The sequence below is a fragment of the Mustela putorius genome, unplaced genomic scaffold (assembly GCF_011764305.1).
Source record: "Mustela putorius furo isolate JIRA1106 unplaced genomic scaffold, ASM1176430v1.1 tig00003903_pilon_pilon_pilon, whole genome shotgun sequence".
Lineage (NCBI taxonomy): Eukaryota > Metazoa > Chordata > Mammalia > Carnivora > Mustelidae > Mustela > Mustela putorius.
Window position 1 is genome coordinate 563908 of NW_025422051.1, and position 72089 is coordinate 635996.

The 72089-nt window shown below is 37.7% G+C and overlaps 2 protein-coding genes across 2 annotated transcripts; one reads left to right on the top strand and one right to left on the bottom strand.

Moving 5' to 3' along the window:
* The first annotated feature begins 29348 nt into the window (after positions 1-29348).
* On the top strand, positions 29349-30994 carry LOC101683672 (succinate--CoA ligase [ADP-forming] subunit beta, mitochondrial-like). Its single transcript, XM_045068409.1, has one exon. The coding sequence runs from the start codon at positions 29382-29384 to the stop codon at positions 30756-30758; it is 1377 nt and encodes a 458-aa protein (XP_044924344.1). The 5' UTR covers positions 29349-29381; the 3' UTR covers positions 30759-30994.
* Positions 30995-40089: 9095 nt separating this feature from the next.
* On the bottom strand, positions 40090-45090 carry BMP15 (bone morphogenetic protein 15). The gene is made up of 2 exons (XM_004755127.3): positions 44742-45090; positions 40090-40949 (listed from the first exon to the last, which is right to left on the bottom strand). Exons 1-2 carry the CDS (start codon positions 45067-45069, stop codon positions 40090-40092), a joined length of 1188 nt encoding a protein of 395 aa, XP_004755184.1. The 5' UTR covers positions 45070-45090.
* Positions 45091-72089: the final 26999 nt, after the last annotated feature.

Below are 72089 nucleotides of genomic sequence, written 5' to 3' on the forward strand. Positions count from 1 at the left end.
TAGACAGTCTAGGTGGTCATCTTACTGACAAACTAACTCAGGTGGAGGCAGAAGATAAAGGAAGTCTCTTTATAGCCCTTATCTTGGGAGAAGAATGACAGGAGAGGCTTTTGGACAAGCTAGTGTTAAGGTCAGGTCCCTGTAATGTTTTCTCTTTCTAGGCACGCACTCTACCAGGCTGAAGAGAACTTGAAAGTACTTTGAATTACTTTGGGACTTGCCACATCTTAGCTAAGCTGTCAATTTGGAAAATCAGAGTAATTATGAGTGTTTTCATTGTCCTTCTAAATTAGGTGATAATAGGATGAATCACTGAATGAGACATCAGTACTTTCCAAGCTCTCTGCAGCATACTGAGAAAGGTAATTATTGAGTGAAAACCAAAGAGCTACCTAAGCAGAAGGAACATGTGCAAAGGGGAGGGAACTTAGAACAAATAGTACTTTCAAACTGTTGCCGTTTTGTAGATCAAGAAACATAGCCAAATATCCTAAATCTGAAAACAAACATAGCTACAAAAACGTCCATCATAGCTACTCTCTTCCATCCCCTTCAAACACTGCTTCAGGGAAGCTTTTGTCAATATTAAAGGCATCAGAAAGAATTTACCTACTTTTCCTATTTACCACACAAAAAGCCATGAAAAATATACTCATACTCACCACTTTTATAACACTATCCCTCTGCTCAGAAATTTAAAATTATTCCCTTTGCCCACTACATCAAGTCTAAGTTCTGCAATTCATCAACTTTAGAAATGAGGTGTTTTATAATCTATTTTACTTCTATTTCCCATCAAATAAAATTCCTTTAAGGAATTCCTTGTGTTCCTATGGGAAACTCGACACTTACAAATTTAACATTTGCAGTTTTAACTATATAAGTGCAATGCCAAAGTTCAAGTTCAGGTTAGAGTTTGCAAACTTGCTGAAGCACAGAATTGAAATAGTATTGCTGTGGAAGCTGATATACAACACCCAGTTTTTAAGCTAGTGACATTTATATGCCCCCCTGCATATACATAATAATATACATAATATACATAATAATACAGCTCTACTATTCTCCTAAATATTCAATGGCATAGGTGTCATCATCCTTGTTTTACAAATGAGACAACTGAAGAAATTAAATATGATGTATACCTTCAACAAATATTTACAGTGTGGCTGTTCTGGAAAATAGGGATACCACAGTGAACAAACCAGCACTTCTGAAACTAATAGTGTTGAAGGGTAGGAATGAAAATAATCAAGTAATATAATAAACAAGATGATGGTGGGGAAGGAATGTTTAATGAAAAGACATCTACAATCTTAAAAGAAACAAAAGGATGAGAACATGACAAGATGGGTGAAGACAAAATTATAATTCTAGGACAGAACAAATCAGATACCAGAGAAATAGCTGAATGAAAACTGTTGCACTACTTCACACCAAAGCACCCAGTGTAGTGAAGGAGCTCTTGAGGTGATGTTGTTGAAATATAATTAATGAAACAGAATATTAAGGCCTACTAAATATAACTTTTATTTTAAAAAGTTTATGAATTTGGGGTGCCTGTGTGGCTCAGGGTGTTAAGCCTCTACCTTCAGCTCAGGTCATGATCTCAGGGTCCTGGGATCAAGCCCCACATTCCCCGCATCGGGCTCTCTGCTCAGCAAGGAGCCTGCTTACCCCTCTCTCTCTGCCTGGCTCTCTGCCTACTTGTGATCTCTGTCTCCCTGTCAAATAAATAAATAAAATATTTTTTAAAAAGTTTATGAATTTAAAATATGTGCAAAGAAGGAAGATTGGAAAGATATTCATTCACTGAATGAATATGTTTTTAGAATCTACTCTGTGTAAAATGCTATTCTAGGCAGACTGAGAATACAACAATGAACAAGAAAGACTCAGAGAACTTTCTACCCTCCAAGAACTGCAATTTCAGTGGGAAAAGGAAAAGAAGTGAACAAATACATGGATTAGAAACTTCTAAGAAGCTGTAGCATTCTGAAAGTAATAGAAGTGATGCAAAAGGTTAGGCTACTTTTGATTAAGAAGTCTAAAATGAGTATCTGAGGAGATAGAATTTGAGCTGAAACTCAAATAAGATGAAAGTGGTCAGTCATGCAAAGATCTTGAAAAAGCATCCCAGAATGACAGAACAAATGCAAATCTCTGGAGGAACCAAATTTTCCATGCACTAAGAACTGAAAGAAAATGCATGGGACTGGGATAGTGTGAGTGAGGGGTATGATATTAGTTGGGAGAAACATGCAGGGGTCAGATTAGGTAGGATTTTGTAGGTCATCATAAGGAGTTGGTTTTAAGTAAAATGGGAAGCCACCTCAGGGGTTTTGAGCAAGGGAGTGATATAATTTTACTGAGGATTTTTAAGGGCCATTCTAGTTGATGTATAAAGAACAGTCTGTAAGAATGGCTAGAGTAGATGCAGAGAGAGCAGTAAATTATCTATTGCAGGAGTTCTGGTCCTGGGTGACCTGGGGTGAACACACTTTACCTTGTCTGTCTCACTGAATACAACTATAGAACTAGAATGAATATAGGGGCAGGTATTTGAGGTCTCTGAAAAGTAAACAGCAGAAGTAAAGGACACTAGAAGTAGAATAACTACCTTATCAGCAGTGAGTTTAAAACTTCTCTTTTTCCTTTGGTATTTCCTAGTTTGAACCCAACATAGCCCAAAACACAATAGTACTGTCTCAGGGATTGGAAAACATAACTCCTAGTTCTCAGAGGGAGAACAGAGCTCCCTCCCTCTTTTTATCTGCTATCTTCTTTTTGTTGTTGTTGTTCTTCTCATGCCCCAGAGCCCAGGAAATCCTGTGATAGAAATGGCAAAACCTTAAGAGCCAAAACTCAGAGGAAAGGGAACATACCTTCTGCATTTGATAGAGCTGTAATTCCAAGAGGGTAGGGTGAATCTTAGTTAACCTTTTTTCTCTCTCTATCTTCCAATTCCTGCCAGGAGATGGACCCAGTTACAAAAGCTTAGGACAGAGAAGGACAAGCAAAGGTAACTACCAAGTTTCTGGCTGAGGAAAAGGGGAGACATAGGGAAACAGAAAGTCTTGGAAAGATTGCAGAGAAGAAGGAGCTTGGGGAAAAACCCTATAAATTAGTTTATGAATGCTGGAGTCAAGATGGCGAAGTAGCAGGCTGAGACTACTTCAGCTAGCCGGAGATCAGCTAGATAGCTTATCTAAAGATTGCAAACACCTGAAAATCCATCGGCAGATCGAAGAGAAGAAGAACAGCAATTCTGGAAACAGAAAAACAACCACTTTCTGAAAGGTAGGACCGGCGGAGAAGTGAATCCAAAGCTAAGGGAAGACAGACCCCGGGGGGAGGGGCCGGCTCCCGGCAAGCGGCAGAGCAACGGCACACAAAATCAGGACTTTTAAAAGTCTGTTCCGCTGAGGGACATCGCTCCAGAGGCTAAACCCGGGCGAAGCCCACGCGTGGCCAGCGTGGCCTCAGGTCCCGCAGGGTCACAGAAGGATCGGGGGTGTCTGAGTGTCGCAGAGCTTGCGGGTATTGGAATGGGAAAGCCGGCTACAGAGACAGAGCCGACAGTAAGCTCACAGCTCGGTGTAACCTTGAACTGGTCGCAGGCTCAGTAAGCTCGGAGCGCAGCCGGAGGTCAGGCAGACGGGAGTAACTGGGCGCTGTTCTCTGAGGGCGCACTGAGGAGTGCAGCCCTGGGCTCTCGGCTCCTCCGGGCCAGAGACCAGGAGGCCGCCATTTGTATTCCCGTCCTCCGGAACTCTACGGAGAGCGCTCAGGAAACAAAAGCTCCTGAAAGCAAACCCAAGCGGATTACTCACCCCGGGCCCCTGCTAAGGGCTGTGCAATTCCGCCTGGGGCAAAGACACTTGAGAATCACTACAACAGGCCCCGCCCCCAGAAGATCAACAAGAAATCCATCCAAGACCAAGTTCACCTACCAAGGAGTGCAGTCTCAATACCAAGGAGAACAGCAGAATTCAGAGGAGGAAAAAGCCAAGCACGGAACTCATGGCTTTTTCCTGTGATTTTTTTTTAGTCTTGCAGTTAATTTAATTTTTTTCTTTTTCATTTTTTGTTTTTTTTTTTTTCTCTCACTTTCGGGTAAAATTTTTTTTTTAACTTTTACCTTTTTCTTTTTTAACGTTTTCTAACTAGTTTATCTAATATATATATTTTTTCTTTTCTATATTTTTATGTGTTTTGTTTTTTAAAATTCTTTTCTTTTCTTTTTTTTTCTTATTTCTTTTTCTTTCTTCCTTCTTGAACCTCTTTTTAACCCCTTTCTCCCCGCTCACAATTTGGGATCTCTTCTAATTTGGTTAAAGCATATTTTCCTGGGGTTGTTGCCAACCTTTTAGTATTTTACTTGCTCCTTCATATACTCTTATCTGGACAAAATGACAAGACGGAAAAATTCAACACACAAAAAAAGAACAAGAGGCAGTACAAAGGCTAGGGACCTAATCAATACAGACATTGGTAATATGTCAGATCTAGAGTTCAGAATGACAATTCTCAAGGTTCTAGCCGGGCTCGAAAAAGGCATGGAAGATATTAGAGAAACCCTCTCGAGAGATATAAAAGCCCTTTCTGGAGAAATAAAAGAACTAAAATCTAACCAAGTTGAAATCAAAAAAGCTATTAATGAGGTGCAATCAAAAATGGAGGCTCTCACTGCTAAAATAAATGAGGCAGAAGAAAGAATTAGTGATATAGAAGACCAAATGACAGAGAATAAAGAAGCTGAGGAAAAGAGGGACAAACAGCTACTGGACCACGAGGGGAGAATTCGAGAGATAAGTGACACCATAAGATGAAACAACATTAGAATAAGTGGGATTCCAGAAGAAGAAGAAAGAGAGAGGGGAGCAGAAGGTATACTGGAGAGAATTATTGGGGAGAATTTCCCCAATATGGAAAAGGGAACAAGCATCAAAATTCGGGAGGTTCAGAGAATGCCCCTCAAAATCAATAAGAATAGGCCCACACCCCGTCACCTAATAGTAAAATTTACAAGTCTCAGTGACAAAGAGAAAATCCTGAAAGCAGCCCGGGAAAAGAAGTCTGTAACATACAATGGTAAAAATATTAGATTGGGAGCTGACTTATCCACAGAGACCTGGCAGGCCAGAAAGAGCTGGCATGATATTTTCAGAGCACTAAACGAGAAAAACATGCAGCCAAGAATACTATATCCAGCTAGGCTATCATTGAAAATAGAAGGAGAGATTAAAAGCTTCCAGGACAAAGAAAAACTGAAAGAATTTGCAAACACCAAACCAGCTCTACAGGAAATATTGAAAGGGGTCCTCTAAGCAAAGAGAGAGCCTACAAGTGGTAGATCAGAAAGGAACAGAGACCATATACAGTAACAGTCACCTTACAGGCAATACAATGGCACTAAATTCATATCTCTCAATAGTTACCCTGAATATTAATGGGCTAAATGCCCCTATCAAAGACACAGGGTATCAGAATGGATAAAAAAACAAAACCCATCTATATGTTGCCTCCAAGAAACTCATTTTAAGCCCAAAGACACCTCCAGATTTAAAGTGAGGGGGTGGAAAAGAATTTACCATGCTAATGGACATCAGAAGAAAGCAGGAGTGGCAACCCTTATATCAGATCAATTAGATTTTAAGCCAAAGACTATAATAAGAGATGAGGAAGGACACTATATCATACTCAAAGGGTCTGTCCAACGAGAAGATCTAACAATTTTAAATATCTATGCCGCCAACGTGGGAGCAGCCAACTATATAAACCAATTAATAACAAAATCAAAGAAACACATCAACAATAATACAATAATAGTAGGGGACTTTAACACTCCCCTCCTCAAATGGACAGATCATCCAAGCAAAAGATCAGCAAGGAAATAAAGGCCTTAAACGACACACTGGACCAGATGGACATCACAGATTTATTCAGAACATTTCATCCCAAAGCAACAGAATACACATTCTTCTCTAGTGCACATGGAACATTCTCCAGAATAGATCACATCCTCGGTCCTAAATCAGGACTCAACTGGTATTAAAAGATTGGGATCATACCCTGCATATTTTCAGACCACAATGCTCTAAAGCTAGAACTCAACCACAAAACGAAGTTTGAAAAGAACCCAATACATGGAGACTAAATAGCATCCTTCTAAAAAATGAATGGGTCAACGGGGAAATTAAAGAAGAATTGAAAAAAATCATGGAAACAAATGATAATGAAAATACAACGGTTCAAAATCTGTGGGACACAACAAAGGCAGTCCTGAGAGGAAAATATATAACGGTACAAGCCTTTCTCAAGAAACAAGAAAGGTCTCAGGTACACAACCTAACCCTACACCTAAAGGAGCTGGAGAAAGAACAAGAAAGAAACCCTAAGGCCAGCAGGAGAAGAGAAATCATAAAGATCAGAGCAGAAATCAATGAAATAGAAACGAAAAAAATAGAACAAATCAATGAAACTAGGAGCTGGTTCTTTGAAAGAATTAATAAAATTGATAAACCCCTGGCCCGACTTATCAAAAAGAAAAGAGAAAGGACCCAAATAAATAAAATCATGAATGAAAGAGGAGAGATCACAACTAACACCAAAGAAATACAAACTATTATAAGAACATACTATGAGCAACTCTACGCCAATAAATTTGACAATCTGGAAGAAATGGATGCATTCCTAGAAACATATAAAATACCACAACTGAACCAGGAAGAAATAGAAAGCCTGAACAGACCCATAACCAGTAAGGAGCTTGAAAGAGTCATTAAAAATCTCCAAACAAACAAAAGCCTAGGGCCAGACGGCTTCCTGGGGGAATTCTACCAAACATTTAAAGAAGAACTAATTCCTATTCTCCTGAAACTGTTCCAAAAAATAGAAATGGAAGGGAAATTTCCAAACTCATTTTATGAGGCCAGCATCACCTTGATCCCAAAACCAGACAAGGATCCCATCAAAAAAGAGAGCTATAGACCAATATCCTTGATGAACACAGATGCGAAAATACTCAACATAATACTAGCTAATAGGATTCAACAGTACATTAAAAAGATTACTCACCACGACCAAGTGGGATTTATTCCAGGGCTGCAAGGTTGGTTCAACATCCGCAAATCAGTCAATGTGATACAACACATCAATAAAAGAAAGAACAAGAACCATATGATACTCTCAATAGATGCTGAAAAAGCATTTGACAAAGTACAGCATCCCTTCCTGATCAAAACTCTTCAAAGTGTAGGGATAGAGGGCACATACCTCAATATCATCAAAGCCATCTATGAAAAACCCACCGCAAATATCATTCTCAATGGAGAAAAACTGAAAGCTTTTCCGCTAAGGTCAGGAACATGGCAGGGATGTCCATTATCACCACTGCTATTCAACATAGTACTAGAGGTCCTAGCCTCAGCAATCAGACAACAAAAGGAAATTAAAGGCATCCAAATCAGTAAAGAAGAAGTCAAATTATCACTCTTCGCAGATGGTATGATACTATATGTGGAAAACCCAAAAGACTCCACACCAAAACTGCTAGAACTTATACAGGAATTCAGCAAAGTGTCAGGATATAAAATCAATGCACAGACATCAGTTGCATTTCTCTACACCAACAGCAAGACAGAAGAAAGAGTAATTAAGGAGTCAATCCATTTACAATTGCACCCAAAACCATAAGATACCTAGGAATAAACCTAACCAAAGAGGCACAGAATCTATACTCAGAAAACTATAAAGTACTCATGAAAGAAATTGAGGAAGACACAAAGAAATGGAAAAATGTTCCATGCTCCTGGATGGGAAGAATAAATATTGTGAAAATGTCTATGCTACCTAAAGCAATCTACACATTTAATGCAATTCCTATCAAAGTACCATCCATCTTTTTCAAAGAAATGGAACAAATAATGCTAAAATTTATATGGAACCAGAAAAGACCTCGAATAGCCAAAGGGATATTGAAAAAGAAAGCCAAAGTTGGTGGCATCACAATTCCAGACTTCAAGCTCTATTACAAAGCTGTCATCATCGAGACAGCATGGTACTGGCACAAAAACAGACACATAGATCAATGGAACAGAATAGAGAGCCCAGAAATAGACCCTCAAATCTACAGTCAACTAATCTTCGACAAAGCAGGAAAGAATGTCCAATGGAAAAAAGACAGCCTCTTCAATAAATGGTGCTGGGAAAACTGGACAGCCACATGCAGAAAAGTGAAATTGGACCATTTCCTTACACCACACACAAAAATAGACTCAAAATGGATGAAGGACCTCAATGTGAGAAAGAAATCCATCCAAATCCTTGAGGAGAACACAGGCAGCAACCTCTTCGACCTCAGCCGCAGCAACATCTTCCTAGGAACAACGCCAAAGGCAAAGGAAGCAAGAGATAAAATGAACTATTGGTATTTCATCAAGATCAAAAGCTTTTGCACAGCAAAGGAAACAGTTAACAAAATCAAAAGACAACTGACAGAATGGGAGAAGATATTTGCAAACGACATATCAGATAAAGGGCTAGTGTCCAGAATCTATAAAGAACTTAGCATACTCAACACCCAAAGAACAAATAATCCAATCAAGAAATGGGCAGAAACATGAATAGACATTTCTGCAAAGAAGACATCCAGATGGCCAACAGACACATGAAAAAGTGCTCCATATCACTCGGCATCAGGGAAATACAAATCAAAACCACAGTGAGATATCACCTCACACCAGTCAGAATGGCTAAAATCAACAAGTCAGGAAATGACAGATGCTGGCGAGGATGCGGAGAAAGGGGAACCCTCCTACACTGTTGGTGAGAATGCAAGGTGGTGCAGCCACTCTGGAAAACAGCATGGAGGTTCCTCAAAATGTTGAAAATAGAACTGCCCTATGACCCAGCAATTGCACTATTGGGTATTTACCCTAAAGATACAAACGTAGTGATCCAAAGGGGCACGTGCACCCAAATGTTTATAGCAGCAATGTCCACAATAGCCAAACTATGGAAAGAACCTAGATATCCATCAACAGATGAATGGATCAAGAAGATGTGTTATATATACACAATGGAATACTATGCAGCCATCAAAAGAAATGAAATCTTGCCATTTGCGACAACATGGATGGAACTAGAGCATATCATGCTTAGTGAAATAAGTCAAGCAGAGAAAGACAACTATCATATGATCTCCCTGATATGAGGAAGTGGTGATGCAACATGGGGGTTTAAGTGGGTAGGAGAAGAATCAATGAAACAAGATGGGATTGGGAGGGAGACAAACCATAAGTGACTCTTAATCTCACAAAACAAACTGAGGGTTGCTGGGGGGAGGGGGTTTGGGAGAAGGGGGTGGGATTATGGACATTGGGGAGGGTATGTCCTTTGGTGAGAGCTGTGAAGTGTGTAAACCTGGTGATTCACAGACCTGTACCCCTGGAGATAAAAATATATGTTTATAAAAAATTTAAAAAAAATTAGTTTATGAATTCAGGGGTCACACTTGAGTTGTACACACACAGATCTGATTTTAATTAGCCTACCAAAGATTTTGATACCTGAAATAACTGATAGACCACTACCTTGGACCCAGACTGGCCACCGATTGATACATTCACAGGAAGGATTCAAATAACTTTGCAAAGCCTATGAAATCTTAACTGGTATTGGAAACACAACCAACAGTAGGCAAATTGGAACTTGGGACCAGAAGTTAATTAAGTCAATTGCTTGCTAAAAAAATGTCAACATTTTTCACAGAATTTAGAAGAGGCCTGTAGTTTCATAACAAAATATTTAAAATGACAAGATGCAGTCCAAAATTGTTAGGGATATGAAAAACCATTAAAACTTCAAGTTGCATGGGAAACAGACATGAAAACAAAGATGACAAAAATTATGAATCATCATACAAATACAGCTATTATAGAAATGCTCAAATAAGAAATCTTGAACATTTTGTGATAAATGTTAAAACATAAATTCTCAATGAGGTAGACAGACATTAAGGTAGTCACTCCTTGTCATTCTGCTGTATTATAAAAAACTCCATCTTGTTAGCTAATTTTCTCTCTTTCTTCCTTCTTGGCTTTGAAAAATCAAGTTTCCATATTGTAAGAGAACCATGTAGTAAGGGACTTCAGGCAGCCTCGAGGAGTTGAGCATGTTTTCCAACTGACCACTAGTAAGAATCAAAGGCTTTCACTCTTACAGACAAAAGGAAGCACATTCTACAACCTGAAAGAACTTAGCAAACCCACTGTCAGTCAAGCTCCAAGTGAGAACAGGGCCCTGTCCAATACCTTGATTAAAGCCAAGGCAAGGATCTAGTTAAGCTGTTACAACTTCTGATTGACAGAATATGTAAGACAGTAAGTTTGTGTTCTTTTAAGTCACTAATTTTGTGGTAATTTGTTACATAGCAATAACTAATACACTTTACAAAGGTATAGAAGCTGTTTTAAAAACCCACTCATTGAACACTATGTCAAAAACTAATGGTGTACTATATGTTGGTTAATTGAAATTAATAAAACAACCCCACTCAAATGGAAATTTTAGAACTGAAATTCATAATAACTGAAATTTTAAGAAAATATAGCTGGATAGATGCTGTAACAGAATGGAGATGACAGAGCAAAGAGTCAGTGAACTTTAAGATCAATCAACAGAAATTATCCACTCTGAAAAACAAAGGGAAAAATGAAAAATATCTAACATAGCTTTAGGGACTTGTGGATCAATAACAAATGGTCAAATATTTGCATCATCAGAGGTAAGAAAGAGGACTGTGCTGCTGAAAAAAGGAAATGTGCTGCTAAAAAAATATTTGAAGAAATAGTGGCACAGAATTTCCTAAGTTTGGCAGAGATATAAACCTACCAATTTTAGAAGCTAAGTGAATCCAGACTAAGATAAACCAAAAGAAAGTCTTGACAAGAAACATCCTAATAAAATTTCCAAGAACAAAAGACAAAGAAAGCATCTTGAAAATAGCATAGAAGTGGCGGGGGGGGGGGAGGTTGGGGTACCAGGTGGTGGGTATTATAGAGGGCACGGATTGCATGGAGCACTGGCTGTGGTGAAAAAATAATGAATACTGTTATGCTGAAAATAAATAAATTAATATAAATAAATAAATAAATAAATAAATAAATAAAAAGAGAATAGCCATAGAAAACATACCCATTATATATAATAGGTAAGACGATTCAAATGACATTAGATTTCTCACTAGAAACCATGGCGGGCAGAAAGAGGTAGCAACATTTTTTAGGTAGAGAAAGAAAAGATCTGTTGATTCCAAATCCTGTATCTAGTGAAAATACTGTTCAGGGGAAAAGAGTAAAATAAATACATTCCCAGATAAAGTAAATCTAAGAGTGTTTATAGCCAGTATATATGCCTTAAAAGAATAATAAAAAGGGGCTTTTTAGACACGAAGAAAATTTAACCAAAAGGAAATGTGAACAGCAGAAATGAAGGAAGAACAAAAGCAACAATAAACATGTGAATAAATATAATAGACTATTTTTGTTCTCTTGAGTTTTTAAAAATTATATTTGATCGCAAATATTATAAAATGTTTGATGGATTTTCAGTATGTGTAGATGTAATATATAAAACAATTACAGCATAAAGAAGACAAGGTAAATATACCTATTAAGTAATAGTTTCAATGTCCCAAATAGAGCGATAAAATACTACGTTTAGATAGACTATGAAAGTTAAATATATGTTTTTAATTCCCTAAAACAAGGATCATCAAGTTTGGGACTACATACACTGTTTTTTTTTCTCTTCTTGTTGTAGTATAATACAAATAACATAGAATTTACCATTTTAACTATTATAAAGTACACAAGTCAGTGGCATTTACGACATTCACAAGGTTGTACATCAACTGTCCTTGTTCCAGAACATTTTTATCACCCCATACTAGTTAAACAGTCATTCCACATTGTCTTTTCTCCCTACCCCCTGGAAACCACCAACATATTTTCTGTCTCCCTAGATATGCCTTTTCTTAATATTTCATACAAATGGAATCATTATTATATGGACTTCTGTGTCTGACTTCTTTCAGGTAACATAATATTTTCAAGGTTTATCCATGTTGTAGAAAGTATCCATACTTCATTTCTATGGTTGAATAATATCCTGTTATATGGGTATATCACATTTTTTTTTATCCATTCATCAGTTGATTTCCTATTGTGCATAGGGCTGCTATGAACATTTGTATACAGATTTTCCCTTGAAGAACTATTTTCAATTATTTTGGATATAAAACCAGAGTGAAATTGCTGGGTTATATGATAATTCTATATTGAACTTATTGAGGAAACTACAAACTGTTTTCTAAAACAGATGAACCATTGTATATTCCCACCAGCAACATCTAAGTGTTCCAATATCCCCATATTCTTTCCTAACTTAATATTTTTGATTTTTTATATTATAGCCATCTCAGTAGGTGTGAATTGATATCTCACTGCAGTCTGATTTGTATTTCCCTAATGATTAATGATTGTCTTAGTATATTTAAGCTGCTAAAACAGAATTCCATAAACTGAGTGGTTTATAAAAAACAAACTTATTTCTGACAGTTCTGGAGGCTAGAAAGTCTAAGATCAAGGTGCTAGCAGAACCAGTGTCTGGTGAGAGATTGCTTCCTCCTTCATAAATAGTCAACTTCTTAATGTAACCTTGCATGGTGGAAGAGATGAGGGACCTCTCTGTGGTCTCTATTATAAGGGCAAGAATTCTATTCATGAAGGTCTACCCTTGTGACCTAATCACTTCCTAAGGTCCTGCCTCCAAGCATAGTTACACTGGGGGTTAGGTTTCAACATATGAATTTGGGAGGGCATATAAACATTCAGTTTATAGCAGTAACATATTTTCATGGACTTATTAGCCATTTGTATGTCTACCTCAGGGAAACGTCCATTGAGTTCTTTGCCTGCTGTTTAATTGGATTATCTTTTGCTATACAGTTTTAAGACTTCTTAAGTATTCTGGATACTAGACCCATATTGAAAATATAATTTGCAAATATTTTTTTCCCATTCCAGGAACTGTCTTTTTATGCTCTTGATAGAGTCTCTTAATGCACAAAAGTTTTTAATTTTGATGAAGCTCAATGTGTGTATATTTTTCTTTTGTTCCTTATATTCTTGGTGAAATATCTAAAAACCCATTGCCAAATCCAAAGTCCTGAAGATTTACCTCTAAATATTCTTCTAATGCTGTTATAGTTTGAAGTCTTGTATTTAGGAATTTGATCCATTTTAATTAATTTTGTATACAGAGGGAAGGACCCAGCTACATTCTTTTTCAAATGGATATGCAGTTTTTTAACACTTTAAAAAAAAAGATAATTCTTTCACAATTGCATGCTTTTGAAACCCTTGTCAGAAATCAATTGGCCATAATATATTGGTTTATTTCTGAACCTTCTGTTCAACTCCATTAATCTATGTATCTATCCTTATGTCAGTTAACACTGTTTTGATTCCTGAAGTTTTGTACTAAGTTTTGAAATTGGGAATTGTGGATCCCTCTACTTGATTCTTCTTTTTCAAGATTGTTTTGATTACTTTAGGGCCCTTGCAATTATATATAAATTTTAGGTTGAGGTTTTCCATTTCTGCAAAAGGCTAATAGAGATTATCTTATATTTGTCAATCATTTTCAGGAATACTGCCATTTTGACAATACAAAGTCTTCCAATCTATTAATACAATGTTGGTCTCCATTTTTATGTCTTCTCTAATTTATTTTATCAGTGTTTGTAACTTTCTGTTACCAATACTATAAGTCTTTTTTGTTAATTTATACCCAAGTATCCTACTGTTGATAATGTCACTGCAAATGGAATTATTTTCTTCTTTTTTTCCCCTTCATTTCTTATTTGGTTGTTCATTGCTAGAGTAGAAAACTACAACTGATGATTATGTGTTGATTTTGTATCTTAGAGTTTCACTACTTATTTTTATTAACTCGAATAGTGTGTGTGTGTGTGTGTGTGTGTGTGTGTGTGTGTTTGTATGTGTGTGGCTTCATACAGGTTTTTCTATATATAAGATTATGATGTATATGACTAGAGATAGTCAAAAATTTTTTCTTTCCAATTTGGATGTCATTTTTTTACTTGCCTAGTTCCTCAGGCTATAACTTTCAGTTCAATGTTGAATAGAAGTGACAAGTGCAGGAACCCTGTCTTATCCCTGATATTAAAGGGAAAACTTTTGTACTTTCACCCATGAGCCTACTGAGTCTGATGTTAGGTATAGTTTTTTTCTAAATGTTCCATATCATGTTAAGGAGTTCCCTCCTATTATTTATTTTTCAGACTTTTTTTTTTAATTATAAAAAGATGCTAGATTTTGTCAAATGTGTTTTCTGCATCAGTTGGGATGATCACATATTTTCCCCTTAGGTTGTATTAATGTGGTTATACTGATTGTCATATATGAAATCACTCTCCCATTCCTTAGATACATTATTCTTGATCATAGTGTATAATACTTTAAATATGCTGCTGGATTTGGTTTGCTAGTATTTTGTTGAGGAGTTCTGCATTTATATTAATTTGGGGTGTTAGTCTATAGTTTTCTTATAGTATCTTGTCTAGTTTTATTTTCTGGGTAATGCTGACCTCATACAATAAGTTAACAAGTATTTTCTATACTTTAGAAGCATTAGAGAAAGATCTGTGCTATTTATTTTTAATTTTTAAAATTTTTTTGGAGGGAGAGACTTTATTTAATTTTTTTATTTTTTATTATATTTTTTATGTTTTTAGTTCCGGTTAGCTAACATACAGTGTTATATTAGTTTCAGGTGTACAATATACTAATTCAACAGTTCCATGGATCCCCTGTTCTCATCATAAGTACACTCATTAATTTCCACACCTATTTCACCCATCCCTCCCTTCTGATAACCATCAGACTGTTCTCTATAATGAAAGTCTGTCTCTTTCTTTGACTTTCTCTCTCTTTCTTTCCTTTGCTTGTTTTGTTTCTTAAATTGCACATATGAGTGAAATCACGTGTTATTTGTCTTTCTCTGACATTTCATTTAGTTTGTCGCTGGACATTTAGGCAGCTTCTATATCTTGGTTGTTGTAAATACTGCTGCTATAAACATAGGAGTGCATGTATTCCTTTGAATTAGTATTTTCTATCCTTCGGATTGCTAGATCATAGGGTAGTTCTACTTTTAACCTTTTTAGGAATCTCCATACTGTTTTCCACAGTGGCTGCACCAGTTTGCTTTCCCCCAAGCAGTACAAAAGGGCTCCTTGTTCTTCACATCCTTGCCACTACCTGTCCTTTCCTGTGTTCTTGATTGTAGCCATTCTGACACGTGTGAGGTGATATCTCATTGTAGTTTTGATTTGCATTTCTTGAGGATAACTCACATTGAGCATCTTTTCATGTGTCTGTTGGTCATCTGGATGTCATCTTTGGCAGAATGTCTGTTCATGTTGTCTGCCCGTTTTTAATTGGATTATTTATTTTTGGCTGTTGAGTTTTTAAGTTCTTTATGTATTTTGAATACTAACCTTTTATTGAATATATCATTTACAAATATCTTCTCCCATTCTGTAGGCTGCCTTTTAGTTTTGTTGATTGTTTCCTTTGCTGTGTGGAAGCTTTTTATTTTGATGTAGTCTGAATTATTTCTTTTTGCTTTTGTTTCCCTTGCCTCAGGAGATACAAATGTTGCTGCAGTCAGGGTCCTTACTGCCTGTGCACTCTTCAAGGATTTTTATGGTTTCAGGTCTCATGTTTAGGTCTTTCATCCACTTAGAATTTATTTTTGTGTATGGTATGAGAAACTGATCCAGTTTCATCCTTTTGTACATTGTTGTCCAGTTTTCCTATCACCATTTGTTGAAAAGACTGTCTTTTTGCCTTTGGACTTCTTTCCTGCTTTGTCAAAGAATGACTATAAATTTGTAAGTTCATTTCTGAGTTTTCTGTTCCATTCCATTGATCTATGTGTCTATTTTTGTGCCAATACCATACTACTTGATTACTACAGCTTTCTAGTATAACTTGAAGTCCAGAACTGTGATGCCGCCAGCTTTGCTTTTTTTTTTTTTTTTCAAGATTGCTTTGATTATTCAGGGTCTTCTATGGCTCTATACAAATTTTAGGATTTTGGGCTTAAGTTCCATGAAAAATGCTGGTGGTATTTTGATAGGGATTGCATTAAATGTGTATATTGCTTTGGGTAGCATAGACCTTTTAACAATATTTGTTCTTCTAATAGCATGGAATATCTTTTTCTTTCTTTGTGTCGTCTTCAATTTAACAGTGTTTTATGGTTTTCAGAGTACATCCCTTTGGTTAGGTTTATTCATAGGTATCTTATTTTGGATACAATTATAAAAGGGATTGTTTTCTTAATTTTATGTCTACTGCTTCATTACTGATGTATAGAAATGCAACAGATTTCTCTATATCAATTTTGTATTCTGAAATTTTACTGAATTTGTTTGTAAGTTCTAGCAGTTTTTTGGTTGAGTCTTTCAAGTTTTTCTACATAGAATATCATGTCATCTTCAAAGAATGAAAGTTGCACTTCTTACTGATTTGAATTCCTTTAACTGCTTTTTGTTTTCTGACTGCTGTGGCTAGGACTTGCAGAAATATGTTGAATAAAAGTGGTGAGAGTGGACATCCTTGCCTTGTTCCTGATCTTAGGGGAAAATCTCTCGGCACCCCCCCTCCCAGTTAAGGATGATGTTAGCCGTGGGGTTTTCATAGATGGCCTTTATTATGTTGAGGTATGTTCCTTCTAAAATGATTTTGTTGAAGGCTTTTATCATAAACAGATGTTGTACTTTGTCAAATGCTTTTTCTGCGTCTATTGCAATGATCATATGGTCCTTAACCTTTCTCGTATTGATGTGATGTATCACATTGATTGATTTGTGAATATTAAACCACCCTTGCGACCCAGGATTAAAGCCCATTTGATTGTGGTGAATGGTCAAAAGACCATTATTTGGTCAAAAGACCAAATATCTTATTTGATATGGTTTGCTAGTATGTTATTGAGAAATTTTTCATTTCTGTTCATCAGGGCTATTGGCCTGTAGTTCTCTTTTTTAGTGCTATCTTTATCTGGTTTTGTTATCAGCATAATACTAGCCTCCTGAATGAAACTAGGAATTTTCCTTTTCTATTTTTTGGGATAGTTTGAGAAGAATAAATATTAACTCTAAATGTTTGGTAGCTTTGCCTGTGAAGCCATCTGGTCAGAGACTTGTGTTTGTTGGGAGTTTTGGGATTACTAAATTAATTTCTTTGCTGGTTATTGGTCTGTTCAATTTTTTTTTATTTCCTCCTATTTCAGTTTTGGGAGTTTACATGATTCTAAGAATTTATCCATTTCTCTAGATTGTCCAATTTGTTGGCATATAGTTTTTCATAATATTCTTTTGTGACTGTTTCTATTCCTGCTGCGTTGGTTGTTATTCCTCCTCTCTCATTTGTGATTTCATTTATTTGAGTCCTTTCTCTTTTTTTTCTTGATAAGCCTGGCTAGACGTTTATTAATTTTATAGATTTTTCAGAGTACCAGCTCCTGGTTTCACTGATCTCTTCTGGCTTTGTTTTGTTTTGCTTTGTAGTTTCTGTATCATTTATTTCTGCTCTAATCTTCACTATTTCTTTCCTTCTGCTGTTTTTAGATTTTGTTTGTTGTTCTTTTTCTAGCTCATTTAGGTGCAAAGTTAGGTTGTTTATCTGAGATTATTCTTGCTTCCTGAGGTAGACTTGTATTGCTATAAAATTCCCTCTTAGAACTGCTTTTGTTGCATCCCAGAGGTTTTGGACCATGTGTTTTCATTTGCATTTGTTTCCATGCACTTTTTATTTCTTCTATTATTTCCTGGTTGATCCATGCATTTATTCAGTAGCATGTTGTTTAACCTCCATGTATTTGTGAGTTTTCCCATTTTTTCTTGATGTTGACCTCCATTTTCATAGTGCTGTGGTTCAGAAAATGTACATGGTATGATTTCAATCTTCTTAAATTTGTTGAGTTTTGTTTTGTGAGCTAATATGTGATCTATTCGGGAGGATGTTCCATGTGCACTTAGGAAGTGTATTATGTTGTTTAAGGATGGAATATTCTGAATATATCTGTTAAATCCATCTGTCCCAGTTTATCACTAAAAGCCACTGTTTACTTATTGATTTCCTGTTTGGATTATCTGTCCATTGATGTAAGAGGGGGTGTTAAAGTCCCTACAATTATTGTATTATCAATTAGTTATTTTATATTTATTAACTGTTTTATGTATTCAGATGCTCCTATGCTGTGTGCATAAATATTTACAGTTGTTATATTTTCTTGTTGGATTTCCCCTTTATTTTTTACACAATTTAGTTATATTTAATATATTCACAGAATTGTGCAACTATTTTTTAAATTTATTCTTTATTTTCAGCATAACAGTATTCATTATTTTTGCATCACACCCAGTGCTCCATGCAATCTGTGCCCTCTATAATACCCATCACCTGGTACCCCGACCTCCCACCCCCTGCCCCTTCAAAACCTCAGATTGTTTTTTCAGAGTCCATAGTCTCTCATGGTTCACCTCCCCTTCCAATTTCCCCCAACTCTCTTCTCCTCTCTATCTCCCCATGTCCTCCATGCTATTTGTTATGCTCCACAAATAAGTGAAACCATATGATTATTGACTCTCTCTGCTTGACTTATTTCACTCAGCATAATCTCTTCCAGTCCCGTCCATGTTGCTACAAAAGTTGGGTATTCGTCCTTTCTGATGGAGGCATAATACTCCATAGTGTATATGGACCATATCTTCCTTATCCATTCGTCCATTGAAGGGCATCTTGGTTCTTTCCACAGTTTGGCGACCGTGGCCATTGCTGCTACAAACATTGGGGTACAGATGGCCCTTCTTTTCACGACATCTGTATCTTTGGGGTAAATACCCAGGAGTGCAATTGCAGGGTCATAGGGAAGTTCTATTTTTAATTTCTTGAGGAATCTCCACACTGTTCTTCAAAGAGGCTGCACCAACTTGCATTCCCACCAACAGTGTAAGAGGGTTCCCCTTTCTCCACATTCCTTCCAACACATGTTGTTTCCTGTCTTGCTAATTTTGGCCATTCTAACTGGTGTAAGGTGATATCTCAATGTGGTTTTAATTTGAATCTCTCTGATGGCTAGTGATGATGAACATTTTTTCATGTGTCTGATAGCCATTTGTATGTCTTGATTGGAGAAGTGTCTGTTCATATCTTCTGCCCATTTTTTGATATGATTGTCTGTTTTGTGTGTGTTGAGTTTAAGGAGTTCATTAGAGATCCTGGATATCAGTCTTTTGTCTGTACTGTCATTTGCAAATATCTTCTCCCATTCCGAGGGTTGCCTCTTTGTTTTCTTGACTGTTTCCTTTGCTGTGCAGAAAGAAGCTTTTGATTTTGGTGAAGTCCCAAAAGTTCATTTTCGCTTTTGTTTCCTTTGCCTTTGGAGATATAACTTGAAAGAAATTGCTGTGGCTGATATCGAAGAGATTACTGCCTATGTTCTCCTCTAGGATTCTGATGGATTCCTGTCTCACATTGAGGTCTTTTATCCATTTTGAGTTTATCTTTGTGTACGGTGTAAGAGAATGGTCCAGTTTCATTCCTCTACAAATAGCTGCCCAGTTTTCCCAGCACCATTTATTGAAGAGACTGTCTTTTTTCCACTGTATAATTTATCCTGTTTTGTCAAAGATTATTTGACCATAGAGTTGAGGGTCCATATCTGGGCTCTCTACTCTGTTCCACTGGTCTATGTGTCTGTTTTTATGCCAGTACCATGCTGTCTTGGTGATCACAGCTTTGTGATAAAGTTTGAAATCAGGTAACGTGATGCCCCCATTTTATTTTTGTTTTTCAACATTTCCTTAGCCATTTGGGGTCTCTTCTGATTCCATACAAATTTTAGGATTATTTGCTCCAGCTCTTTGAAGAATACCGGTCGAATTTTGATCGGAATAGCATTAAAAGTATAGATTGCTCTAGGCAGTATAGACATTTTAACAATGTTTATTCTTCCGATCCAAGAGCATGGAATGGTCTTCCATCATTTTGTGTCTTCTTCAATTTCTTTCATGAGTGTTCAGTAGTTCCTCAAGTACAGATCCTTTACCTCTTTGGTTAGGTTTATTCCCAGGTATCCAGGTATCTTATGGTTCTTGGTGCTATAGTAAATGGAATTAATTCTCTAATTTCCCTTTCTGTATTTTCATTATTAGTGTATAAGAAAGCCACTAATTTCTGCACATTGACTTTGTATCTTGCCACATTGCTGAATTGTTGTATGAGTTCTAGTAGTTTGTGGGTGGAGTCTTTTGGGTTTTTTATATAAAGAATCATGTCATCTGCAAAGAGATTTTGACTTCTTCATTACCAATTTGGATACATTTTATTTCTCTTTGTTGTCTGATTGTTGTTGCTAGGACTTCTAATACTATGTTGAACAAGAGTGATGAGAATGGGCATCCTTGTCGTGTTCCTGATCTCAACCGGGAAGGCTGCAAGCTTTTTCCCATTGAGGATGATATTTGCTGTGGGTCTTTTATAGATAGATTTAATGAAGTTCAGGAATGTTCCCTCTATCCCTATACTTTGAAGCGTTTTAATCAGGAACGGATGCTGGATTTTGTCAAATGCTTTTTCTGCATCAATTGAGAGGACCATGTGGTTTTTCTCTCTTCTCATATTAATTTGTTGTATCACATTGATTGATTTGCAAATGTTGAACCATCCTTGTAACCCAGGGATGAATCCCACCTGGTCATGGTGGATAATCTTTTTAATGTACTGTTGGATCCTGTTTGCTAGAATCTTGTTGAGAATCTTAGCATCTATTTTCATCTGAAATTCTCCTTTTTGGTAGGGTCTTTGCCTGGTTTGGGGATCAGGGTAATGCTGGCTTCATAGAAAGAGTCAGGAAGTTTTCCTTCTGCTTCAATTTTTTGAAACAGCTTTAGGAGAATAGGTGTTATTTCTTCTTTAAAAGTTTGGTAGAATTCCCCAGGGAATCCATCAGGTCCTGAGCTCTTGTTTTTTGGGAGTTTTTTGATCACTGCTTCAATCTTGTTACTAGATATTGGTCTGTTCAGGTTGTCAATCTCTTCCTGGTTCAATTTTGGTACTTTATAGTTTTCCAGTAATGCATCCATTTCATCTAGGTTGCTTAGCTTATTGGCATATAACTGTTGATAATAACTTCTGATGATTGTTTCTTACTTCCTTGGTGTTCATTGTGATCTGTCCCTTTTCATTCATAATTTTATGAATTTGAGCTTTCTCTCTTTTTTTTGGATTAGTGTGGCCAATGGTTTATCGATCTTATTGATTCTTTCAAAAAACCAGCTTCTAGTTTCATTGATACCCCTTTATTATTTTTGTCTCTTTTAACAGTTTTTGTTTTAAAGTCTAGCTTGATATAAGTATTGGTATTGTGGCTTTCTTTTGACATCCATTTGCATGATACATGTTTCTACATCCTCTCACTTTTCATCTGCAGGTGTCTTTAGATTTAAAAGGTCTCTTATATGCAGCATATAGATAGGTCTTGTTTTTTTTTTTAATCCAAACTCTGTCACCCTATATCTTCTCACTGGAACATTTAGTCCATTGACATTCAGAGTAATTATTGATAGATATGTATTTATTGCTATTTCATTACTTGTTCTGTGGTTGTTTCTGAAGATTTCCTCTGATGTTTCCCTTTCTCTTTCATGTTGTGTTGATTTTCTTAATAATATACTTGGATTTCTTTCTCTTTTTTCCTTTTACATTTACTAATGGTTTTAGATAAATGGTTACCATTAGGTTTGGATATAATCTCTTCTGCATATAGCAGTCTATACTTAGTTGATGGTCATTTAACTTTGAACCCATTCTTTTTTCCTCTCCTCCCCACATTTAGGTATATGATATTATATTTTATAACTTCTTCTTGTCAGTTACTTGACTGATTTTTATAGAAATATTCATTTTTACCACTTTTATGTTTTTCCTACATTTATGCTGTCACTTTTGGTCTCTCTCTATCATTCAAAAAGTCCCCTTTAATATTTCCTGCAGGGCTAGTTTAGTTGTCATAAGCTCCTTTTGTTTTTGTCAGGGAAAACACTTTTTTAAAAAAAGATTTTATTTATTTGACAGATAGAGATCACAAATAGGCAGAGAGGCAGGCAGAGAGAAGAGGGGAAACAGGCTTCCCACTGAGCAGAAAGCCCAATGTGGGGCTTGATCCCAAGACCCTGGGATCATGACCTGAGGGGAAGGCAGACTCTTAATGACTGAGCCACCAAGGCAACACTTCCCTTCTATTCTTAATGATAGTCTTGCTGGGTAGAGTATTCTTGGCTGGAGATTTTTCCCATTCAGCACTTTGAATCTATCATGCTGCTTTCTTCTGACTTGCCAAGTTTCTGTTGAAAAATTTCCTGCTAGCCTTATGGGCTTTCTCTTGTGAGCTGCTGACTTCTTTGTCTTGTTGCTTTTAAGATTTTTTCTTTTCTTTTTTTTTTAAGATTTTATGTATTTATTTGGCAGAGAGAGAGAGAGAGAGAGAGAGAACGCGCACAAGCTGAGGGAGCAGTGACAGAGAGAGGGGGGAGAAGCAGGCTCCCCACTGAGCAGGGAGCCTGATGTAGAACTCAGTCCTGGGACCCCTAGGATCATGACCTGAGCTGAAGGCAGCTGCTTAACCAACTGAGCCACTCAGGTGTCCCTAAGATTTTTTCTCTATTACTATATTTGAAAATTTAACTATCATATGTCTTGGTGTTTATTTGCTTTTGTTGACTCTGTTGGGGTTTTCTGTGCCTCCTGGATCTGGGTATCTTTTTCCTTCCCAAGATTACAGAAGTTTTCAGATATTATTTCTTCAAATAAATAATCTTCCTCATTTTCTCTCTCTTTTTCTTCTGGAATTCCTATAATACAAATATTTTTACCTTTGATGGAGTCACTGAATTCTCTGTATATTCTCATTTTGCATTTTTCTTTTCTCTCTCTTTTATTTCGGCTTGATTACTTTCCATTACTGTCTACTAGGCCACTGATTCCTTCCTCTGCTTCTTCCAATCTACGGTCCATTCCATCAAGTGTGGTTTTTTTTTTTTTATTTCATTTATTGATCTTTTTATCTCTCCCATGTTATTCCTTTTCTCTGTAGTGGGTCTCTCATGTTTTCCACTGTTTTCTCAAGTAAGGCAAGTATCCTTATGATCATTGCTTTAAATCCTTTATGAGGCATTTTACTTATATTTAGTTCACTTAGACCTCTGGCTCTGGCCTTGTCTGTTCTTTAATTTGGGATAAATTTCTCTATTTTCTTGTTTTGTTGGCCTCATTGTATCTATTTCAGTGTATTAAAGTCACTTGTGTCTTCTATTCTTGAAAGTAGCAACTTTGAAGAAGTAGTTCCGGAATACCCTCTGTTCACCAGAATCTGGCACTTCAGGAAAGTATCCTATGTGTGTTGCTTATGTCCTATTTTTGTGTCTATGTCGCTTTTCCTTTCAGTGCAGTTTTTGGCACTGATTCTGTGTCTGCTGTGGACTGTGCTTGCTCTCTGTAGTATTCATGGGATCCAGGCAGGCCAGCTCTGGAGCAGGGAGGGTAAGCCGACCAGGGAACTTGAAAGTAAGATGGCAGTGTTATAAGATGTGTGCTGGGCCATTAGTCCTATGCTAGATCCTTTGAGGTACTACAGTGCCTAGGGATTCATGCTGGGATCGCCAGTTGTGTATGTCTGGGGGCAGTGCACAGCAGTGGCTGGGGCATGCAGCTGGGCATGGTGTGGTGTTTTGGCTCAGTGTGTTGGCTGGGCAAATCACACAAGTGTGGCTGGGGGTAGGTGACTTGGTGCATTGTGCAAGGGCATCTGTGGGTGCCTTGCTGGGCATAGTGCATGATGGCAGCCAGGAGTGTGTAGCTGGGTAAGACACAAGGGTGTCTGGGGGCATACAACTAAGCCAGGTGTGGTGGATGTGTGTGGTGCTCAGTGGCAACTGTGCACCCAGCAGCTGTGCAGGGCACTTGCTAGGCTTTAACCAAATTTGCCCTGAGCCCAGGGCCAAGGTCAATAGATTTGGTGTGAATGAGTCCTCAGAACTCTTAGGGGGCACACTGTCAGGGGGTTAGGTAGCAAGTTTCTGTGCAGTCCTGCCTTCTGCAGATATCTCTGTGCTTATGCTGGAGGATGGGGGAAGATAATGACACCTACCAGCTCCTTGCTTTTTGGAGAGGTCCCCCAATGTGCTCCGAAATCAGTATGAACAGATTTGTCTCCCATTTATCCTGGGATAAATTTTTATGTTGCCTGTCTCTTTAAGGGTGGCAACCCAGGTATCACGTGTTTTCTGAGTGCACCCATTGCTGAGTCAGGTGACCTCCAAAGCTCCAGGTTCCAGGGCCCACTGGTTTTTACAGACTCATGGAATTCAGGCTCTCTGCTAAAGCCAAAGGCTACAGGGATCAGTCTTCCTAGTGTGAGCTCCCTGATGCAAGTGCTCATTTCTCTGTTCTTTCCTCGCACACAGCTCCCTTTCTCCTGTAGGCACTCTTACTCCATCTTTCTGACCTTCTTAACCATTCAGATGTAGCTTCTTCTCTGTAGTTAGCTGTGGAGTTTGTTCTGCCAGTCTGGATGATGGTACCTAGTTGCAAATGTGGGACAGGGTGAGCTCATAGTACTCCTACTCCACTATATCTCAAGCCCCTATTTGTGTTAATATTTTAAAGGTTTGGTACAATTCACTACTGAAGTCATCTGGTCCTGGGTTTTTCCTTTGGGGATGTTTTTGATTAGCACTTAAATCTTTTTTGCTTATTATAGGTCTGTTCAGATTTTCTATTTCTCAAATCAGTTTTGGTAGTTTCTAGGAATATGTATATTTCACCTAAATTGTCTGGCTGGCATACATTCTTTCATAGGGTTTTCTTTAAAGATTGTATTTATTTGTATGACAGAGAGAGAGAGAGAGAACACAAGCATAGGGAGTATAAGAAGCAGGCTCCCCAGTGAGCAGGAAGCCTGATGTGGGACTGGATTCCAGGACCCTGGGATCCTGACCTGAGCCAAAGGCAGATTACTTAATGACTGAGCCACCCAGGAGCCCCTCATGGTGTTTTCTTATAATACTTTTTATTTCTGTAAGGTCAGTAGTGATGCTTTGCTTTCATTTCTGATTTTAGTTATTTGCATCTATTCCTCTTTTTAAAATTGCTCATTCTAGCTAAAGGTTTGTCAATTTTATTGAGCATTTCAAAGAACCAACTTTTTTTCCATTGACCTCCTCTACCATTTTTCTATTATTTTATCTATTTCTGGTCTAATCTTTATTATTTCCTTCCTACTACTAGCTATGGCTTCAATTTGCCTTTTTTAGTTCCTCAAGGTGTAAAATTAGGTTATTGATTGGAGATATTTCTTCTTTTTTAGTGTGGTTGTTTACAGCTATAAATTTCCTGCTGAGAACTGCCTTTGCAGTCTCTGCTAGGTGTTCATATGTTGTCTTTTCTTTTCCATTTATCTCTAAGTATTATCCATCTTCTCTTGTGGTTTCTTCTCTCATCCATTAGTTGTTTAGGTGTGTGTTAATTAATTGCAACATATTTGTCAACCTTCCATTTTCTTTTTGTTATTTCTACTTTCATTCTGTTGTAGCTGGAGGAGATGTTTTGTGCAATTTCAGTCTTTTAAAATTTATTGACATTTGTTTTGTGGACTAAAATATGGTCTATTGTGGAGAATATTCCATATGTATTTGAAAAGAATAAGTATTTGGCTGCTGTTGGGTAGAATGCTCTGTATACATTGTTCTGTATACATGTATACAGAACATATAATGTTCTGTATATAAGTGGGTCCACTTATACACAGAATTTTTTAAATAAATGAACTATAGTACCGAAAATGTATTCTCCTTATGATTTTGTTAATAACATTTTCTTTTCTCTGTTTATTGTAAGAATACAGTGTACTATACATATTACATACAAAATATGTGTTAATCAACTGTCTATGTTATTGGTAAGGCTTCCAGTCAATAGTAGGCTATTAATAAATAAGTTTGGGGAAAGTCAAAAGTTTTGTTTGGGTTTTCAACTGTGTGGGTGATCAGCACCCCAACCCCTGCATCCTTCAAAGGTCAACTGTATCTCTGTTAGGTCTAGTTGATTCATAATGTTGTTCAAATTCTCTATTTCCTTCTTCACCTACTCTCTAGGTGTTCCACCCATAATTAAAAGTATGGTATTGAAGTATCCAACTACATATTATTCTACAACTATTTTTATTTGTTTATTTGTTTTATTTTTTTAACATATAATGTATTATATGTTAATACAGGGGTACAGGTCTGTCAATCATCAATCTTACACAATTCACAGCCCTCACCATAGCATATACCCTCCCCAATGTCCATAATCCAGCCACCCTATCTCTAGAACTATTTTTAAGTGAGCATATAATTTTAGTATCTTTTTGGTGGATTAACCCTTTATTCAATATATAATGTCTTCATCTCTTGTAGCAATTTTTGATGTAATCTATTTTATCTGATATTATTATAGCCAGCTCTCTAAACCTTCTCACTTTTAATTTATTTTTTCTTTTGAATTTAAAGTGTATCTTTTGTAGACAATACATAGTAGGATTCATGTTTCTTGTATCCATCCTGCCCATCTCTGCCTTTAATTCAAAAGTGTAATGCATTTTACTTTTAAATTAATCACTGGCAAGGAAGTGCTTACTTCTACCATTTTGTTTTTTATTTTCTGTATATCCTATACTTTTTGTTCATCATTCCCTCAATTACTGCCTTCTTTTGTGTTTTTTTTAAATATTCAGTTTTATCCCCTTCTCACTTATTTTCCTGCATAATTTAAGGTTATTTTTTTAGTTAGCCTAGAGATTGCAATTAACATCTTAAATTTATAACAATCTAATTTACATTAATATCAGCATAGCTTCATTATTACACAAGAGCCTTGTTCCTATACAACTCTGTTCTTACCCCATTATGTTGTTATTGTTACATATTACATCTTTATATATTGTATCCCCATCAACAGACTTATAGTTATCATTTTATACATTTATCTTTTGAATAATATAGAAAAACTAGGAGTTACAAACCAAAAATACAATAGTAATAGCTTTTATATTTATCTACTGTATTAGATTCCTAGGGCTTCCATAAACAAATTACCAGAAACTTAAATTTGTGTGACTTAAAACAACAGAAATTTATTCTCTCACAGTACTGGTGGCTGGAAGTTTGAAACCTGGGGCAAAGAGCTATAGTGCTTAATAAGGCTCTTTCTTCATCTGACACTCACCTTCAGCTGGATTCCACAGACAATTTTAGACTACTAGACTTGAAGGACACAGTAAGGGGTACAGAAGTCACACACAGGTTTTCTTCCCAATCATTTACCCATTCCTGGCTTAAAAGGGAATATGGAGAATAAGACAGCAGTGTGTATATACTCTAGGAGGGGAAAATACACTCATCTCATTGGGAGATATAAAATCTGAAAAGCAGAGAAATATGGAGTATGATGGAGAGTTCTGCATTCCTGTGGAATGAGGAAATTTGTGAGCTAATGTTAAATGCATAGATCCAGAGAATTTCCATAGAACCACAGCCCTTCTTCCTCTCTGTGCTACCCAGCTACTGACAGATATGCATTGGGTGGAGAGGTGGGGTAGACAAAAATATCTCTTCCACTTGGTTACACTAAACTATTCAAATTCAGAGCCATCTTCTGTTTATTGCAATGTTGTTTTGATAGGATCCTACTGCAACTAAGACATAATCACGGTGGTCCTGGGGTACAATGGACACAGACTGATAGAGACTAGTGGTTTTATCTTTTACTTATTTCCATATAATTCCTAGGCATACCTAACCTGATACAAAACATATAACATTCAAGTAAATTGTAATAAAATATGCTGTAGTCAAAAAAATCAGTAATGCCAGGAATTATTTAGGTCCATTGGTGCAGAAATTTTAAAAGACACCAAAGGAATTGCTCTGCACAAGTGGCTGTATCTCTTCTCATGCTTTTATGTCTACTTTTTCCATGGTCTCAATACCAAAGTTTTTGACTACACAGTATCCATTCCTAAAAAGACAAAACTGGAGTCATCTGAACCCTGGGAATCCTGGAGTTAGTCACTTTAGCCATGAATAGGCAGAGACTGAAACAAAACTCTTACCTGCAGTATTTGGTTACACGTTCCAAGTGCAGGTAATCCCAATAGGTTTGCAATGAAAGCTTCTCTAGGAATCATCTAAGCACCTGGAGATGACTGGCAGACCCATGCTATCTAATGATTTTGCCACAACCTCACTGACAGTTTCAGAAACAACAGTATCTTCAGCTGGGTAGGTAAGGGTCTAAAAAAAGGGGGGAAAAGAAATTAGACTCAATTTAATGTTCATTTCCCATCTCACTTATCCCCCAGGCATTAGCACTGTGAAGTTCTATCTGACTTACCAACTGAGGTGCCAGTAGCAGTAACATCAGCAAAACATAGCATGATTCCACTAAAGTACAATATGTAGGTAGTGCCAGAAAAGAATCCTGGCAGATATCAGCTGAACTGTCATTTTGGTGAAAAGTGGTAGAGGTAATAAGCCTCCTTATACTCTGTAGCCATTTTTGAGATTACTCCTTCTAACAGACATTAAGGATTTGATACATTTCTGGTGTGTGGGAATCCATTTCCCTCTACCTCTCTGACCAAAACCCCCTGTCCTCTCGTTTTCTTTACCATCTTTCTGTCGACACTCCCAGGGTGAGATAAAAGCACTAGGTTCAAGGTCAGTTTTCTGCTTACTGAACATAAAAGCACTCAAATCCACAAAGATGAGAAAGTGATAAAAAGCATTTAATGAGGCAACAACCCATTGTGTAGGGACACCATCTTTTTCCTCCACATTAACTCTAGTTGCCAAAAAAAAATCTACTTACAAATGAAATTGCATGTGGAATAGATGGAGGATAGATTGAGATGTATATACATTGAGGGTGGGGTGCATGTGTAAATACACACACACTCATACATACATACATACTCTGGTTCTAGGTCTGTTTAAAACTTTATAGGGTAGTGAGAAATAGTCTATTATCTCTGGAACTCCATTTATATCTGTTGAACAAAAGAATGAGCAGAGAAGGCATGGAGCTATGAATCTCTGGGACAAGTCATAGTAAAATGAAGCTTAATAGAGGAGCATTTCGGCCGAGGGGACGGGGTCTGGCTCAGAAAGGGCGGCCTCCATGTTCTACAGCCGGTTATTGGCTACCACCGCACTTAGGAGCCGTGGGTCCCGGCCTGCGCTTCGGTCCGCCGCCCAGGTTCTGGGAAGTTCTGGATTTTTTAACAACCATGGACTCCAAATACAGCAGCAGCAACAAAGGAATCTCTCACTACATGAATACATGAGTATGGAATTGTTGCAAGAAGGTGGTGTCTCCATTCCCAAAGGACATGTGGCAAAATCACCAGATGAAGCTTATGCAGTTGCCAAAAAATTAGGTTCAAAAGATGTTGTGATAAAGGCACAGGTTTTAGCTGGTGGAAGAGGAAAAGGAACATTTGAGAGTGGCCTCAAAGGAGGAGTGAAGATAGTTTTCTCTCCAGAAGAAGCAAAAGCTGTTTCCTCACAAATTATTGGGAAAAAGTTGTTTACCAAGCAAACAGGAGAAAAAGGCAGAATATGCAATCAAGTATTGGTTTGTGAGAGAAGATGTCCCCGGAGAGAATACTACTTTGCAATAACGATGGAAAGGTCATTTCAAGGTCCTGTATTAATAGGAAGTTCTCAAGGTGGTGTCAACATTGAAGATGTTGCTGCTGAGACTCCTGAGGCCATATTTAAAGAACCTATTGATATTGTAGAAGGCATCAAGAAGGAACAAGCTGTCCGGCTTGCACAGAAGATGGGATTTCCACCTAATATTGTGGATTCGGCGGCAGAAAATATGGTCAAGCTTTACAACCTTTTTCTGAAATACGATGCAACTATGGTAGAAATAAATCCAGTGGTAGAGGATTCAGATGGATCTGTGCTGTGCATGGATGCAAAGATCAACTTTGATTCTAATTCAGCTTATTGCCAGAAGAAAATCTTTGACTTACAGGATTGGACCCAGGAAGATGAAAGGGAGGAAGGTGCAGCTAAGGCAGATCTCAACTACATTGGCCTTGATGGAAATATAGGCTGTATAGTAAATGGTGCTGGTTTGGCAATGGCCACAATGGATATAATAAAACTTCACGGAGGGACTCCAGCGAACTTTCTTGATGTTGGTGGTGGTGCCACAGTCCATCAAGTAACAGAAGCATTTAAGCTTATCACTTCAGATAAAAAGGTACTGGCTATTCTGGTCAACATTTTTGGAGTCATATGGCGTGATGTTATTGCACAGGGTATAGTTATGGCAGTAAAGGATTTGGAAATTAAAATACCTATTGTGGTTCGGTTACAAGGTACAAGAGTTGATGATGCTAAGGCACTGATAGCAGACAGTGGACTTAAAATTCTTGCTTGTGATGACTTGGATGAAGCTGCTAAAATGGTTGTAAAGCTCTCTGAAATAGTGACCTTAGCCAAGCAAGCCCATGTGGATGTGAAATTTCAGTTGCCAATCTGATTGGAGAACCCAGTGGATGGCTGAAGGTGTTAAATGTGCAATAATCGTTAAAAATACTGTGTTCTGTATTATTATTGTTCCTTTTCTCTTTAGTGTACGGAGATTATAATTGCCAGCTAGGCACAAAAACTTTTAAAAGCATTTGGTCTGCATTTAATTCTACTGTTCAGAGTGGGCTGTTTGTATAAAGAATGTATAATGCAGTGATCTAGTTTCTTTTATTGCAGCTTTCTTTTTCACTTCTATAGAATGTACTCGCAATATGACAGTTTATTGATAAAGTTTATTTTAAAGATTCAACATTCTTCATTGATGAGAGTCCTATGAATAAAATAAATATGAAGATAAAGCTTTATTCTTTAGTGTTAGAAATATATTATATCTGATAACTAGTCTCATTAGCAGAGCAATGTGTTAAAACAATGTTTTATATTAGAAGTGTTTATCTTCAACATCAAATACCTATCTAAATATATCAATTACTATTTATAAAAAGAGCTTTCAAACACTCCCCAAAATATTCTTTTAAGTAGGTCAGTGAAATAAATTGTTATTTGAACATTATTTTAAGCATTATAAAGCACTGATTACTGTAAGTCTTCATGATCCTGTGGTATTGATAAGAATGGGTAGGTTTGTATCAAATAAAGGTATATTCAGTAAGGACTTGGCAGACAAAATTAACAATGTCAATTTAAGTTAATAAAAATCTCCCAATGTGACTTGGAAAAAAAAATAGAGGAGCATTTCCGGAATGGTGGAGCAAGGACCACCAAAAATCAACTCCTCAATAAAATCAGTGAGGACAGCAAAAAACAAACAAACAAACAAACAAACACTTTTTCAGAACTCAAGAATTAAAAGCTTGCACCAATTCAAAGATGATTTATTCAAGAAAAATGGCTGAACATCTATGACAAGAGTGAGCTTTGGGACGTTTTAGCTTGCCTTATTCCAATCTCCTCAGATCCACAGTAGCCTTGAAAAATAAGAGCCTGACAACACTGGTAGTTGTGAAAATCAGTAGTCTAACAGCCCCTGGAGGGCAAAGACCAGGTTTGACAGTTTGAGGTTCCCCAAAAGTTCCATTTCTAAAGAATTGTCACTGACTTGTATGGCAATTCTTGGAAACACCCACACTCATGACTCATCTTTATTTGACCTGCCTCAAAGTCACCCCATGCAAAAAGCCCTTTTTGTTTTGACAGACCTTATTATTTTAGAGCAGTTTGGGGTTTAGAGAAATACTGAAGAGTTAAGTACAGACAGTTCCCATATACTGCCATTCTTTCCTCTGCCCACTCCACAGTTTTCCTCTATTATTACATCTTGCATTAGTGTTGTGCATTTCTTACGATCAAGGAACAATACTGATATGTTATTATTAAAATCCATAGTTTATAAAGGGTTCTCTCTTTCAATTGAAAGAGAACATTCTGTGGGTTTTGAAAAATACATGTCATGTATCTACCTCTTCAGTATCATACAGAAAAATTTCACTGCTCTAAAATTCCCATGTGCTCTATATATTCATCCCCCCTTCTTTTCTTCTGATCTGATGACAATCACTGCTCTTTTTACTATCTGTGTAATTTTGCCTTTACCTGAACGTCATATGAATGGAATCCTACAGTATGTAGCTTTTTTAGATCAGCTTCTCCTCTTAGTGTTTGTTTCCTCCATGTCTTTCATGATTTGATAGATTCTTTTATTGAGGAATAATATTCCATTGTATACATCTAACAAAGTTTATCCATTTAACTATTGAAGGACATCTTGGCTGTTTTCAAGTTTGGGCGACTATGAATAAAGCTGCTATAAACATGAACATGCAGGGTTTTGTGCAGACATTACTTTCCAACTCATTTAAATAAATAAGAAGTGTGATTGCTGGATTGTATGGTGAGACTATATTTAGCTTTGTAAGAAATTGTTAGATGGTCTTCCAAAGTGGCTGTACTGTTTTGCATTCCCTTTCTGAACCAAGAAACTGTCTATCCCCAGACCCATCTAAGCAGACACATACCCTCTTCCACTAGCAAGTTATCTCCTTCCTTCCAGAAGAATGTGTGAGGTGTGTGTGTGTGTGTGTGTGTGTGTATAATCTTACTTCAGACTTGAGAAAGAATGCTGAGATGAACATAGTATTTCAAAAGAAAAGAGAACCCATAACATACCATCAGCCACAAATGACTCCATCCTGCCAGTGTTTTCCTTGGGTATTCTGACAACTCAAGGCTTAGTTGTCAGGGGAGGGGGGATAGGATACTTGGATGCGTATAGCCATAAGGCAGGATTCTACCAGTATAAGCTAGGAAGAGGAAGACTGTAGTGGAGAAAATTCAGAATCAAGGGTCACATGACTACAGGGACCAGCTCAGATGCACGCATGTGTACCTCTAGTCATATATCTTACTTATTTTTTAATTGGGTTGTTTTCTTACTGTTGAATCTTAATAGTTCTTTGAGTGCTTTGGATAAAAGTTCTTTATCTAATATGTATTTGGCAAATATTTCCTTCTACTCTGTGGCTTGTCTTTACATTCTCTTAACAGTGTCTTTTGCAGAGCAGAAGTTTTAATTTTAATAAAATCCAACTTAGCAATTTTTTCTTTCTTAGACCATGCTTGTGATATTATATCAAAGAAGTCATCGCCACAGCATCAGACAGATTTTGATTAGGATCTGAATATCTACTCACTTGCTATGCTTTGTGACCCTAGGTAAGTCCAGAAACCTTTGTTTCCACAAATGTAAAATGAGATACTTGTTCAAGCCAAGATGAAATCTTTTTTATTTCTTTTTAGCGTAACAGTATTCATTGTTTTTGCACCACACACAGTGCTCCATGCAATCCATGCCCTAATACCCACCACCTGGCTCCCCCAACCTCCCTCCCCCCACCCCTTCAAAACCCTCAGATTGTTTTTCAGAGTCCATAGTCTCTCATGATTCACCTCCCCTTCCAATTTCCCCCAACTCCCTTCTCCTCTCCTTCTCCCCTTGTCCTTCATGCTATTTGTTATGCTCCACAAATAAGTGAAACCATATGATAACTGACTCTCTCTGCTTGACTTATTTCACTCAGCGTAATCTCTTCCAGTCCCATCCATGTTGCATCCTTTCTGATGGAGTATGATGGAGTATGATGGAGTATGATGGAGTATGATGGAGTATGATGGAGTATGATGGAGTATGATGGAGTATGATGGAGTATGATGGGTATGCATCCTTTCTGATGGAGGCATAATACTCCATAGTGTATATGGACCACATCTTCCTTATCCATTTGTCCACTGAAGGGCATCTTGGTTCTTTCCACAGTTTGGCGACCGCAGCCATTGCACTACTGGGTATTTACCCCCAAGATACAGATGTAGTGAAAAGAAGGGCCATCTGTACCCCAATGTTTATAGCCAAGATGAAATCTTATATGAAAATCCCTAAAATGTAAAACAAAATATATGGGGCAGAGTCATCACTAAGCCAAAAGCTACCTAGATTTTCTATATTATATTCTTAAAATGTTTTAGTTTGACATTTATATGATCCATTTTCAGTTAATTGTTGTGATGGGTATAAGGTCTTTGTCCAGATTTCTTTGCATGTGGTTGTACAGTTATTCCAGCATAATTTGTTGAGCGATTATCCTCTATCAATTGAATTAGCTTTGCATCTTAGTCAAAGATCAGTTGACTATATTTGCGTGGGTCTACTTTGGGGCTATTCTGTTCCAATGATCTGTTCATTTTTTTTTTTAACAATACCACACTGTGTTGATTACTGTAGCTTTAGAGTAAGTATTGAAGTTGGGCATCTATGAAAAATCATAGCTACCATCAAACTTACTGCTAAAAGACTGAATATTTGCCTCCTAATATTGGGAACAAGAACGTCTGTTCTCACTACTTCTATTATCTTTGGAGGTTCTAACCAAAGTAAAGAAAAAAAAAGGCACCCAGAAAGAAAGAAAGAAGTAAAACTATATTCAACAGATAACATAAACTTGTATATAGAAAATTCTAAGAAATCCACCCAAACTGTTGAAGCTAGTAAAGGAGTTCAACAAAGTTGCAAGGTACAAGTTCAATGTACAAAAATCTATTTTAATTCTATATACTAACAATTAATGGTCTGATAATGAAATTTAGAAAAATTCCTTTTATAATAGCATCAAAAATAATTAAAAACTTAGAAATAAATTTAAAGTGTAAGACATATACTGAAAAATGACAAAATGTTATTGGAAAAAATTAAAGAAGGTCTAAATAAATGAAAAGACATCCTGTGTTTACAGAGCAGAAGACTTAATACTACCCAAATACTACCCAAAATTATCTACATATTCAATGCAATCCCTAATCAAAAAAGAGGTGGTATCTTTTCAGAAATTGAAAAGCTGATCTTAAAAATCACATGGAAATACAAGTGACCCAGAATAGCCTAAACAATCTTGATGAAGAAGAAACATTTGGAAGAATTACATTTCCCAGTTTCAAACCTTACACAAAGCTACAGGTATCAAGACAGTATTATATTCTGTTGTAAGAATAGACATGTGGATCAATGAAACAAAATTGAGAGTCTAGAAATAAACCCTTATATTTATGGTCCATTTTCAACCAGAGTCCCAAGACAATTCAATGGGGGAAGATTAGTTTTTTCAACAAATGATGCTGCAGCAACTGGATATTCAGGAGCAAATGAATGAAGTTAGACTTTCCCCCTCACACTATATTTATAATTAACTAAAATGGATTAAATGCTACAGCTCAAATTATCACAAACTTAGAAAAAGACATCAGTGTTCATCTTCAGGGCCTTGATTATTCAATATTTTTATTTTTATTTTTATTTTTATTTTTTTTCCTTCATTTTTTTTTTTTTATTTTTTATAAACATATATTTTTATCCCCAGGGGTACAGGTCTGTGAATCACCAGGTTTACACACTTCACAGCACTCACCAAATCACATACCCTCCCCAATGTCCATAATCCCACCCCCTTCTCCCAAACCCCCTCCCCCCAGCAACCCTCAGTTTGTTTTGTGAGATTAAGAGTCACTTATGGTTTGTCTCCCTCCCAATCCCATCTTGTTTCATTTATTCTCCTACCCACTTAAGCCTCCATGTTGCATCACCACTTCCTCATATCAGGGAGATCATATGATAGTTGTCTTTCTCTGCTTGACTTATTTCGCTAAGCAGATGACACCAAAAGCACAAGCAACAAAAGATGAAAATAGTTGATTTGTTTTCCAAATTAAAAACTTTTGTCTTTCAAAGGGTACCATTAAAAAAGTTAAAAGAAAATCTGCAGAATTAGAGAAAATGTTTGCAAGTCATACTTCTGATAAGGGACTAACATCTAGAATATTTAAAAAAAGCCTTTTACAATTCAATAATAAGAGATAACTCAATTAAAAACTGGGCAAATGACTTGAATGGACACTTACTGAAAGAAGATATGCAAGTCTCAAATAATAAGTACATGAAAAGATTCTCAACATCATTAGTTATCAATGCAATGAAAACCACAATGAAATACCACTTCACTTCCACTAGCACAGCTAAAATTAAAAAAAAAAATCAATAAGAAGTATTGGTGAAGATGTAGAGAAATTGAGACCTTCATACATTGCTGGATTATAAAATGGTATGGCCAGTTTGGAAAACAGTTTAGCAGTTACTCAAAATGTTAAAAAGAGTTACCATAGGACTCAGCATTACTACTATATATTATATATATATATATATATGAAGATTGAAAATATAGGTCCACACAAAAACTTGCCCAAGAACATTCATGACAGCATTATTCCCTTTTTGTTTTTCTTCCAAGTTTTTAATTCCAGTTAGGTAACATACAGTGTAATATTAGTTTCAGGTATAGAATCTAGTGATTCAACACTACATACAACACCTGGTGCTCATCACAACAATATAGCATCATTATTCATAATAGCCAAGAAGTAGAAACAACTCAAATGCCTATCAACTGTTGAATGGATAAAGAAGATGTAGTATATTCTACAGTAGAATTTTATTTATCAATTACAAGGAGTGAACAACACAAATGAACCTTGAATGCATTATGTGAAATTGAAGTCAGTCACCAAAAGCCAAATATTGTATTATTTAACTTATATAAATATCTACAATCCATAGACAAAGAAAGTGGATTAGTGCTTACCAGGGCCTAGGGTTGGGGTAGAGGGATGGAGATTAATGGCTACTGGGCAAGGGTTTTTTAATGTGGTAAAGTTGATTGTAGTGAATTTTACCCAACTTTGAATATACTAAAACCCACTGAATTAAACACTAAAATGGTATGCAAATTATATCTCAATAAAACATTTCTATTGTTTTTTTCTTTTTAAATGGGGTGAATACCTCCTGTTTCACAGTGCTGGGAGAACTAACTGAAGATATATAACCTTCTTTTACAAAATGAAGTACCCAAGTATTTGGTGGAACTGAAGATAAATTTCATGTGCTTCCAGCTTGGCCCATTGGATACAACATACTACCAAGGTAAATGCAACAGACCTCCAGGATCAGAATTAAGCTTAAATGTCTGCTCCTTTTACAACCATACATTGAATGAAGTTCTGATCTATTCATAGGGAAAGCTGGGACAAGGTGGGCTTTACTCCCTGCTTTCCCTCTCTGGCCCAAGTAACCATTTCTCCCCACCCACCTGGGCTGAAATACTCCTACATACCCTCCTCCACTAGTAAGTTATTTCCTTCCTTCTGAGAGAATGTTTGAGACTATATATACATACATATATATGTATGTATGTATATGTATATATTTTATATATGTATGTATTTTACTTCAGACTTGAGAAAAAAATGCTGAGTTGAAAGCAGTGTTTCAAAGGAAAAGAGAATCCATAACACCAGCCACAAACGACTCCATCCTGCCAGTATTTTCCTTGGGTATCCTGACAACTCAAGACTTAATGGATAATGTGGCCAGTTAACCCTGAGCCTTCTGTAAAAATACTGTTTCAGATGTATTTAGGACTCATAAAGCTAGCAGACCATGATTTTCTGGAAATTCTGAGCACTGAAATGCTGAATTCAGAATCTGGTCCTGAGAACAAGGTCTGTCTTCAGGCCTGTTAGGTATTTGTGTCTACCCCAAGCAGGCTAGGGAAATATCTAGACTGGAAGTGCACATTTATTCTGTCAACTTGCCACATATTACAATGATTCTGAAACTGCCTCATTCAGGAACATAGCTGTCACATTCTATTGCAACTTGGTTGATGGTTTTGAAATAGTGGGGTACAAAAATAATCTTTATGTACAAGGGATATCATATTACATTTATTCCAATGGAAAATGAATGAAATGTGAGCATTAAAATGTTCGTTAGGAAGAGTATATCACAGAAAGAGTCACTGTCTTGTGTTTATATTCCTTGAAGATCTACTATGTGCTGGGATCCAGTAATATGGAAATGGGTAAAACAGTTGAAAATCCCAAAAGCACTTCACCTTTGGCAACAAATACAGTTACACTAGAATGTGTTAAAAGAAAGCAAATAGTACTTATGTGAGTACAGAGGTAGGGCATGTACCCAAGTCTGGAGTGTCATGAGGGACATTCAGGAAATAAAAAACATCTGTACTGATTCCTAAAGATATGATAGATGGATAAAAGGATGTTTAAAAAACAGCTCCTCCAGAAGAATAAAATTTCTATATTTATAGATGTGTAAGATATTTTATCTAGCCAGAACCAATTATTGAGAAGGGAATGGTAAGATGAGTTAATCTGATAGATAAATGAAAAAAATGGTGATGGTGGGGAAGGGGTTTACATTTGGCAAAGATATGCACCTACCCTAAATCAGTCCCATCCCACTGTGAATGGTCATAAGACTAGTCAAGGAAAAGTTGGGCAGGGTAGATGCCTTACTGGGCTTCCTCAAAGAGACCCCTTGGGAAGGGCTGATCACTAGCAGTTTTGCCTTTAAGGAGAACCTCATAGGAGTCTGCAGCCCTACCCTTGGACATTAGGATCGAGCTCCAGACCATAGTTAAAGGGAACAAAGGAAATAAATTCCTTCCACCCACTCCCAATCCTTCAAACATTCAAGATTCTCTTCAACAACAAAAAAATGATTTATTTGTAACACAGCCCAGTCTCCATCGCTTAAGCACAGTACAGGAGTAGAAAAGAGTCACACTGCAAGCATCATTTAGTCTAAAGCAGGACTTCATGCCTCCCCAAACAGCAAGCCCATCTCCCCACAGAGATCCAACCCAGAGTCAGATTGAACTCACAAACAGGCAAGGCTAGAATGAAGTTGGTCTCAGGCTTCAGAACATCTCACCCTTCCCCCAAAGCCCTTCAAGCTTCTGGGATGAAACCTTCTACTCCTCCACCCCGACCAGGCCAACTCCTAGCCTCTGAGCCACCAGGGAGATTTTTTTAAATGATAATTAACAGAGATTTAAGTATTATATAAAACAATGCACTGTGAACTCCATTGTTCCCTAGAAAGCTTAAAATGACTCCCCCATACATAATCCTAAATGACAGCTCTTCCTCTCACCATAGATGCAGGTGGTTTTGAAGTGATTATCCTCAGGTCCTTATTCAAGTTCTCCTATCAGTCTTATCAAAGGCTGTTCTCCTTACCCCAGAAAAGGGATCCCATATACTTTCCCCAGGTTCAGAGGCTGAGAGAAAAATCCCTGGTATTTTAGAAACACTGTTTCCTGCCAAATATTTCAATGGAGATTATTACCTAAACATTTTTTAATCCACCTGAGAAAAGTTAGTTTTAGATTCAGAGGGCAATGCAAACACAGATGCAGGAAGTCTTTCTGATGACATACTAGTTTTGAGGATACAGGAGGCAACATAAAGGAGTAAAATCTCAAGTGGCTTTCTTAACCCATGGTCTTTTAGAAAGCCTCAAAAAGATGGCTACTAGGAAGATTTCATCTTTGCAGGCCTTGGTAGGACAATTCCAGAAGTTCTACTATCATGGATTAGTGACTTTTGACAAAGCCAGCATAAAGAAAAAAAAAAAAGAGACAAGAAAGCTGGGGATCTCCAAAAGAACATCTTTAAGGGCTCTGACTAGCGGTCAAACTGTACTAATGTTTGGTATCAGAACTGTTTGTATAAAGTGAGGACCTCATACATGGGGAGAAGAGACTTAAGTAACACTTAGGGCAAGGAATGGAACCCAAAGAATTGGTAGATGACCACAGGTAGAACACTTGCAGCTTTAACACTGATATTTGTTTTGTTATGTTAAATATTCTTCCAATTTCTCAGAACCTGAGCTAGATTTACTTTTGCTATCACCTACATGTACAGGACTGGGCAATCATATCCTCATACTCCTTGTACAAGATACTCCCATTTGCCTCAACCAAAAGGATGCTAATGGGAACATACTTATTAGGAATACAGGAGGGCTGAGGGACACTCTGGTCCACCAGCTCATTGACAAGGTTCTGGATGATGGCATGATTGGGGGAATTGAGACCATAGTGTAGTACTCGAGGGCAAGATCCTTTACAGTAGTTTGGGGTATATAGGTAGGGAGCAATAATCCAGTGATCCCAGCCCAGCTGGTGGAAGCTGACCTGGAAAGGTTGGAGGGAACACTTTTTACTTTGAGGCCTATCATGTTCCCCAGAGAGGCCAGGGACCCTAGATATGATACTGTCTGCTTGGCGGGCCCTCCGCAAGAGAAGAGAAGAGTCCCTTTCCATGAATTTCTCCAGGCCTCTGGGGTGAAGTTTGGCCTTCTGAACACTCTCATGAGTGTCATTGAAATAGAGTAACAAAAAGGCAGTGTCCAAGGATGAAGTGCCACGCCACTGAAGTTCAAGAATCTCACTACCTTTTTGATGCTGGCACATGAAGCGGAGTCGTAGAACCCTGCGTCCTTTGGGATTCCAGAGCCTTTGGTGAACATGTTGTGTGATATCCACTTCAGTCCAAGCTTTGGACAGAAATGAAGGCTTTGAGAAACCTCTTCCTGAAGAAGGGAAGTGATTGGTTTGGCTTTTCTGGAGCCAGGGTTGCATGTGGCAGAAGAGATGGAAATGAGCTCGGTGGAGTTCATGGCGGTAAACCACAATGGCTCTGACTAGCTGGTATGCTACTCGGTTTGGTCTCAAAGGAAAATCCAGAGTCTTTATATGCCAGGGGCCTACACAGGAGGGGACAAGAGCAGAGGATTAGCTTCTTACCTGGAGCCTGAATCTCCCTCACGACTCCGCTCAATACAAACTAACAGCTGTAAGCAGCCCTTAAAATAAAGCAAGACCATAATAATCACTATCATTTGTCAAGCATTTACTATTAGATGTTTTAAAGCATTAGCCCTTTAATCTGAAGCCTTATGAGATAGTAATTATCACCATTTTGCAGACAAAGAAACTGAGGCTCAGAGAAGTTATGCCAGAGTACATACAAAGCCAGAATATGGTAGAATCAAGATTTGAGCCCAAGTAGGTTTCCCTTAAAAAGATATTGTGCTCCATTTTTAGATCACTCACAACAGAGGATGAGAGAAAGAAAACCCAAATATGGAATTATTTTGTGTGTATGGAAGAAGATCAGTATTAGTTGACTATTAAAAGTGATCAATTAAGAGAATTGTTGAGACATGCATGAATTAAGAATGAGTTCTCCTGTCATATCATTATACAGATGAAACTTTGAGGTAACAGCCCAATATTGGGGGCTATCTATGGCCTGCCATCACTTCAAATCTGGGACCACGATGCCACAAAATAATTTTGTCTATTTTTCCCTAGTGGGGGCAGCTGTTTTGCCATTTCCACCTTCTACATTAAGAATTGCTTCTTGAGCAGCTGTTCCTTCTTAAACCATTTTCCCCTTAACTCTCAGTTTCTCCTTGTTCATTTCTTACTGGAAATGATTATTCATGTGCATTCATTGTACCACCAAGCCCCTAAATACCATTTTCACCAAGGCCTTGTTCAGATAAATATTTTGCTTGCTAAGAAGTCTACCAGAAGCTGAAAGCCTCTTGGGGATTAATCCAGACTGTAATGCTGACACCCAGTGGCCAAAAGGTTGGAGAGCTGGGCCCACAGTGCTCTGAATTTCTGCACCCTCTCCTGGAAAAAAGGTCCAGAGCAAAGATAACAAAAAACAGGCATTGCAAGAAAATGGCTGCTTTTATCTTCAAACATCTTACTGATAAACATTTGCATGTTAATATACATATTATTTACCTAACCTTCCTCCTTCACTGAATACACAAGCTTGGATTTTTCAGTAGGCCTGGACTGGTCAATGTAGAAGTGCTTTAATATCTGGAGTCATCAGGATTTTTTTCATAGCTCAGATTCAACTTATGCTAAACACACCCTCAAGTTTGGGTCACTGGACATCATTCACACAGAGCCCAAGCCAAACTTGTATTTGCTTTCTCCAGTTACTCTACACTCCCATCCTATAATCTTCTTTCCAAGAGGCCCACCCATATACCTGCCCCACCCTGCCTGAGAAAGAGCCCAACCCAACCTCTAGCAGACTGTCTGGTGAGGAACTGCCCTTTCCTTTCAGACCTTGACATCACATATTTCCTGAAGCAGGGTGGAGTGGCTAAGGATCCGAGCCAGGAAGGGTCTGCTCAGAATTTTTCAGGGAAATGGCTGACTCACACATCCTGTGTGATTGAACCTGGCATAGCTCTCCAGGCAAGTTCAATTCAGCCGGGTCATCTCCTAATGGAGAGATTTGTCCCTGTACTCTTGTCATCCATTTCTGGATCCTTTCCAGAGTCCTAGATGCCAGTATGTTCAACAGTCAGACCAAGACCGGGACGGGATTCTAGGCATCCTCCTTTCTAGCCCCTTATCATCTCTACAAACTGTGCGAATAATGCGCAGCTTTCTACTGCACGCAGAACGAAAGCCAGATTCCTTACAATGGCCTGTAAGTCTCTGCCTCTCTTCAGCCTCATTTCCTGCCACTCTTCACAATGCTCAATACACTTCAGCCATACTGATCTTCCTTCTAATCTTCAAGTCAGACAAGCTTGTTTCCACCCTCTAGGCCATAGTACCCATAGTTCCCTCTGCCTAAATCAGGCTTTTCTCTATTCTTCTCATGCCTAGTTACTGATCTTACAGGTCTCAACTCAAAGGTCACCTCTTCAAAGACGCATTCTCTGACAATCCCACGTAAAGGAAGGATCTGTTATTCTCTCTCAAAATCAATTTCATTATTTGATAGCACTTACCACGATTCACAATTATCTGCTTTTACTTACCTGTCTCATCCATGAAAACCATGCCTGTCTTGATCATATCTGCATGCCAGCACCTAAAATAGTGCCTAGCTCTCAGTAGGTGTTAAATATTTGTTGAGTGACTCTCCACTAACCCCAAGCTATTTTCCCTTTCCTCAGTCAGAATGCCTGTCTCTGCCTCTACACATAGTCTCCTTACTCCTTCCTCAGGGTCCAGCTCAAATATTAGCTCTTCAATGAAGTCTTTCATTATCTCCCTGCTTCCCTTCGCTGGCTTTAAACAGTGACCTGTTTCTTCTTTCATGTCCTGGGAGCCCTACTGCTTATCCTGGTCATTGGTCATGCTCTAACACCATTACCTATCTGTCCATTATACCTTAATGGGAGCTTCTAGAGGTCAGGGGAACCATTATTTGCCATTTCAGACCTAACCCAAACACTGTGCCTGGTGCGCAATTAAAATCTGTTGAGTCAGCACAGCAGGATGATTAAGAGCACTGACTCTGGAGCTTGAAAACCTGGGTTTGACACCCAGCTCTACCAATTACTAGCTGTGTTAGATTGAGTAAGTTACTCTGAGCCTCAATTTCTTCACCTACAAAATGATTATGTTAATAGTACCTACCTCCTATGCTAGTGGTGAGGATTAAGGAAGATGTTTGTGAGGTATTTTTCCCAATGCCTGGCACATAGTAAACGCACATAAAGGTTAGCTAGGGGAATATTGGTTGTTTCATTTAAGAGAGAGAGTATAAACTAGCAAAGACCCCAAATTAATCTCACCAGGTTCCCAAGATTTCCTTGAAGTTGATGACTTTCTGCATTCCCTAGAAAGCCCTGTACTTCAGAAGCCTACTGGTTTTCTGAATCAGTATCTAATGAGAACTTTTTTAAAATCAAGCACGATGGAAACAAAGAAAATCCTAAAATACCTTTAGTACCAAACTAGCAATATGGACAATACTAGCAATTGCTAGTACCAAACTAGCAATATAGACCATAGAAAAACTGCTTGGTATACAAGGATATCAACATACTATATCTAAACACTTGAGAAGTTATGGAAACTTCAGAATCAGACAGACTTAATCTCTCTAATACTGTCTCTGCCACCCACTGTCTATATGAATGTTGCAAGTTATTTGACTTCTGTGCTTTAGTTTTCTCTTTTAAAATTAGGTTAATTGCTCCATGAGAGCTAATGGTAGTCGTCGTCCTTAAGGATTATATACAACAGCAGATGTTCACCGAACCAGGTATACAGAACTTCTGATATTAATTTGTTTCTGTCTATTCTCGCAAATTTCCCCAATTCAGCATCCTGTGCTCTTTGCCTTATAAGAATACAACCACACATAAAGAGGATCCCCCAACGAGAATGCATATGAGTGTTTCTCAATTATAGTTTTCAGTGACATAACAAGCAATAAGACTTTCTTAGAAAGACAGGAGCTGACACATCATTCAGTTTTCCTGAGGCCTGGGAGAGATTCCTCAGGTAGGTCCCAAGGCAATCTGTTCTCAAATTGGGACGCTAAAGGGAAATAGCCTTGGAGCCATCTTCTTCCAACTTTTCCATCATTTGAAATCCAAGCCTGAGCAAACAACTCACCCACTAGGTAATGAAGCCTGACAATAAACTCACAGGTTCCCTTTCTCTACACTCTTTTTCCCCCACTTCTCTTCCCGACAGGACAGTATGGTATGATAACTCACCTCTGAGAGGCCTTGCTACATTGGCCAAGGGTCTCACCAGCCTCACCATGGTGGCCCCAATGGTGCGGTTCTCCCTAGGGTGCCCACGTGCATCAGCTGAACGCTGGTACAACTCCAGCATGTACCGCAAAGGGTGCCCGAGGACCTGGGGCTTCCTCTGCTGCTGGCCCGGAGCTTCTTCTAGCAGCTCCCGAATCAGGGGCAAGGAAGGGGCATCAGCCATGAAGGCAATAGAGGGCTGCCCTACCTTTGCCATTTGGACCCTGTGTTCCATAAAAAGCAACAACAGTCCCCAAAGAAGAATTCTAAGGATGCTGAGGAGGACCATCTTGAAACGTGTGGTATTCAGCAAGACGCTCCAGCCCAAACCCAAAGGGTGTCACTCTGAGCCTTTCCTTTCACATAGGTAACTGCATATGGCTCCACAACCACAAAAGACGGGGCAAGAAAAAATGAAAGGCAAGCAGGCAAGCCCTATATCAATTCCTCTGGGAGAATCTTCTGGACAAAAGGAGGTCTCTTAACTTGGCCTCTTCACATCAAAACAAACGGAAACAACAGGTGGAGCAACACAGCATATCCTTCTTGCTCTTCAGGGTTAGGAACAAGATAACACTTACTCGGATGCTGAGGTATCCTTAAAGGAGAGGTCCATTCCAGGACCTGCTCCCTTACCTTATCCACTAGGATGAGAAAAAGCAGCCCTTGCTTGCTGTGCTCCATAGCTTTAAAGGTAGTTTCTTAATTAGTCCTTAAAGGGCCAGAGACCTTTTACTTCCATCCCACTTCCATGTAGCCCTTCCCTTAGTGCAGCATTTCCCCAGAATGTGATCAGCTATTGACTTGCAGTGAAACTATCTGGGGTGATTGTTAAGAATGCAGACTCTTGGGTCCAAACCAAAACATGGACTTTCTAAAGGTGAGGTCCACAAATCTGAATCGTAACAAATACTCCAAGAAGTTTCAATGAACACTAAAATGTGGAAACCACTGTGAGTATGGCTACTGGAACTTGAAGAAGATGCTTTAACAGTGGTTCTCAATCTTGGCTATACATTATAATCACCTGGGGAGCTTTAGCTATTATGGATGCCTGGGAATTGTCCTCAGAGATTCTGATGTAACAGGTCTGGGCTTTTACTAGGGCATCAAGGCTTTTTTTAACTTCTGCAGGTGGTTTTAATGTGCAGTCAAGTTTGACAGTTCTGATTAAGAATTTCTGTTTTACCATGGAAGGTGTTGAGATCCTGAGTGGGCTTTCTCAGAGAAGTCTGGAGGCAGTAGAAGATGAATCGGTGGAAGTTGGCTGGGAACTCATCTTATTTGACTGGTTAATGGGAGGCCGTGGGCTGGGCCAGTTAGTTAAGGCTGCCTCAGACCAGGATTCTACAAAAAAAGAAACAAAAAAGGTAGGTGTGGTCCTGGCCATCTCCAAATAGAAGCAGTTCGTTAGGGCTCTAAGAAGAAGGTGAAGCAGGAGGTCAAAACATGGCTCTAGGAAATGAGGCAGACATGATTTGTGGGAGGCCTTTACCTCATACCAAGAATATCTATGGACAGGCACTATTGTAAACCGGCATGGACTTTGGAATCACACAGACCTGTGTTTGAATTGTGATTCTGCCTCTTCTTAGCTATAATTTAACTTCTCCAATGCAAATCTTTCCTTTCCCTGAGCCTCAGTCTCCTTACCTGTAAAATGAGGATAACATGTTTTATCTCACAAGTTTTCGTGAAGACACAAAGAAATAAGCCACGTTAATTACACAAAACCTAATTAGACACATGGCATATTGTTATATGCTTGATCTTATTTGTTCCCTTCTTCTGTTTTTACGAGCATGGCTTGGTCCCTGGCATGTATTATAAAACAAAAGCCATAGGCTAACAGGTCCCCTGGGTCTGGACTCAAATGCCAACTCAATAACGCATTAGCTGAGTGACCTTAAGCAAGGTTTCTGCCAGCCTGAGTTTCTTCATCTGTACTGCTGGCTCCTTCAAAGAGTTGCTGTTGTTGTATGTTGTATTGTATACATTTGTATTGCATGCCATAATATACAAGTAAAAGATATAAACAGATGGTTCTTTAAGGGCAAAATCTGAATACTCAAAATATATGAAAATATGTAATAGAAATCAGAAAGATACAATTTAAAACCACATAAGATATGATTTCACACCGTTTGGATTGGCAGCATATTAAAAGCCTGACACTATTAAGTTCAGGTGAGGATATAGAACACAGGTTACTCTCACACTGCTTGTGGGAATCTGATTTGGTAAAATTGTTTTAGAGAGTAATTTAGCGTTATCCTTCAGCCTAGAGACTGAAGATGTATAATTCAGCAATACTATTGCTAGAGCAGTAGGTTTTAGACACTTTTGTCTGTGACTCACAGAAATAAATATATTTTACATTGCAACCCAACACAAATATTAGCGCACACACTCACACACTCAATATATACCCAAAGTAAATATTTCCTAAAATAATGCTTATCCTTACAACATATTGAGAGGGGTAATATATAATGATGGGTAAGAACATGGCTCTGGAGCCAGTATCCTAAGTTTAAATTCCATCACTTATTAACTTGACCCTGGGCAAGGTATTCAACTCTGTGTCTCAGTTTCCTCATGTGATCATAGCCGCTTCTTTGGTTTAATTTTCAAATATGTAAAATGTGATTAATGATAAGATTTGCCTCATAAGTTTTTTTTTTTTTTAGGAGTAAATGAGTTAATACATGTAAGTCACTTAAAACAGTGCCTGGCACAAAGTATTAGACAGAGGTCAATTATTTTACATTTGATGCAAGTTTTTCTCTCCAGAAAGCAGGGTTCACCCTGATGGGCTAGTTTTGGCTTTATGAGCAATAGAGAGGCAGTCAAAAAGCCTCTCTGTTCTCCATGTCTGTACAACTCCTTCTTTCTCTCTTACCCCCTTCTCCGCCTCCCAAACATTCCCTTTGGCTCTTGACCTCTGTCTGTTACAACTTTAAACTTCCTACCTTTTTTATACAACATAACTAAATAAAACAAATGGTCAGGACAACTGGAAAAGGGTCCATGTAAGGGTTTGGGGTACAATTTTCTTAAGTGCTTCAGTGGTATTGCACTGGGATTACATCTGTCAAGAACATTTTTCTGACATCTTTTAGTAGTGTAATGTAGATACAGGGCCAAAAGAAATAAAAAGAGACAACATATTACACTGGAAAGAACATGATTTGTGTTTGAATTTCTGGTTCTTCCATTTTTTTGTCCATTGCTTAACCTCTCTAAACTTCAGCTTTCTTAACTGTAAGTTGGAGATACTCTTTACCTTCTAGGATTGTAGTGAGATTTAAATGAGACAATGTATAGAAAGTATCTAGCACATAGATAATCTTAAATAAGTGGTAAATTTTATCATAATATCCTATGATTTTGAAGTATATGTAAAGTGTTCCTGACCAAAGGAAATGTCTGCTCAGCATCCTTCTAAAAAAGTTCAGCTGAATTTTTATTCCATTTCTCTATCCACCAGAGCTTCAGGAGACTTGCCTGATTGAATAAGTCAGCTTTCCTATTTTCCGAAAAAGATTCAATTTCTTATTTCAGAAAAAGATCCAAAAATCAACTCTATTCTTACCAGCAAATTGAAAGAACTTGACATGATTATTTCTTGGAAATGCCCCGGCCCCCCCGCCCGGTGTGCTCAATGTATGCTACTGCCCCAAATGCCCAGAAGAGGGCACCAACAGTCTTTCTAGCCTTGTGGTTGGAGCTAACCTGAGTTTGGTGGTAGAAGAAAGTCTTAAACAACTTGTTTCTGTGCTTTCAACTCTTTTTGGAAAAAAAAAAAAATCACGATTACCTATGTTAAGAAGTCCTTGTGACTCTCTCCACCCCTAAAGATGCCAGAAGCCCCAGAAAAAGGAAGGACCTGCTTTCCCATGCATGGGTACCAAGAGTCACTGTTCACACCACTTGCAAATGGAATTGCACCACCCTCCCCAGCCTGAAGACCAGGGAAGTTCAAACTCAATTGTAATTCATTCAGACCAAAACTCAAAGGTAGCCAAATCAGCCTTGGGTCGTGGACCATACACTAAAACAAACTCATCAAACCTCAACAGTGTACCAAGCATTGTGTATGAGTGTATGATAGTGGAACCCAGTATATCAAGGAAAACATGTGCAAAGGTCCTGAGGATGCAGAAGAACTGTTAAGCCAGAACACTGGGAGAGAATGAGGGAAATAATTCCAGGTAAGGATGGTATGATAGTACGAGCCCGAACATTCATGGCCTTGTAGGGACTGCTGCTACCTTTTCTGCATCTTTCTGACATTTAAAACAAGAATTCACAAATCAAAAAAAGATAGTTTCTGGATGGACACAGCTCTATGGCTTAGCAAGCAGAGCATGGGCTGGATTTTAGCTCCGTTAACAAGGCACTTTATGTAGAACATTAACTGCACAGCTATTTGAGACTGCCCTATTTGTAAGGGTTTTGGCCTTCTCTGTGCTTTAGCCACACGATGGCTTTCTGGTTATCTTTCAGTGTTTCCAACAGACCATGCTACCTCTGCTTCAAGGCCTTTATATATACTGTCTCCTTTGTTCAGAATGCTTTCTCCCCCTCATTCCCTGGGGTACTCCCACTCAACCTTCATATCGCAGCCCAAATATCACTTCCTTGAGGAAGTTCCCTGAGTCCCTAGATTGTATCTAGAGAGCATTTAATTATTTGCAATGAGAATGATTTCGATTAGGTCCTGAGTTATGAGTAGGATTTTTGTAGGTGGAGAAAAGAACATATGACATTTCAGGATCAGTTCAGAATTTTTCAAATATTGCCCCCCAAATTTTTAGAAGGATGGATTGAAGGCAACTTGAAAGATTCCTTAAAGCAGGACCCAAGGAACAGTGTCCTCCCTTCCATGGTATATGTAGGAAGAGTTAGGAAGTAGTTACAAGGAACACATTCAGATACAAGCCTTACATAGTGAGTCTCTACTGGATCCTTTCTGCATTTGTTATTTCATTAATTACAACTTTCTGTTTTACAGAAAGAGAAACTGAAGTTCAGAGCAGTTAAATGATTCAACCTGGATCTCACAGCTATAATGAAAGGCAGATTTGCATTCAAACCTCCTGACTCCAAGTCCAGGGCTTTTATCTACCTTTGAGGAGTCTACTTACCATCTACCATACCTTAAGGCTTGGCTTCCTACTCTGGGTCTCCAGAACTTGGTTTTTGGTGCAGGGATAGGGAAGCTTCTATCTAAATGATCTCTGTAAGAGCTCCCAGTGGTGTTCCTATGATCTTTGGTCTTCAGGGAATGTCTAAGAGAGAATCTCTGTGGACAGTAATCTGAAGTATAACCTTCTAAACCTTAGCATAAGGTGTATAGAACTTTAACTCTTATCATTGGTTATAAACCATATCATCTGTAGGCAACCAGAATATTATGTTACCTTTTAACCAGGTTCACAAACAAGAACTAAACAACAGCTAAGCACAATATACTCTGAAAATCTTTTTGGCCTCAGAGATAGCATTAGCTGGTGTAGCCATTGGGAGTTTTCAGTCATTTATGGACACAACACTATGTCACCAGTAAATCAGTGACCATTCTCTGACTGACCTCCCTCTGGTCCTAGTAATCACTTGTACTATCAAAATGTGATGCTAAAGCAATTATTGAAAATGACGTTATAAACAATGAGGTGCATGTATACTTTTGAATTAGTATTTTTGTGTTCTTTGGGTAAATACATAGTAGTGCTATTGTTGGATCATAGGGTAGTTCTATTTTTAACTTTTTGAGGAAACCCCATAATACTGTTTTCCAGATGACTACACCAGTTTGCATTCCAACCAACAGTGTAAGAGGGTTCCCCTTTCTCCACATCCTTGCCTATACTTGCTGTTTCCTGTGTTGTTAATTTTAGCCATTCTAACCAGTGTGAAGTGATATCTCCTTGTAGTTTTGACTTGCATTTCTCTTATGATGAGTGATGTTGAGCATCTTTTCATGTGTCTATTGGCCATCTATATGACTTCTTTGGAAAAATGTTTATTCATGTCAGCCCATTTAAAAAAAATTTTATTGTGCTATTTTTTTTAGTTGCCATAAAATACATCATTAGTTTTTGATGCAGTGTTCCAAGATTCATTGTTTATGTACAACACCTAGTGCTTCATACATGCCTTCCTTAATACCCACCACCAGGCTCACCTATCCTCCCACCCCCCTCCCCACTGAAAGTCTCAGTTTGTTTCTCAGAGTCCACAGTCTCTCATGGTTCATCTCCCCTTCTGATTTCCCCTAATTCAGTGTCCTTTTCCTTCTCCTAAAGTCCTCCATGTTATTCTTCATTTTCCACAAGTAAGTGAAACCATGATAATTGGCTTCCTCTGCTTGACTTATTTCACTAAGCATAATCTCCTCCAGTCCCATCCATGTTGATGGAAAAGTTGGGTATTCATCCTTTCTGATGGCTGAGTAATATTCCATTGTATATATGAACCACATCTTCTTTATCCATTCATCTGTTGAAGGATATCTCAACAGCTCTTCCCACAGTTTAGCTATTGTGGACATTCCTGTTATGAACATTGGGATACAGATGGTCCTTCTTTTCACCACATCTGTATCTTTGGGGTAAATACCCAGTAGTGCAATTGCAGGGTCATAGGGAAGCTCTATTTTTAATTTCTTAAGGAATCTCCACACTGTTTTCCAAAGTGGCTGCACCAACTTGCATTCCCACCAACAGTGGAAGAAGGTTCCCTTTCTCCACCTCCTCTCTAACATTTGTTGTTTTCTGCCTTATTAATCTTTACCATTCTAACAGGTGTAAGGTGGTATCTCAATGTGGTTTTGATTTGAATTTCCCTGATGGCTGATGATGATGACATTTTTTCATGTGTTGCTAGCCATTTGTATGTCTTCATTGGAGAAGTGTCTATTCATGTCTTCTGCCCATTTTTTAATGTAATTATCTGGTTTTTGAGTGTTGAGTTTGAGGAGTTCTTTTAAAGATCTTGGATATCAGCCCTTTGTCTATGTATTATTTGTGAATATCTTCTCCTATTCCGTGGGTTGCCTCTTTGTTTTGTTGACTGTTTCCTTTCCTGTGCAGAAGCTTTTTATCTTGATGAAGACCCAAAAATTCATTTTCACTTTTGTTTCAATTGCCTTTGGAGACATGTCTTGAAAGAAGTTGCTGTGGCTGATGTCAAAGAGGTTACTGCCTATGTTCTCCTCTAGGATTTTGATGGATTCCTGTTTCATGTTGAGATCTTTCATCCATTTTGAGTTTATCTTTGTGTATGGTGTAAGAGAATGGTCAAATTCCATTCTTCTATACATTCTATACATTCTTCTATACAAAGATATATACATGTCCAATTTTCCCAGTATTTGAAGAGACTGTTTTTTTTTCCCCCACTGGATTTTTTTTCCCACTTTGTTGAAGATTATTTGACCATAGAGTTGGGAGTCCATATCTGGGCTCTCTACTCTGTTCCACTGGCCTATATATCTGTTTTTGTGACATGATACCTTATGTGGAAAACCCAAAAGACTCCACCCCCAAATTACTAGAACTCATACAGCAATTCAGTAATGTGGCAGGATACAAAATCAATGCACAGAAATCAGTTGCTTTCTTATACACTAACAATGAAACTGCAAAAAGGGCAATTAGAGAATAGATTCCACTTACAATAGTACCAGAAACCATAAGATACTTTGGAATAAACCTAACCAAACTGGTAAAGATCTATACTGAAAGAATTACAGAACACTCACGAAAGAAATTGAAGAAGACACAAAAAAATGGAAAAACATTCCATGCTCATGGATCACAAGAATGAACATTGTTAAAATGTCTATGTTGCCCAGAGTAATCTATATTTTCAATGCCATCCTAGTCAAGATACTAGCAGCATTTTTCAAAGTGCTGGAACAAACAATCCTAAAATTTTTATGGAACCAGAAAAGACCCCAAACCTTCCAGGAAATGTTGAAAAATAAAAACAAAGCTGAGGCATCACGTTGCCCAATTTCAAGCTTTGTTACAAAGCTGTGATTACCAAGACAGCATGGTACTGGCACAAAAACAGACACATGCCTGCTCATTTTTAATTGAATTATTTGGTTTTTGGGTATTGAGTTTGATAAGTTCTTTATAGATTTTTGAATACTAACCCTTTATCAGATATGTTATTTGCAAATATCTCCTCCCATTCTGTAGGTTGCCTTTTAGTTTTGTTGACTGTTTCCTTTGCTTTGCAGAGGCTTTTTTTTTAATGTACTCCTAATAGTTTCCTTTTGCTTTTGTTTCCCTTGCCTCAGGAGACATACCTAGAAAAACGTTGCCATGACCAATGTCAAAGAAGTTATTGCCTGTGTTCTCTTCTAGGATTTTTATATTTTCCTGTTCCACACTTAAGTTTTCACCCATTTTTAATTTACTTTTGTGTATGGCGTAAGAAAGTGACCCAGTTTCATTCCTTTACAGCTTGCTGCCAGTTTCTCCAAAACCATTTGTTAAAGAGACCATCTTTTTTCCATGAGATATTCTTTCCTGCTTTGTCTACAATAGGTAAATTATATAAACAGCCTGGTGTCCATCAATAATGAATGCATAAAGAAGATGTGTGTGTGTATGTGTGTATGTGTGTGTGTGTGTATAATAGAATATTACTCATCCATAAAAAAAGGATGAATTTTTGCCACTTGCTACAACATGGTTAGAGCTAGAGAGTATAATGCTAAGTGAAATAAGTCAGAGAAAGACAGGTACCATATGATTTCATTTATGTGCAATTCAAGAAACAAAACATATGAACAAAGGGGAAAAAAGAGAGAGAGGAAAAGCAAGATAAGGACTCTTAAATATAGATAACAAAATGTTAGTTACCAGAGGTGGGGGGGGGTGAGTTTAATAGGTGATGGGGTTAAGGAGTGTACTTGTGATAAATACCAGGTGTTGTATGGAAGTGTTATACAGCTGAAACTAATATTACATTATTACATTGTATGTTAACTAACTGAAATTGAAATAAAAACTTTAAATAAATTGATACTAAAGCAAATAAGTAGGTAATTGCCTTCTCACATTAGAGATAGGGAGACTATTTTCCCCTAAAAATCCTACCATTTTCTATTGGACGTCAGCTTCCCAGGGGTTGGGCATAGGTGAATCCTGGATCCTGGGCCAGAAGTGGATCCAGTGGATCCTGGGCCAGAACAACTTAGTACAAGGAAGACACCCTGATACTTGGGACAAAAAAGTAGGAGCTTAAGAGTAGCCTCTTCGGGCGCCTGGGTGGCTCAGTGGGTTAAGCCACTGCCTTCGGCTCAGGTCATGATCTCAGGGTCCTGGGATCGAGTCCCGCATCGGGCTCTCTGCTCGGCAGGGAGCCTGCTTTCTCCTCTCTCTCTCTCTGCCTGCCTCTCTGCCTACTTGTAATCTCTCTCTGTCAAATAAATAAATAAAATCTTTAAAAAAAAAAAAGAGTAGCCTCTTCAAAGACTCAGAAGCTATTCTCCCACTGTGCAGATCTATGAGCCGTGTCCTTGTCACAAAAACCAGTGTAGAATTTGGTGTTTAAAGGAAAAAAATTTAATTGGCAAAGAAGAAGTCAAACTTTCACTCTTCACAGACGACATGATACTCTATGTAGAAAACCCAAAAGAGTCCACCAAAAAGTTGCTAGAATTTAGCATGAATTTAGAATTCATTGCATGAATTTAGCAAAGTGGCAGGACATAAAATGAATGAACAGAAGTCAGTTGCATTTCTGTACACTAACAGTGAGGCAGAAGGAAGAGAAATCAAGAAATTGATGCTATTTTTCAATTACACCAAAAACTGTAAGATATCTAAGAATAAACATAACCAAAGACATAAAGGATCTGTACTCTGAACTATAGAATACTTATGAAAAAAATTGAGGAAGACACAAAGAAGTGAAAAAAACATTCCATGCTCATGGATTGGAAGAAAAAATATTATTAAAATGTCTATGCTATCCAGAGCAGTCTACACATCCAATGCAATCCCTATCAAAATACCATCAACATTTTTCACAGAGCTAGAACAAACAATCCTAAAATTTCTATGGAACCAGAAAACACTCCAAATAGAAGAATATTGAAAAAGAAAACAAAAGCTGGGGGCATCAGAATTCCAGATTTCAAGATGTTGTACAAAGCAGGAATCATCAAGACACTATGGGACTGGCACAAAAACAGACTCATAGATCAATGGAACAGAACAGAGAACAGAGAAATGGACCCTCAACTCTATAGCCAACTAATCTTCAACAAAGCAGGAAAGAATATCCAATGGAAAAAAGACAGTCTCTTCAACAAATAGTGTTGGGAAAATTGAACAGCCACATGCAGAAGAATGAAACTAGACCACTTTCTTACACAATACACAAAAATATACTGAAAATGGATGAAAGACCTCAATATGAGACAGGAGTCCATCAAAATCCTAGAAGAGAATGCAGGGAGAAACCTCTTTGACCTCAGCTGCAGCAATTTTTTGCTATACATGTATCCAAAGGCAAGAGAAACAAGAGCAAAAATGAACAATTGGGGCTTCATCAAGATAAAAAGTTTTGCACAGCAAAGGAAACAGTCAACAAAACTAAAAGGCAACCTACAGAATGGGGAGAAGATATTTGCAAATGTCTTATCAGATAAAAGGCTGGAATCCAAAATCAACAAGAACTTCTCAAATTTAACACCCAAAACCCAAAAAATCCAGTCAAGAAATGGGCAGAAGACATGAACATACATTTCTCCAAAGAAGACATACAAATGGACAACAGATGCATGAAAAAATGCTCAACATTACTTGGCATCAGATGAATGGATGAAGAAGAAGTTGTGTGTGTGTATATACACACACACACACACACACACACACACACACACACACACAATGAAATATTACTCAGCCATCAAAAAGAACAAAATCTTGCCATTTTCAATAGAATGGGTGGAACTATAGGGTATTATGCTAAAAAAATAAGTCAGTCATAGAAGGACAAATATGATTGCACTCATGTGTGGAATTTAAGAAACAAAACAGGGCTCCTGGGTGGCTTAGTCAGTTAGGCATCAGCCTTCAGCTCAGGTCATGATCCTGGAGTACCAGGATTGGGCCCTGCATCAGGCTCCCACTCAGTAGGGAGTCTACTTCTCCCTCTGACCCTCCCCACTATACTTCTCTCTCTCTCTCTCTCTCATAAATAAATAAAATCTTTTTTTAATTAATTAATTTTTTTCAGCGTAACAGTATTCATTGTTTTTGCACCATACCCAGTGCTCCATGCAATCCGTGCTCTAATACCCACCACCTAGTTCCCCCAACCTTCCACCCCCCACCCCTTCAAAACCCTCAGATTGTTTTTCAGAGTTCATAGTCTCTCATGGTTCACCTCCCCTTCCAAATTCCCTCAACTCCCTTCTTTAAAAAAGAAACAAAACATGATCATAGGGGAAGAGAAAGAAAAATAAAATAATAAAAACAGAGAAGGAGACAAACCATAAGAGACTCTTAACTATGAGAAACAAACTGAGGATTGCTGGAGGGGGAGGTCAGGGGGGAAAGATAGTTGAGTGATGAACATTAAGGAGGGAACTTAATGTAATAAGCACTTGGTGTTATATGCAACTGATGAATCACTAAATTCCGCCTCTAAAGCTAATGAAAAAATTAAAATCTCTATTTTATGAAAAAAAGACAATAAAAAGCAATAGATTTTGTACTTTGACCTAAGCCAAGCCCTTGAGACCAATATGGTGATGTATGAGGTATTATTCTTTAAATGGTCACTTTCTGTCTCCAAACAAATCCTTGACACTGTTCTGCTGTCTAAGGGCTAGAAATGCTTTGGCTTACTTTTCACTTCTGACATCAGGAGGAAAATGCACAGGTTGATGTTTCTCCTCATTGTCCATAACAAGCATTTGCTTCCCCTACTACTCTGGCAAGACTTCTAAGAAAGACCAGTACATAAGCCCCCATGGACCTGGGAGACCAAATCAGGGATACAACCACTGTGGGTCAGAAAGCTTTGAAGTATGGATTTCTTGTCTCAGTTTTTCCACCTTAGGCCCTGAGTTTTACTGCTTCATTTGGACCATGAGGAGAATCCAGTTCCATTTCACACCGAAACTAAAAGTTGAAAAAGTAAGTAGCCTTGTGAAAGACTGAATTAGCCCTAGATACACTGGTTGCATAATCTTGATGGCAATCTAAAACTTTGGCCAAATCTCTAAGCAGACTGCAAATCTTCTGGATTCTCAGGAAAATCTAGTGAACATTTTTATGGTGTTTTTCTTTTTGTCGTTTCTCAGGTTTAAGAAAAGCTTGTGGAAATCCCAAGGAGAGGACTTGGGGCAAAAAGAGAGTAAAAGTATAATACCTCCAACTTGGGAAATAATTGTAAAATTGTTTGGGAAGTTTGTTGAGAAGTTCACTGAGTTTTCAAAGACAATCTTTTTTTTTTTATAAGATTTTATTTATTTATTTGACAGAGGGAGAGAGATCACAAGTAGGCAAAGAGGCAGGCAGAGAGAGGGGAAGCAGGCTCCCCGCGGAGCAGAAAGCCCGATGTGGGGCTCGATCCCAGGACCCTGGGATCATGACCTGAGCTGAAGGCAGAGGTTTAATCCACTGAGCCACCCAGGCGTCCCCAGTTCTCAATCTTTTTAAGTATCCATTTATCAGACCCTGAAGAAGGCCCCCCAAATCAGAAGGTTCTTCCTCTTTAATAGAGAAATGTATGATCTGTAAAAGACTTGTACTCATTTACTCATTCATATATTCACTAAATTAATATACATTAACTACCTTCTATGTGTCAGTTTTCAATGTAGAGTACACCAAAGAGAAGAGTGAGGTAAGTGCTCTTGTCTTTGTGGAATTTACAGTCAAACAGGGGAGACAGTCATTATGTAGAACCTCAAAGATGAAAAAAATATTTAAAATTGTATTGTAATACTATGAAGGAAAATTATGGCCCACACTGGGAGTACAATCCAACAGGAGATAAAGGTAGGTTGGAAGACCAACTTAATCAGATGTGTCCAGGAAGGTACATCTAAGAAAGTGACATTTATGTTGAGACATAAAAACTAAGTAGGGGTTTACCAGGTAAAGATTTGGGAAAAGAACATCCCAGGAAATAATTTACTAATATAAAGACTGAGGGGAAAAAATCTGGGTATCCCCAAAGTTGAAAGAAAACAAGTTTGGCATAAATAAAGAACATAAGATGAGGCTGGAGAATTCAGCATGGGTCAAACCATGCAATGGCCATTTAGATTATATCAATGATTTTGCATTTGGGAGAAGAAGGTTTCAAGAATAATTGAACTCTGGTATGTTCCACTGGTGGTCCTTGTTACTGAGTTCTAGAGTGCTGGAAGAAGACTGTTTGGAAAGGAGGAGAGATAATGAGTTTGATTTTGGATAGTACAACTTTAAATGCATGTCAAGTAAGTGATGGATATATTATTTTGAACTTCAGAAGAGAAATCTAGAAATACAGAGCTGTAGTTGTTGGCAAATATACATGGTTAATGAAGATATGGGGGATGGTTGAGTTCATATGGAGGAGAAAGTACAGAGTGAGAAAATGAGAGGGTTTAAGGTAAAACTTAGATGGGTCCAATATTTTAATACTGAGTAGAGGTAAGAGGGCCAAAGAGGCAGGAGGAGAGCCAGGAGAATGCTTATCCCAGGAACTAAAGAAAGATCAGGTTTCAAGAATGTAATAAAAATTAGGGTGGCTGGGTTATGAACATTGGGGAGGATATGTGCTATGGTGAGTGCTGTGAATTGTGTAAGACTGATGATTTACAGACCTGTAACTCTGACACAAATAACACCTTGTATGTTGATTTTAAAATTTAAAATAAATAAATAAATAAATAAATAAATAATGTAATAAAAAACTGTATAGTATTATGCATGGAAATAAAGAATATGAGAACCATCGAGTGACACTTGCATTTAGCATCAAGGTCATTGATAACCTTGGTGAGAGTTGTTTAGTGACAAAATGGTAGCACTAATCTGTTTATATTGAGTTTGAGACTGAATAGGAAGTGAGACAATGGAAAAAGTGAGACTAGAGAATCCTTTCAGAAGTGTGGTTGTAAAGGAGAGAAAATAGATTAAGTGGTAGCCAGAGGAATGTGTGGGTTCAGGGAAATTTTTAAATGGAAGAAACTTATGATTGCTGATGGGAAAGTATCATGTACCAATTCCATTCTTCAGGATCTAGGGACCAGCAATAGTCAAGGTCAGGCCATAGATAGAGTGTTTGGGCTCACTGCCAACAAAAGCTGATTCCCTTGGGGTATCCTGATCAGACTCAAGTACACTGCTCTCTTTTAAATAAGCTATACTTTAGTTTCTCTGATGGCCCCTTTAAGAAGAGGGTTTTTTGTTTGTTTGTTTGTTTGTTTGTTTGTTTCTATAACATTTACAAGCTAAGGCTCTGTTTTTCACTTGGATGTTATCTTGAAGCTGTGTTTAGTTTTGCTTAACATTGTTCATGCTCTACCCGAGTAACTTTTCTATTTTTTAAAAAGACTTTTAAATTTATTTTATTTATTTGACACAGAGAGAGTGAGCGAGAGTGAAAGATAAAGCAAGCACAAGCAGGGCGAACCGCAGGTGGGGGAGAAACAGGATCCCTGCTGAGCAAGGAGACCCATTAATGTTGGGTTCGATGGGTTTGATCCCAGGATCCTGGGATCATGACCTGAGCCAAAGACAGATGCTTAACTGACTGAGCCATCAAGGCACCCCTGAGTAACTTTTCTAAAACACACATCTAATCATGTTGCTGTCCTGCTGAACATATTTCAACTATTCCCCATGAACTTTAAGATAATGTCCCAGACCCCTCAGAATGACAAGCAAGGCCTTATTTTTTTTCATTTGAGTAAAATTGACACAGGATGTTACATTCGTTTCAGGTGTACAGCATAGTGATTCAACAAGTTCATACATTATTTTATGCTCACCACAAATATAACTACCATCTGTCAGCCTACAATGCTATTACAATATCCTTGACTAGATTCCCTATGCTGTGCCTTTCATTCCTATGACTCATTCATTCCATAACTGGAAGAAGCAAGGCCTTTTCTGATTTGACTCTGTATAACTATTTTTCAAGTCTCATCTATATTCACATGCACATTTGTATCCTACACTCCATTTAAACCCAACTACTAATAGTTCTTTGAACAAGCTGAGCTCTCCTTTAACCCCCTCTGCCTTTTCTCATACTGTTTACCTTACCTAGCTAGAATGCTTTCAGATGAGGAGCTCAACAAAACGTTATTAAATAAATGTAAGTGTATGGATGAGTGAATGCATGTATGCATTTACTTCAGTTTCGTTGGCCATTTTTGGGCTAAATGGCTGTACATGGTAATGAGTGAGGTATTTATGTGGAGTAGTTGGAGGATACTTATGTGATAAGATTTTGGGAAACCATTGAGATCTTCACTGCATTAAACCATCACTCCTTTTAGCATATCCCTGGACCTTATCCCATCAGAGTTTTATTTCCCTGAACAAGGGCTGGGTGTTACTGGAAGTCCCTGAAGGAGGGAGGAGTGCTAAAAAGGGAAAAGGGGGTCAGACAGAGAAACTGGAAGTGGGAGGTAGCTGTTGGGAAATAGCTAACAGTACCACTTTGCCCAGAAGTGATGTTGTGATGGCACTGAAACAAAAACAAGCCAATCTGAGATATAAACAAGTGAAAGAAATAATTGATTTAGAGCCTAAAACATACTTGAAGCAATTTTATTAATCGTGTTGTTGAACTAAAAAGCATATCAAATTCACTTATACTACCCATTTCAGATGCCCAAGGTAGAGAACTCAGTGGAATGCAGTGGGAATTCAGGTCATTTCCGGAGATAGATCATTTCCAATAGAGCCTTTGGGTTAGAGAAAGAGGGGGTAGGTAGGCTAAGATCCCCTAGCAGAGCCAAATCAATGAGAAAAATTGCCCTCCAAATTCCAGGATTTTCACAGTCCCTATAGAGGGATAAGAAAGGCCTTGGTTACAGATATCACAAACTTGGTTACAGATATCTCTTCTGGCAACTTCAGACTTACCCATAAGAAGATCAAGCCCACCCAGTCTTCTGGACTTTTCTGGGATGGCTCAGATTGGTGTTTCTGGGAGTTTAATATCTTAGTTCAAAAGATTTCTATTCTTCACGAGGTCCTGGACTACAACAGGAAGTAGGAAGTAAGAAAATCATGCTCCATTGTACTTTCCCTTTACATTATGCTTTCGGTCAGCTATCAAGCATAACTGTCTTCCATAGGTCAATTTTATTAACATTTTGAAGAAACAGAAAATTGGAGAATTGGATAGGAGACAAAGCTAGGGAAAACATAGGATCGATGAGTAATATGGGCTTACGTAAAGGTGCCATAGAAGTATCAAAGCATAGTAGAAGGAACACAAGACTTAGACTCACTTTGTTCAAATTCCACCTTTGCCAGTTTATTAGGTGTGTGACTTTGGAAAAGTCCCTCATTGAGACTCAATTTCCCCACCTATAAAATAAAGTTAGTATTGCCAATGTCATCTATATGTGGATTGAATGCCTAGAACCTAAGAAGTAGTCAATCAATGCTAATTAATTTCCCCTATTTGTGGGAAACACCCAAATGGTAGATGAATCTTGTTTTAAGAGATAAAGATTTTGAAATCCCAGGGTCTGAGTTGAACAGAAAGAGCCTAGTTAAGTGCTCAGATCCTATAGATGGGGTATGTAGAGGGGAGGGTCATTGGATGGATGAGGTACAACTGTAGCTGGGGATTATCTGAGTACTTTCTTTAATAAGTAAGCTGAGATTGAGGGTAATTGAAGAGGGATGGTGATACCATAAAATCTGGACATCTTACCCGGTCTGGCTCAGCTTTACTTGTGTTGTTTTACAAAAGCCACTCTGTTTCCCCAATTCTAACCACTTCACGTTCTTTCCTACCCTGATTCCTACCATCAAATAAAGATGTAATACAAGGTAATTACCATTTAAAAACTATGAAGCTGTGGATGTTTTGTGGAAAAAATTAAAGGAGGATAAAAATTGAGATATAGTGAGAGAGAGGGCAGGGGCAGGCAGGTGTCATCATCAACAAAAAAACAACTAGAAAGATGTTCTTAAGATGTTTTGCACAAGAAGGCATAACTTGTGGAATTTAAGACCAAGATTTATAATTATCTCTTTTTCAAGAATAGAATTGGGTTTGAAGAGCCTTGCTTTGCATCACCTAATACCAAGGTTGAGAACATGAACTTATATTGTATAACATGGACATTTTTACAGGATTGATAACGGTTTTGTGGTATGAATAGAGCTGGGGAGCACTAGAAAATAATATTTGCTATGTTATCATTTGGGTGATTTTTATATTAATCACATGTGTAAGGAATTCTACAAGTAGCCATATTAAACATGCTAGTCTCTCAACCTTTCTACTCCCTGGAGATATAGTTCTATTTATTTCCCTCCTTTCACCATTAAATAGCTTCATAATTCATAATTGTACACTGACTTCTACTCTTGCTATTCAACCTATACTATTATCTGAGATGTTTCAACAGACTCTGTGTCGTCTAAATATCTGTTCTCCTCTTTTGTGATTTTCTAACATTGTTGATTTCTTCCTCTTTGAAGCTTTTCCCCCCTTGGCTCTCATGTGCCAGCACATGTCAGGTTCTCTTATTACCTTTCTGACAGCTCTTTCTTTGCCTTTTAAGGCTCCATTTTTCCTCTGGCCCACTCAGAGCAGGTTTTCGTCATGATTCTCTTTTTTCTCTTTCTGCAAATTCTTTCTTTGCCACCACATTTCCACAATATTAACTCTCTCTGAGTGATTTTGTTCTCTTCATCTCAATCTCAGCCTCTAGTTAGTATTTCTAATTGCTATCAGGACATCTCTACCTGGATTTCCTACTGCCACCTGTTACTCTTCTCCTAACAACACATACCTGCTTTCCCAAGACAGTTCTCCATCATGTACTCCCTTCTATTATTGCCACTACCTCTTTCTCTGCCAAAAAAAAAAACAAGTCATTTTTGACTTGTCTTTTCCTTTAGCCTTCATATTTGGTCCCCATACCCTATTTATTCTACCTTTCAGAAGTGCCTTAAATATGTTCTGTCTTTGCCATTCCCATTGACATCACACTAAGTCTGGTTCTCATTACCTCTCTGCTGAACAATTACAATAACCTCTTTATACATTTCATTATTGCTACAACAGTTTGTTTCTTCAACAAACATATATGGAGTCAATTAACAGCATGCTGGGCACTGGGTATTCAACAGTGTATCTGATTTCAAGGAACATGCAGTCCAGTAGGAAAAACAGACAACTAAAAAGGAAATGACCTTAACAGAGATAAGTGTCAAAATAGATGTAAATGCAGGAAACTGTGGGACACAGAAGGGTAACCCCTAACTGAGAATGTAGGCTTAAGGAAAGCCTCACAGAGAAAATGGACTGATAAGTATAGGAGTTTATCTAGCACAGGAGAATCAATACAATATCCCAAGCAGAGGGATAAGCATGAGCAAACGCATGGGAAAAAGAGAGAGTACACTTTTGGGAAATGTGAGTTATTAAAAATGAGTAAATAGAGTGCAGCAAGATAGGAGGTGGGGTAGGAGGCTACATTAATTGACAGGGGTTAGATTATGAGAGGTCTGATATCCCAGCTCAGGAGTTTAAAGAGCTTGGCAAACTATGAAAAATATTTTAATCAAGAGAGGAAATGTAACTGATTTGTACTTGAAGAAGTTTGCCTTGGCAGTAGCGTGGAGACAGAACTGGACAAAGCAATTCCAATGAAAATCCTAGTAATAACTTTGAAAGTCCAAAATATACACTTGGAAAAGCAAATGGCAAAATAATTAAGACAACTATACAAAAGGCCAATTAATGGATGTGAAGGAAGGCAGGTACTGGTAAAATAACTACATGGTTAAACCCTTTGTGATGTTTAACTTTGTGTCAATTTGACTGGCCCATGAGGTGCCTAGATATTTGGTCAAACATTTTTCTGGGTGTGTTTGTGGGGATAATCCTAGATAAGACTAAGATTTGAATTGGTAGTCTGAGTAAAGCAAATTGCCATCTCTAATATGAGTGGGCCCTATCCAATTCACCAATTTACTGAAGGCCTGACCCTCTTGTGAAAAAGAAGCTCCTCCTGCCTGACATGGGTCTTTTCCTGCTTTTGGATTTGAACTGAAAAATCAACTCCTTTAGGGTCTTGAGCCTGCTGGCTCTCAGATTGGAATTTATACCATTAGTTACCCTGTTTCTCAAGCCTTCAGACTAGGATTGGGACTACATTGTCAGCTCTCCAGGGTCTCAGCTTGCCTACTACAGATCTTGGGACTTCTTAGCCTTCATAATTAAGTGAGCTAATTCCTTATAATGGGAGATGATATTGTTGTAATGGTGTTGTATGGTGACAGATGGTAACTGCGCTTATGGGGAGCATAGCATGAGATATAGAGGTATTGAATTACTGTTATATATCTGAAACTAATGTAACATAGTGTATCAACCATATTCACATAAAAAAGAAAAAAATTGGGGTGCCTGGGTGGCTCAGTGGGTTAGGCCTCTGCCTTCAGCTCAGGTCATGGTCTCAGGGTCCTGGGATCGAGCCCCGCATGAGGCTCTCTGCTCAACAGAGAGCCTGCTTCCCCCTTTCCCTCTGCTTGCCTTGCCTCTCTGCCTACTTGTGATATATCTCTCTCTGTGTCAAATAAATAAATAAAATCTTTTAAAAAATCACATTTTAACATCTAATGGAAATTACCTTGCTAGGTCTTGGGCTTGTTTGGGACCCTTTGCTTCTTCCTTCATTCATATATATATATTTTTTCTTTTCAATTGGGAATGCCTATCTTATGCCTATCCTACATTTAAGAAGCACATAACTTGGTCTGATTTCACAGGTTCTCAACTGGGGAGGAATTTTGCCTCAGGATGAATCATGCCTTGAGACTTATCCACACCTGATTTAGATGATATTTAGATAAGACTTTGGACTTAGACTTTAGAGTAATGCTGAAATGAGGGCTGTTATGATGGAATTAATGTATTTTGCACGCAATAAGGACATGAATTTGGGGAGACAGGAACAAAATGTTATGGGCTGAATTTTGTTCCCCTAAAGTTAAGGCTATACGAGGTCATAAATGTGAAGCCCTGATCTGACAGAACTGGTGTTCTTAGAAAAGAGGAAGAATCACCAGAGATTTCTCTCTTTGTCTACTATATGAGAGCACAGCAAGAAAGCAGCTTTCTGCAAGTTAGGAGAGCTCTCACCAGAAGCTGAACTCTGCCAGAACCTTGACCTTTACACTTCCAGGGTCCAGAACTGTGAGAAAATAAATTTATGTTGCATAAGTCACCCTGTTTGGTATTTTGTCATTGCAGACTGAGAAGACTAACACACCCTAGACTCTGATTGCTGCATTGCTTGAGTTCAATTTCCAGTTTTACCACTTACTGACAGGGTGAACTTGAATAACTGACTTCGCATTCCTGTGCCTCAGTTTCCTCACCTTTAACATATAGTATCATGTTTCTGTACAGTTTTCATAATTATCACTTGAAATTTGCAAAGTCTTTACCATGTTGTTATGTTTTAGGTGTTTCTGTGGTCTTGCTATTATAAAAATATTTTACATGTAGCTTTTCTTTCTCTTGAATTATTCTCTTAGGATTGACTCTCAGGAATGGAATTACTAGGTCAAAGAATAAAACTATTTTGGGAAATGAAATTGGCAGGGAAGAAGTAAAACTGTCACTATTTATGATATTATATATAGAAAACCCTAAAGATTTCACTAAAAACTATTAGAACTGATAAACGAATTCAACAAAATTATAAAATGCAAAATTAATATACAGAAATCTGTTGTATTTCTATAGACCAATAATGAGGTAGCAAAAAAAAGAAATTAGGAAAACAATTTCATTTGTAATTGCACCACAAATTATAAAGTATCTAGGAATAAACTTAACCGAGGTGATGAAAGACCTATATTCCAAAAACTATAAAACACTAACGAAACAAATTGAAGATGACACAAATGGAAATATATTCCATGCTCATGTACTGGAAGAAAAAATACTGTTAAAATGCCCATATAGCCTAAAGCAACCTAAAGATTTAATGAAATCCCTGTCAAAATATCAATAGCATTTTTATAGAACTAGAACAAATAATACTAAAATTTGTATGTAACCCAAATAGGCCCCCAATAGCCAAAGCAATCTTGATAAAGAAGAACAAAGCTGGAGGTATCACAATTACAGATTTCAAAATATACTACCAAGCTGTATTAATCAAAACAAAAAGGTACCCAAACAAAAACAGAGACATAGATCAATAGGACAGAAGAGAGATCTCAGAAATAAACCCATGCTTATATGGTCAATTAATCTACAAAAAAAGGAGGCAAGAATTTACAATGGGGAAAAGATAGTTTCTTCAACAAATGGTGCTGAGAAAACTGGACAGTTACATGCGAAAGAATGATACTGGACCACTTTCTTACATCATACACAAAAATAAACTCAAAATGGATTAAAACCTAAATCTGAGACCTGAAACTATAAAATTAGAAGAGCAATTGCTAGGTCGTAGGTTAGTTCTATTTTTAACTTCTTGAGGAAACTTAATACTGTTTTCCAGAGTGGCTGCACCAGTTTGCATTCACACTAACTCTCTCCTTATCCTCACCTACATCTGTTATATATTGAGTTGTTAATTTTAGCCAGTCTGACTGTGTGATGTGGTATCTCATTGTAGTTTTCATTTGCATTTACCTGATGCTGAGGGATGCTGAGCCTCTTTCCCTGTCTGTTAGCCATCTGGCTGTCTTCTTTGGAAAAATGTCTTCTGCCTTTTTCTTAACTGGACTATTTGGTTTTTAGGTGTTGAGTTTGATAAGTTCTTTACAGATTTTGGATACTAACATTTTATCAGATATGTTATTTGCAAATATCTTCTCCCATTCTGTACGTTGCCTTTTAGTTTTGTTGATTGTTTTCTTTGCTGTGCAGAAGCTTTTTGTCTTGATAAATTTCCAATAGTTCATTTTTTCTTTTGTTTCCCTTGCCTCTAGACACGTGTCTAGTGAGAAGTTGCTATGGCTGAGGTCAAAGAAGTTGCTGCCTGTGTTCTTCTCTAGGATTTTAATAGTTTCCTGTCTCACATTTAGGTCTTTAATTCATTTTGAATTTATTTTTGTGTACAGTGTAAGAAAGTGGTCCAGTTTCATTCTTTTGCATGTTGTTCTCCAGTTTTCCAAACACTATTTGTTAAAGAGACTTTTTCCCATTGATATTCTCTTCTGTTTTGTCCAAGGTTAGTTGACCATATAGTTATGGGTCTTTCTATTCTGTTCCATTGATCTCTGTGTCTGTTTTAGTGCCAGGCCCATACTATCTCAATGGCTATAGTTTGTAATTTAGCTTGAAGTCCAGAATTCTGATGCCTCCAGCTTTACTTTTATTTTTCAGGATTGCTTTGGCTATTCAGGATCTTTTGTGGTTCCATACAGATTTTAGGATTGTTTGTTCTAGCTCTTGAAAAATGCTGGTGATAGGGATTGCATTAAATGTGTAGATTGCTTTGGGTAGTATAGACATTTGAGCAATGTTTGTTCTAACCCATAAGCATGGGATGTTTTTCCATTTCTTTGTGTCCTCTTCAATTTCTTTCACAAGTGTTCTATATATTTCAGCATACAGATCTTCTACCTCTTTGGTTAGGTTTATTTCTAGGTATCTTATGGTTTTTGGTGCAATTGCAAATGGGACTGATTCCTTGATTTCTCTTACTGCTGCTTCATTATTGGTGTGTAGAAATGCAAGAACTTTCTGTACATTGAATTTGTATCCTGCAACTTTACTGAATTCATGTATTAGTGCTGGCAATTATTTGGTAGACTTTCAGGTTTTCTACATAGAGGATCATGTCTTCTGGGAAGACCAAAGTTAGGCTTCTCCTTTGCTAATTTGGATGCCTTTTATTTCTTTTTGTTGTGTGATTGCTGAGGCTAGGACATCCAGCACTATGTGAAATAATAGTGGTGAGAGTGGAAATCCCTGTCATTTTACTGAAAAACTCTCAGTTTTTCCCCATTGAGGATGGTATTTGCTGTGGGTCTTTCATATATGCCCTTTATGATATTGAGGTATATTCCTTCTATCCCTATGCTACTTAAGGTTTTTATTAAGAAAAGATGCTTCTTTGTCAAATCCTTTTCTTGCATCTGTTGAGAATATCATATGATTCTTATCCTGTCATTAATGTGGTGTGTCACATTGATTTGTAGATATTGACACACCGCAGCAGCCCAGGAATAAATCCCACTTGATCGTGGTGACTAATTCTTTTAATGTACTGTTGGATTCACTTTGCTAGTATCTTGTTGAGAAGTTTTACATTCATGTTCATCAGGGATATTAGCCTATAATTCTCCTTTTTATTGTGGTCTTTGTCTGGTTTTAAAGTCAAAATAATTGGTCTCATAGAATGAAGCCTTCATAGAATAGAAGGCCTTGTAGAATGGAAGTTTTCTTTCCATTTCTATTTTTTAGAACAATTTGAGAAGGTTAGGTATTAACTTTTCTTTAAATGTCTGGTAGAATTCCCCTGAGAAGCTATATGGACCTGAACTTTTCTTTGTTGGGAGATTTTTGATTACTGCTTCAATTTCCTTGGTGGTTATGGGTCTCTTCAGGTTTTCTATTTCTTTCTGTTTCAGTTTTGGTAGTTTGTATGTTTTTAGGAATTTATTCATTTCTTCCAGATTGTCCAATTTGTGAACAAATTATTTTTCATAACATTTTCATATGGTATATCTTTTTTAAGATTTTATTTTATTTATTTCAGAGAGAGAGAGCAAGTAAGAGAGAGGGCAAGCAAGAGAGAGAGCATGAGCATGGAGAGAGGTGAAGGGAGAGAAAGAAGTAGATGCCTGACCAAGCAGAAAGCCCAGTGCAGGGCTCAATCCCAGGACCCCAAGATCATGACCTGAGCTGAAGGCAGACACTTAACCAACTTTGTCACCCAGGCACTCCCTATTGTTTGTATTTCTGTGGTGTTGTTTGTGATTTTGTTTATTTGGGTCCTTTCTCTTTTCTTCTTGAGAAGTCTGTTAACTGGTTTGTAAATTTTATTAATTCTTCCAAGGAACGAGCTCCTGGTATCATTGATCTGTTCTACTTTTCTGTTTATTTGTTTCTATATAATTTATTTCTGCTCTAATCTTTATTAGATCCCTTCTTCTGCTGGATTTAGGCTTCATTTGCTGTTCTTTTTCTGTCTCCTGTAGTTGTAAAGTTAGGTTGTATATTAGAGACTTTCCTTGCTTTTGGAGGTAGGCCTATATTACTATATACTTCTTTCGTAGGACTGCCTTTGATGTATCCCAAACGTTCTGGACTATCCTATTTTCATTTTCATTTTCTTCCATGTATTTTTTAAATTTCTTCCTTATTTTTCTGGTTAACCCATTCATTCTTAAGTAGGATTTTCTTTAACCTCCATTTATTTCTGGTATTTTCAATATTTTTCTTGTGCTTGACTTCAAGTTTTATAGCGTTGTGGTCAGAAAATATTCATCGTACGATCTCCATATTTTTGTACCTGTTAAGGGCTGATTTGTGACCCTGTATGTGATCTATTGTAGAGAATGTTCCAGGTGCATTCAAAAAGAACATATCTCCTGCTTTAGGATAAAATGTTCTGAATATACCTGTTAAGTCCATCTGGTCCAATGTGTCATTCAAAGCCACTGTTTCCTTTTTGCTTTTCTGCTTAGATGATCTTTCTATTGCAGTAGGTAGGGTGTTAAAGTCCCCTATTATTATTATTATATTATTATCAATGAGTTTCTTTAAGTTTCTTATTAATTTATTTATACAATTTGGGTGCTCCCAAGTTGGGCGCATATTTATAATTATTAGATCTTCTTGATGGATAGACTCTATTATGATATAGTGCCCTTCTTCATCTCTTGTTTTAGTCTTTGATTTATCAATCTCATTTTTTTTGTTATAAGTATGGCTACTCTGGCTTTCTTTGACATCTATTAACATGACAGATGGTTCTCCATCCCCTCTCTTTCAAACTTCAGGTATCTTTAGGTCTGCTGTTAGTCTCCTGTAGGCAACATATAGATGGGCCTTGATTTCGTATCCATTCTGATACCCCATGTCTTTATTTTTTTTTATTTTTTTTAAGGTTTATTTATTTTATTTATTTTTTAAATTAAATTTATTTATTTATTTTCAGAAAAACAATATTCATTATTTTTTTGCCACACCCAGTGCTCCATGCAATCCATGCCCTCTATAATACCCACCACCTGGCACCCCAACCTCCCACCCCCCGCTACCTCAAACCCCTCAGATTGTTTTTCAGAGTCCATAGTCTCTCATGATTCACCTCCCCTTCCAATTTACCCCAACTCCCTTCTCCTCTCTAACACCCCTTATCCTCCATGATATTTGTTATGCTCCACAAATAAGTGAAACCATATGATAATTGACCCTCTCTGCTTGACTTATTTCACTCAGCACAATCTCTTCCAGTCCCATCCATGTTGCTACAAAAGTTGGGTATTCATCCTTTCTGATGGAGGCATAATACTCCATAGTGTATATGGACCACATCTTCCTTATCCATTCGTTCATTGAAGGGCATCTTGGTTCTTTCCATAGTTTGGCGACCGTGGCCATTGCGGCTATAAACATTGGGGTACAGATGGCCCTCCTTTTCATGACATCTGTATCTTTGGGGTAAATACCCAGGAGTGCAATTGCAGGGTCATAGGGAAGCTCTATTTTTAATTTCTTGAGGAATCTCCACACTGTTCTCCAAAGAGGCTGCACCAACTTGCATTCCCACCAACAGTGGAAGAGGGTTCCCCTTTCTCCACATCCTCTCCAACACATGTTGTTTTCTGTTTTATTAATTTTGGCCATTCTAACTGGTGTAAGGTGATATCTCAATGTGGTTTTAATTTGAATCTCCCTGAGGGCTAGTGATGATGAACATTTTTTCATGTGTCTGATAGCCATTTGTATGTCTTCACTGGAGAAGTGTCTGTTCATATCTTCTTCCCATTTTTTGATATGTTTGCCTGTTTCGTGTGTGTTGAGTTTGAGGAGTTCATTATAGATCCTGGATATCAACCTTTTGTCTGTACTGTCATGTGAAAATATCTTCTCCCATTCCGTGGGTTGCCTCTTTGTTTTTTTGATTGTTTCCTTTGCTGTGCAGAAGCTTTTGATTTTGATGAAGTCCCAAAAGTTTATTTTTGCTTTTGTTTCCTTTGCCTTTGGAGACATATCTTGAAAGAAGTTGCTGTGGCTGATATCAAAGAGATTACTGCCTATGTTCTCCTCTAGGATTCTGATGGATTCCTGTCTCACATTGAGGTCTTTTATCCATTTTGAGTTTATCTTTGTGTACGGTGTAAGAGAATGGTCGAGTTTCATTCTTCTACTTATAGCTGTCCAGTCTTCCCAGCACCATTTATTAAAGAGACTATCTTTTCTCCACTGTATATTTTTTCCTGTTTTGTCAAAGATTAATTGACCATAGAGTTGAGGGTCCATATCTGGGCTGTCTACTGTTTTTATGCCAGTACCATGCTGTCTTGGTGATCACAGCTTTGTAATAAAGCTTGAAATCAGGTAACGTGATGACCCTAGTTTTATTTTTGTTTTTCAACATTTCCTTAGCCATTTGGGGTCTCTTCTGATTCCATACAAATTTTTGGATTATTTGCTCCAGCTCTTTGAAGAATACTGGTGGAATTTTGATCGGAATGGCATTGAAAGTGTAGATTCCTCTAGGCAGTATAGACATTTTAACAATGTTTATTCTTCCAATCCAAGAGCACGGAATGGTCTTCTATCCTTTTGTGTCTTCTTCAATTTCTTTCATGAGTGTTCTGTAGTTCCTCAAGTACAGATCCTTTACCCCTTTTGTTAGGTTTATTCCCAGGTATCTTAGGGTTCTTGGTGCTATAGTAAATGAAATCAATTCTCTAATTTCCCTTTTTGTATTTTCATTGTTAGTGTATAAGAAAGCCACTAATTTCTGTACATTGACTTTGTATCCTGCCACGTTGCTGAATTGTTGTATGAGTTCTAGTAGTTTGTGGGTGGAGTCTTTTGGGTTTTCCATATAAAGAATCATGTCATCTGCAAAGAGAAAGAGTTTGACTT

What these genes read in the sequence shown, in the direction of transcription:
- LOC101683672 (XM_045068409.1), top strand. Translation starts at nt 29,382, where the DNA reads ATGTTCTACAGCCGGTTATTGGCTACCACCGCACTTAGGAGCCGTGGG.
- BMP15 (XM_004755127.3), bottom strand. Translation starts at nt 45,069, where the DNA reads ATGGTCCTCCTCAGCATCCTTAGAATTCTTCTTTGGGGACTGTTGTTG. An exon ending in TGTAGCAAGGCCTCTCAGAG is followed by an intron (nt 40,950 to 44,741) that starts GTGAGTTATCAT and finishes CCTCCTGTGTAG; the next exon opens with GCCCCTGGCATATAAAGACT.